The following is a 72,089-nucleotide window of genomic DNA, read 5'->3' as shown; positions in this document are numbered from 1 at the left end:
TGTGAAATCATAATATGGGATAAAATGAAAGAATTCCTAAGAGGAAAGTTCATAGCATTGAAGTGCCTTCAAGGAGTAATTCAAAACATCTCATGCAAGCAACTTAATGACTCACTCAAAAGCCCTAGAAAAAGAAGAAGCAGACACACCAAAGAGGAGTAGATGGCTGGAAATAATCAAACTCAGGACTGAAATCGATAAATTAGAAACAAAGAAAACAATTCAAAGAATCAATGAAATTACGACCTGGTTCTTTGAGAAAATTAACAAGATAGAGAAACCCTTTGCTAAACTAACTAAAAATCAGAGAGATACCATCAAAATCAGCAATGAAAAGGAGACATAACTACAGACACTGAGGAAATCCAAACAATCATCTGGACTTACTTCAAAAGCCTATATGCCACAAAATTTGAATATCTAAAAGAAATAGTAAATTTTCTTGTTCAATTCCACTTACTAAAGCTGTATCAAGAACAGGTTAATCAATTAAAGAGTCCAATACCCCCTAAGGAAATAGAAGTGGTCATCAAAAGTCTCCCATCCAAAAAGAGCCCAGGGCCAAATGATTTCAGCACAGCATTTTGCATATTTTAATGACCACAGCATCTGTGGTTTGAAATTTTCCAAAGGATGCCCTGGCCCATCATCTCAATTAACTGCCAACCAATATCCCTAGTTGAAGACTGTTTTGATCACAATAGATGGCCTATTTGAATTTTTCCCCCATTATTAGAAGACCTCCTAATAAGTGAATATATACCATATTTGTCTTTCTGCATTTTAGTTACTTTACCCAGGATGATTTTTCTTAGTTCCATCCTTTTGCCTGAAAATATGTTGTCATTTTCTTAGCTGAAGAATACTCCGTTAAGGAAACATTGCACATTTTTCCCAAAGATGAGTGTCAGTCCTGTTCTTTATTCCTTGGAAGTTGCTGTGAATTTATTCATTGTATTGAATGACAAATATTCAGGATAACTATGTTCTTTTACTCTAGAAGTACCTCCATCTTTTTCCACTTCCTGGTGATTTGAAATACAATGTAAACTTGAAGCTCATCTATTTAAGAGTGGAGTTCCCACAGAAGAAATGTCTTGTTATGGCCTTGTTAGATAATATAATTCTTTTTGGAGTTATATATTAGGGTGTGCTTTGAGGTTGATATGATAATAAAATTGATCAGACCTAATAAAGTCTCTTGGTCTCTTTCACTCTATAACTTTGATTCTGTTGGTCTTGGTCTATTTCTGAATCTATCTATCTATCTCTTTCTCTCTTTCTCTGTTTCTGTCTCCCTCTCTTTGCCTGCCACTTTCAGTTTCATTATGAAAAGCTTTCAGTTCTGCTGAAGGACTACAGCAAGATGAATGCTTGCTGACTAGACATCCTAGATGGCCTCTGTAAACATATAAGTAAGGTGCCAATTAAATGCTTTTTCTTCAAAAATTTGGTTTGGTCAGGGATGGTTTTCCCTATAAGTAATTCACTGACTGAGGACATATCTATGAATTTAACAAATAATAATGGAATTTGTGATAATGTGAAATCCACAAGTCATGGACACGTGGCTTTTTTAATGACCACTTTAAAGAAATATGAGACATTTTTCCTTAACTAAGTCTTCAACAAAGGAACAGTCATCTCTAGGTTGTCTGCTTTCAGCTAGCCAGACTGAGGCATGTAGGGCTGCTCAGCCTTTCTCTCGAGCACATTGTTTATTTGGCCCACTTAATATCTGGCTCTTGAAACTCTTACTGGTTTTCACCTGTTGCATGACATCATTCTCCCTCTCAGCCAATCAGCACCTGAGACAATCTTGAGGATTCCATGGACTTGAATAAACAAACTTTCCTCATTTTCCAGTATCTCTGGTCTTGTACACATGTGATTCTTTCTTGTGAAACCCAAACAAGCCTTTATCTCATTTCTTTATTGAGATCCCACACATTTACTCCTGTGTATCTTATTGATTTAGATAGCTTCCTAAATGGGAAGCTTCAAAGTGATGTTGGATTAAGGGGAATGTACCAAATGACAAGGTGGAATCTTGGATCTGAAATTTCCTAGGTTGTGACTTTGAACTGAGCAGTTACTTGCAAAATCACTAGATGGAACTTCATATTTTTATTGGTATAATAGGACCTCAGGGTTCAGGGTTCCCTAGTGTATTGAGTCTTTAAGAGCATGGAAAAGAGAAGGAAACCAGACTATTCCTGGCACTGGATTGGCTGAAAGAGAGAAAGATCAATGTATGTAAAAGGAGAACTGAGGGGCAATAGCCTCTTTGACAGATGGTGTTATTCCACACTAGTGTTGGCAACCCTCTATGAGCAGGGTTGCCTTGGCTGACTGGATTGGCAGCTGTGCTGTACACAGTGATCAGTGAGTAATCCTCCTGGTCCTGGGTTTTAGAGTTAAAATTGAGCCTTCAGGACAGTGAAATGTGTCATGTTGTGTTGTATGCCTAGGACACAAGAGTAGCTGTATTTCCTGCTGTGGTTCTCCAGACAAACCCTCTGCATGTAGTGTTAGTGCAAGGACTGATAATTTAGAGGTGCCACCTGAGCTCATGGGGTCTGAGGTCACTGGGTAAACACTAGTTCATGGCTCGGGTACTCTGCTACATAATGAATTCCTGGAAAGCATGCCTTACAAGTCAAACTCTGCCCTCTTTAATGGGAATGTTTTCTCCACGTTAAAAGTCACTGTAAAAGTTGTCAACATACTATTTTTTATCAATTATGTCATAATTTCATGTAATATACATCACAATCCTTTTCCACTGCTTCCAGGTCCAAAATCCTTCCCATGTGTCACAATAAAAAGTTTTTTTTGTTGTTGTTGTTTTGTTTTGTTTTGTTTTTCTTTAAATCACTTCACTTCAAGTATGTATTGTTTGTCTACTCACTGGAACATGATCAGAGTTTCAGTGCCAAGTCCCTTAAAGAAAACTGAGTTCATCCTTGCCACACCGTTTTAACATCCCCAAAAGGAGAAGCCATCAGTCCTGAAGAGCTCTAGACTTCATCTCATGGATCACAGTTGTTATTATGTAAAATTAATTTATTGCAATTTGTTCACTTTGTATATCCTCTGCTGCCTCCTCCCTCATCTCCTTCCATTACCACCCAGGCTCCCTTTCCTACAGCTATGCCTTTTCTCCAGGTCCCTGCTATGCCTTTTCTCCAGGTCCCTGATAATGGAGGTTCTTATCCCTTTTCTAGCTGACCCTGTCTTATCAGGTCTCATCAAAGCTTGTTCAATTGTCTTCCTCTGCAGTCTGATTTTCATGGCATTGTTCTTCTTGTATTCTCAGTTCCCTTTACTACTTCTGACATTCTTCATGCCTCTTCTCCTGCAGGCTTCCCAGTGCTATAAGGGGAAGGGAGATACCATTTAGAGCTGGGTGTGTTAAGGCCTTTCTCTGCATACTATTGTACTTGAGTTTCTGTATGCAATCACATTTAAGGCAGAAGATAGCATCTCTGTGTAAACAAGTATATCACACCAATCTATCAGTTGATGGCAGAGAGCAACATATTTTAATAACAACAGCCCAGTAAGATGCCCTGGCCCAACAAATCAATTAGCTGCCACCCAGTCCCCCTAGTGGAAGACTGGTTTAGTCATAATAGATGGCCTATTGGAACTTTATCCCCTACTATTAGGAGACCTAATTAGTGACTACATACCATGTTTGTCTTTCTGCATTTTAGTTACCCAGGATGATTGTGCCTGGTTCCATTGATTTGCCTGAAAATATCATGATGTCATTTTCTTAGCTGAATAATACTCCTTAATGGAGATATTTCACATTTTCTCCAAAGGGGATTGTCAGTCCAGTTCTTTTGTCCTTGGAAGTTGCTGGGACTTTACTCCTAGTATTGAATGAGAAACTATCAATATAACTATGTTCTTTTAACCTAGAAGTCCCTCCATCTTCTTCCATTCCTGGTGATTTTAATTGCAATGCCACTTTTAAGCTCCTCTATTAACAGGTAGAGTCTCCAGTAAAGAAATGTCTGGGAAGGGTTAAGATTTATGGCCTTGTTTGATAATGTAATTCCTATTGTAGTTATATTATAGAAGGGTTTGCTGTGAGTTTGATAGGCCAATGAAAGTGAGCACACAGAATGGAGTGATAGAGATCTCTCAGTCTCAGCCACTTTATATCTTGGTTTCTGTTGATCTCTGTCTCTCTATTTCTGATTCTGTCTCTCTAGCTCTTTCTCTGTCTCCCTTTCTCTGCCTGCAGCTTGTGGTTCAGTATGAAAAGCTCTCAGTTATGAAGAAGGACAACAACAAGATGACTGCTTACTGACATGACATTGTTAATGGTCTTTTTAAACATATATGCAAGGTTCCAATTAAACGCTTTTTGTACAAAGTGTTGCCTTGATCAGGGAGTATTTTCCCAGTAAGGAATTCACTTACTGAGGACATATCTGTGCATTTAAGAAATAATAATATTATCTGTGAAAATTTGAAACTAACATGTCAAAGACAACTTAGTCTTTGACACTTGTCAAATCTGTCACACTTTTCCTGAACTAAGAGTCCTAGACACAGTAACTATCATCTCTCTGACCTATGCTTTCAGCTTCCCAGATTGAGCCATGTATGACTGCTCATCCTTTCTCATAAACACACTGTCCACTTGGCCTCATTAATAACTGGCTTCTGAAACTCTAACTGGCTTTCACCTATTTCTTGACAACATTCTCCCTCTCGGCCAATCTGTACCTGAGAAAATCTTGAGATTTCCATGGAGATGAGTAAACAAACTTTCCTCAGTGTCCAGTACCTTTGATCCTGTGCACATGTGACATTTTCTTGTGAAACCCAACAAGCCATTATCTTGTCCCTTTATTGAAATTCCACACCTTTACTCCTATTTACCTCTGTGACAATGTCAGGTAAAAAATGAAACTTTAATGTTTATTTAATTGGACAGCTTCCTAAGTGGAAGCTTTAAAGTGATGTGGGATTAAGGGGGATGTACTGAATGACAAGGTGGTTTCTATTGTGTTCTTGGATCTGAAATATTCTTGGTTGTGACTTTGAACTGAACAGTTACTCACTTACTAAATGTACCTTCACATTCTTATTGACATATTAGTCTGGCAGTGTCTAGGGTTCCCTGAGGTATTGAGTCTTTAAGAGCAGGAAAAGTGAAGCAAACCAGAAAATTCCTGGGAATTGTTAGCTGAAATAGAAAAGAAAAAAAAAAAAGATCGGTGTACATAAAAGTAGGACTAAGGGGCAATAAACTCTTTGACTGCTTGTGATGTTCCACACTATTGTTGCCAACTGAATTAGTTGGATTTGCAGCTCTGTCCTATTATGTAGTCAGTAAGCAACCCTCTTGACCCAGGGGTTTGGTCACAAGAGATAGCCTATTGGAATTTTATTCAGTACCATTAGGTGACCTCCTAAACAGTGAATACATAACATATTTTTCTTTTTACATTTATTTATTTAACCCAGCATGATTTTTCCTGGTTCTATCAATTTTCCTGAAAATATCATGATGTCATTTTCTTAGCAAAATAATACTTTCTTATGGAAATATTCCACATCTTCCCCAAAGGAGATTGTCAGTCCTGTTCTTTAGAACTTGGAAGTTGTTGGGACTTTAATCTTTGTATTGAATGACAAACTATTTACTATGTTCATTTAGCATAGATGTCCCTCCATCATCTTCTGCCTCATGGTGATTTTTATTGCAATGTACCTCTGAATCTCAACTATTTATATGTTACTCCCCAGTGAAGAAATGTGTGGCAAAGGTTAGGAATAATGGCTTTGTTAGATAATATAATTCGATTAGAGTTATAATATAGGATGGTGTCCTTTGAAGTTGATATGCCAATGAAAGTGACCAGACAGAATGGAGTCTCTGTCTCTGGGTCTCTGTCGTTTTATATCTTTTGTTCTGTTGGTCTCAATCTCTCTATTTCTGAATCTGTCTATCTCTTTCTCTGTCTCTGTCTTTCTCCCTCTCTCTGCCTGCTGCTTGTGGTTCATTATGAAAAGCTATTAGTTCTGCTGAAGGACAACAACAAGATGACTTCTTGTTGACGTGACATCATGGATGGTCTCTGCAAAGATATAAGCAAGGTTCCAATTAAATTATTTTTGTTCAAAGAGTTGACTTGTTCAGAAAGAATTTTCAAAGTAAGTAATTCACTGACTGAGGACATACGTGTGCATTATCAAATACTAAGGGAAACTGTGATAGGGTGAAATTCACAGGTCAAAGACATGAGTTTTTAATGATCACTTGAAGACATACACGACATTTTTCCAAAACTAAGAGTTTGGACACAGGATCTTTCCTCTGAGTTTTGTGCTTTCTTTTTTTTAAAATATTTTTTAAATTATACTTTATTCTCTTTGTATCACCCCATAAAGCCCCTTCCTCCTCCCATCCCAATTTCACCCTCCCTCCCTAAATTCACGCATGCCCCTCCCCAAGTCCACTGATAGTGGAGGTCCTTCTCTCCTTCCTTCTGATCTTAGCCTATGAGAACACACCAGGAGTGGCTGCATTGTCATCTTCTGTGGCCTGGGTAAGGCTGATCCCTCCTCAGGGGGAGGTGGTCAAAGATCAGGCCAATCAGATTATGTCAGAGGCAGTCCCTGTTCCCATTACTATGGAGGCTACTTGGACACTGAACAGACATGTGTTACATCTGTGCAGGGGTTCTAGGTTATCTCCATGCATAATTCTTGGTTGGAGTATGACTCTTGGTGAAGACTCATGTGTTCAAATTTTCTGGTTCTGTTACTCTCCTTGTAGAGTTTCTGTCCTCTCCAGATCTTACTATTTTCCACTTCTTACTTAAGATTCTATGCACTCTGCCCAAAAGTTTGTCATAAGTCTCAGCATCTGTTTTGATAGTCGGAAGGGCAGAGCCTTTCAGAGGCCCTCTGTGGCAGGTTACTAACTTGTTTCCTGTTTTCTTCTTCTTCTGATGTCCATCCTTTTTGCCTTTCTGAATGAGATTGAACATTTTTGTCAGGGTCCTCTCTCTTGCTTAGTTTCTTTAGATGTACAATTTTAGTAGGTTTATCCTATATTATATTTCTATATGAGTGATTATACACCATGTGCGTCTTTCTCCTTCTGGGTCAGCTCACTCAGGATGATCCTTTCCAGGTCTCACCATTTACCTGAAAATTTCATAATTTCCTTATCTTTCATTGCTGAGTAATATTCCATTGGGTAGATGTACCACAATTTCTGCATCCATTCCTCAGTTGAGGGGCATCTGGGTGGTTTCCAGCTTCTATTAAAAATAAAGCTGCTACAAACATGGTTGATCAAATGTCATTATTGTGTACTTGAGCCTCTTTTGGATATTTGCCTAGGAGTGGAATAATGACTGGATCTTGAGGAAGCACTATTCCTAGTTGTCTGAGAAAGTGCCAGATTGATTTCCAGTATGACAGAGGGCTAATGTCCAGTATATATAAAGAAATAAAGAAGCTGAAAATCAGCAAAGTAATCCAATTAAAAAATGAGGAACAGAGCCAAATGGAGAACTCTCTGTAGAGGAATATTGAATGGCAGCGAAACACTTAAAGAAATGCTGAACATCATTTGCCATTAGGGAAATGCAAATCAAAACAACCCTGCAATTTCACCTTACACCCATAAGAATGGCCAAGATGAAAACAACACATGTTGAAGAGGTTGTGGAGAAAGGGGAACGCTCCTCCAATGCTGGTGGGAATGTAAACTTGTACAACCACTCTGGCTTTTTTCCTTTCAGCTGCCTTGAATAAGGCATGCAGGGCTCCTCAGCCTCTCTCACAAGCATGTTGTCCACTGGGCCTCATTAATAACTGGCTCCTGAAACTCTTACTGGCCTTCACCTGTTTCTTGACATCATTCTTCCTTTCAGCCAATCTGTACCTGAGAAAATCTTGAGGAAAATAAGAAGGAAACCAGAAAATTTCTGAGACTGGTTTGGCTGAAACAGAAAGATTGATGTGTGTAACTGAGAACTAATGGGCAATAAATTATTTGACAGCCGGTGCTGTTCTACACTAGTGTTGAGCAGGGTTGCCTAGGATGACCTGGCTAGATTGGCAGTTGTGTCCTACTCAGTGGTCAATGAGGAACCCTCCTGTTCCTGGGGGTTACAGTTAAAACTGGGCAGTCAGGACAATAAAATATGTCTGTGCTATATGTCTAGGACACAAGAGCAGCTCTGTTTCTTGCTATGGTCCTCCAGACAAACCCTCTAAATGTAATGTTAGTGCCAGGAATGCTTGTTTAGAGGTGCCACCTAAGCTCATGGGGTCTGAGTGAGTTGCCTAACCACTAGTTCATGGCTAGGATTCTGTGATACAAAATGAGTTATTGGAGAGCATGCCTTACAAAGTCAAACTCTGTCCTTCTTTAGCAGAAATTTATTCAACATGTTAAAAGTCATTGTAAAAGTTGTCAACATATTATTTTGTTATATTCCCATATTGCTAATATGGGAATTTCATATTATATACATTACACTCCTTTTCCAATGTTCCCATGTTCAAATTACTATCCATGTGTCATTTTTTAAAAATATATCAATTGAAGTATGTGTTCTTCATATACTCATTGGAACATGATCAGAGTTTCAGTGCCAAGTCCCTTAAAGAAAATTGAGGTCATACTTGCCACATCATGGCATTGCCCCAAAAAAGAAGCCATCAGTCATGAAGAGCTGTATACATCATCCCCTGTCAAAACATAAGCAAGGCCCAAATGAAACATTTTTGTACAAAGTGTTGCCTTGATCAGAGAACATTTTCCAAGTGAGCAATTCACTGACTGAGGACATAGCTCTGCTTTTAACAAGCAATAATGGAATCTATGATAATGTGAAAATCACATGTCAAGGACAGATGACTTTATTAAAGACCACGTGAAAGAAATATATGACAGTTAGTCTTGGACACAGTAACTGTCATCTCTCTGTTGCTGCCTTTATCTGTCCAAACTGTCCATTACTGTCATGTAATGCTGACCACCTTTCTCTCCAGCAGACTGTCTATTTGGTCCTTTTAATAACTGGTTCCTGATACTCTTACTGGCTTTCACCTGTTTCATGACATCATTCTCCCTCTCAGCCAATTTGTACCTGAGAGAATCTTGAGGTTTCCACAGAGATGAATAAACAAAATTTCCTCAGTGTCCTGTATCTGTTATTCTGTGCACATGTGACATTTTCTTGTGCAAACCAAACGCCTTTATCTCTTCCTTTATTCCAGATCCTGAAACTTTGCTAATCTTTAACTCTATGATAATGTTAGTTAGGAAATGAAAACTTAATGTTTAATTGGAGAGTTTCCTAAGTAGGGAAGCTTCAAAGTGATTTTGGAATAAAGGGAAGTACCCAAAGACAAAGTGGTCTCCGACTGTGGTCTTGGATCTAGCATTTGCTAGGTTGTGACTTTAAACTGAGCAGATACTCTTGACTCACTAAATGTACCTTCACATTCTCATTGACATACTAGGCTGGCAGTGACTAGGGTACCCTATGGTATTGAGTTTAAGAGCAGGGAAAAATAGAAGAGAGACCAGACAATTCCTGGGACTGGTTTGGCTGAAACAGAGAAAGATCACTGAGTGTAAAAAGAGAACTGAGGGAAAATAAAATATTTGACAGTTTGACTTCTTCCTTTACGATTTTATCCCTTTGATGTCCTTGATTTGTCTTACTGCTCTAGCAAGGACTTCCAGAACTATGTTGAAGAGATACCAAGAGAGTGGGCAGCATTGCTTTGTCTCTGATTTCAGTGGGATTATAGTAAGTTTCTCTCTGTTTAGTTTGATGTCGGCTATAAGCTTGCTCTATATTGCCTTTACTATGTTTACATATGTGCCTTGTATCTCTGATCTCTCCAATATTTTAAATGAATGGATGTTGGATTTTGACAAATGCTTTTTCAGCATCTAAAGAGATTGTGGGGTTTTTTCTTTCATTTTATTAATATGTTGGGTGACATTGAAGAATATCCATATATTGAACAACCCCTGCATAGCTGGGATGGAGCCTATTGGATATATTGGATGATATCTTCAGTGTGTTCTTCTATTCAGTCAAAGACATAAAGTACCTTGGTATGACCCTAAGCAGGCAAGTCAAAGAGTTGTATAAAAAATTTTCAATTCTTTGACGAAAGAATTAGAAGAAGATATCAGAAGTTGGAAAGATCTCCCATTCTCATGGCTTGGCAGAATTAATATAGTGAAAATGGTCATCTTACCAAAAGCAATCTACAGATTCAATGCAATTCCCATCAAATTACCAACACAATTCTTTAGATACTTGAAAGAATACTTCTCAACTTCATATGGAATAACAACAAAGCCAGAATTGATAAAACAATCCTCTACAATAAAAGATCATCCGACCTATCTCCATCCATGATCTCAGGCTGTAGTATAGAGCAACAGTAATAAAATCTGCACAGAACTGGCATAGAAACAGAATGGTGGTTCAATGGAAACAAATAAAAGACCCAAAAATAAACTCACAAACTTATGGACACCTGATTTTTAACAAAATTCCAAAACCATACAATGGGAAAAGATATCATCTTCAAAAAATGCTGCTGGTATAATTGGATGTCTACAGGTAGAAAAATGCAAATAGATCCATACTTATCACCCTGCACAAAACTAAAGTCTAAGTGTATCAAAGATCTCAACATAAAACCAGGCATGTTAAATTGGTTAGGAAAAAAGTGAGAAAGAGCCTTGAACTCATTTTGACAGGAGACAACTTCATGAATAGAACACCAACAGCAGAGGCTCCAAGAGCAACAATGAGTAAATGGGACATCATGAAACAGAAAAGCTTCTGTAAAGGATAGTACACTGTCATCAAAATAAAAGGAATGCCTACAGATTGGGAAAGAATATTTCCCAAGCCTCTATGTGACAGAGGTCTAATATCCAGTATATATAAAGAACTAAAGAAGTTGAAAAGAAACAAATCAATTAATCCAATTAAAAAATGGGGAACAGAGCTAAACAGGGAATTTTCAATAGAGGAATATTGAATGGCAGAGACACTGAAAGAAATGCTCACCATCATTAGCCATCAGGGAAATGCAAATCAAAACAACCCTGAGATTTCACCTTACACCCATCAGAATGGTCAAGATCAAAAGCTCAAGTGACAACACATGCTGGAGAAACTGTGGACAAAGGGGAACCCTACTACACTGCTGGTGGGAGTGTAAACTTGTACAACCACTCTGAAAATCAATCTGGTGCTTTATCAGACAACTAAGAATAGCAGTTCCTCAAGATTCAGCTATCCACCTCTAGGCATATTTCCAAGAGGCTCAAGTACAAAATAAGGACATTTGCCCAAACATGTTTATTTGTAACAGCCAGAACCTGGAAACCACCCAGATGCCCCATGACTGAAGAATGGATACAGAAATTGTGGTATATCTACACAATGGAATATTACTCAGCAGTTAAAAAAACAAAGAAATCTTGAAATTTGCATGTCAATTGTGGGAACTGGAAAAGATCATCCTGAGTGAGTGATCCCAGAAGCAGAAAGACACACATGGTATATACTCACTCATATGAACATATACTATTGGATAAACTTACTAAAATCTTTACACATACAGAAACTAATCAAGAGGGAAGACTCTGGCTAAAATGATCAATCCACATCCTGGAAGGCAAAGAGAATAGGCATCAGAAAAAGGAGAAAACAGGGAACAAGTTAGGAGCTTGCCACAGAGGGCCTCAGAAAGGCTCTGCCCTTTAGATTATCAAAGCATACACTGACACTTATGGCCAACTGAGTTCATTCTTGCTGCACTCTGGCACACCCCCAAGTACAAACCATCAGTCCTAAAGAGCTTTACACTTCATCATCTTTATCACAGTTGTTTTTTTTTATGTATGTATTTATTATGATTTGTTCACATTTTATTTTCTCTGCTGCCCCCTCATTCTTCTCCTTCCATTACCACCCCCCTTCTTTTTGTACCCCTAGGCCCTTGCTCTAGTTCCCTGACAGGGAGGTACTCCTACCCCTTCTATCTGACCTGAGCTGACCTGCGCTTCTCAGTTCTCATCAAGGCTGGTGGCATCATCTTCCTCTAGAGCCTGATTCCCACCAGGTCATTGTTCTCCTTGTGTCCTCAATTCCCTCTACTTTTGACACTTTCTACCTCCTCTCCTGCATGCTTACCATATCTCTGAGTGGATGGAGAATTTCATTTCAAAATCCCATTTAGAGCTGGCTATTTTAAGGTCTTTCTCTGCATATCAGACTATGGGTGTCTGTATACAATCTGATGTGATGCAGAAGGTAGCATCTCTATGAATCCAAGAACATGACATTAATCTATCAGTTGAGGGCACAGAGCAATATATTTTAATAACTACAGTGTGGGTTACTTGAAAATTTCCATAGAATGCCCTGACCCAAAAACTCAATTAACTGCCACCCAGATCCCTTAGTAGAACCCTGGTTTGGTCACAATCAATGGCCTACTTGAACTTTAACCCCCACTATTAGGAGACCACCTCATAAGCAAATACATTCCATATTTGTCTGTCTGCAATTTAGTTACTTCACCAAGGATGTTTTTTTCCTGGTTCCATCCATTTGCCTGAAAATGCCATGATGTCATTTTCTTAGTTGAATAATACTTCATTATGGAAATATTCCACACTTTTCTCAAAGGAAATTGTCAGTCTTGTTCTTTAATCCTTTAAGTTGTTGGTACTGTATCAATGTATTAAATGACAATTTATCAGGAATATCTATGATCTTTTAGCCTAGAAGTCCATCTTCTTCCACTTCCTCGTGATTTGAAATGCAATGTCCCCTTGAAGCTCATCTATTTACATGTGGAGTAAGCAGTAAGGAAAGGTTTAGGAGGTTTGGCCTTGTCAGTTAATGTAATTTCTATTGGAGTTATATTGTGGGAGGATGTGCTTTGAGGTTGATATGCAAATGATTGTGACCAAACTGAAAGGCGTCTATGTATCTTTATATTATTGATCCTATTGTTCTTGGTCTCTGTATTTTGAATCTGTCCCTCTAGTTTTTTTCTCTCTCAGTCTGTCACTTGTGGTTTAGTATGAAAATCTTACAGTTCTGATGAAGGCTGCAACAAGGTGACTGCTGGCTGACATAATATCGGGGATGGTCTTTTTCAAAATATAAGCAAGTTCTCAATTAAACATGTTTTGTTCAAAGATTTCCCTTGTTAAGGCAGCAATTTCCCAGTAATTAATTCACTGACTGTAAAGATATCTTAGCATTTAATAAATTATAATGGAATCTGTGATAATGTGAAACTGACATATCAAGGACAAGTTACTTTATTAATGACCACTTGAAAGAAATATGTGACACTTTTACTGAACTAAGATTCTTGGACACAGGAACTGACATCTCTGGGTTGAGTGCTTTCTGCTGCCCAGATTGAGGCATTTAGGGTCAATCAGCCTTTCTCTCAAGCAGGCTGTCTACTTGGCCCTTTTAATAAACAGTTATTGAAAATCTTACTGCCTTTCACCTCTCTCGTGACATCATTTTTCCTCTCAGCCAGTCAGCACATGAGAGACTCTTGAGGTTTCCATGAAGGTGAGTAACAAACTTTCCTCAGTGTCCTGTATCTCTGATCCTGTGCATACATGACTTGTTCTTTTGAAACTTCGCAAGAGTTTACCTCATGCCTTTATCCAGATCACATACTTTTTACTCCTGTTTACCTTTCTGACAATATCAAGTAGGAAAAGATATTTTACTTAACTTTATTTAATTGGATAAATGTTTATTTAATTGGATAGCCTCCTAAATGAAAAAGCTTCAACGTGATGTGTGATTAAGCGGAATGTGTGGAATGACAAGGTGGTCTCCTACTATTGTCTTGGATCTGACATTTCCTAGGTTGTGCCTTTGAACTGAGCAGTTACTCATGTAATCACTAAATGTACCTTCACATTCTTATTGATATAATGGGCTGACAGGGACTAGGTTTCCCTGTGATACTGAGTCCTTAGAAACAGCAAAAAGAGAAGGAAACAAGACAATTCCTGGGTCATCATTGGTGGAAACTGCAAAACATATTTTTATATGTAAATTGAGAACTGAGGGTTTGACAGCTGGTCCTGTTTCACAATAGTGTTGCCAACCCTCTATGAGCTTGTTTGCCTTGGCTGATCTGGCTGAATCTGCAGCTGTGTGCTACTCAGTAGTCAGTGAGCATTCCTCCTCATCCTGGGGTTTCGCAGTTAAAACTGGGTCTTCAGGACAGAGGAAAGTTTCGGTGTTGTATTTCTTAGGACAGAAAAGCAGTTGTATTTCTTGCTGTCGTCCTACAGACAAATCCTTTAAACCTAGTGGCAGTGTCAGGACTGTGTATAAAGAGGTGCCACCTGAGCTCCTGGCATCTGAGGTAGCTGAGTAAACACTAGTTCATGGCTAGGATATTCTGCTACATAATGAGTTCCTGGAAAGAATGCCATACAAAGTCAAACTCTGCCTTCCTTTAGTGGAATCTCTTCTCTCTGTTAAAAGTCATTGTAAAAGTTGTCAACCTATCTTTTTATTGCTTATATGGGAATTTCAAATAATACACATTACACTCCTTTTCCATTGCTCCTATGTTCAAATTCCTACCAATGTGTCACACTATTGTTTTAATACAACAATTGAAGTATATGTTGTTCATACACACATTGGAACATGATCAAAGTCTCAGTGCCAAGTCCCTTAAAGAAAATTGAGTTTATCCTTGCCACAATCTGGTACCATCCCCAATAAAAAGGCATCAGTCCTAAAGAGATCTATACTTCATCCTTTTGAGCACAGTTTTTCTTATATATTTATTTACTATGATTTGTTTACATTGTATCCCCTCTGCTGCCCCTCTCTCTTCTCCTTCTGGTCCTACCCACCTTCTTCTGTTCCTATGCCCTTTCTCTAGTTCCCTGATAGGGTAGGTCCTCCTCCATCTCCTAGCTGACCTTAGCTTATCAGGACTCACCAAGGCTGGCTGCAACAACTTAGTCTACAATCTGATTCTCAGGTCATTTTTCTCCTGTGTCCTCAATTCCCTCTACTGATGACACTCTTCCTGCTTCATCTCCTGTAGCCTTTCAGAGCTCTGAGGTGAGGGAGAATTTCATAGGGAAATCTCATTTAGAACTGTGTGTTTTAAGGTCTTTCTGTGCATACTATTGGACTGTTGGTCTCTATATGCAACCTTATTTGATGCAGAAGGAAGCATATCCTTGGATACAAGAACCTAGCACTGATCTATCATTTGAGGGCAGAGAGCAACATGGGGTTCTTGAAATTTTTTGATAGGATTCCTGGGACCCCAACTCAAGTAACTGCCAGCAGTCTCCCTAGTGGAAACCTGGTTTTGTCACAATAAGTGGCCTATTGGAACTTTTTCTGCCACTAATAGGAGACCGCCTAGTAAGTGAAAACATAACATATTTGTCGTTCTGAATTTCAGTTATTACACCCAGGATGATTTTTTCTGGTTCCATCCAATTGCCAAAAATTTCATGATGTCATTTTTCTTAGATTTATGTAAATATTCCACATTTTTCCCAAAGGAAAAAGGCAATCCTGTTCTTTATACCTTAGAAATTACTGAGACTATATTCATTGTATTTAATAACAAACTATCAGCATAACTATGTTCTTTTAGCTTAGAAGTCCCTACATCTTCTTTACTTCCTGGTGATTTGAATTATAATATCCCCTGAAGCTCATCTATTTGCATATTTAGTCCCCAGTGAGCAAATATCTGGAAAGAATTAGGAGGTGTGCCTAGTTTGATCATATAATTCCAATTAGAGTTATATTATAAGATGGTGTGCTTTGAGATTGATCAATATGTCAATGAAAATGACCAGAGAGAACAGTAACTTCTTTATCTCTGTCTCTTTCACTTTATATCTTTGTTTTTGTATGCCTCTGTCTCTCTATTTCTGAATCTGTCTCTCTAGCTCTTTCTTGGTCTCTCTTTCACTGTCTACTTGTGGCTTTTGGTTCAGGTTAAAAACTTTCAGTTCTGCTGAAGGATTATAACAAGATGATGATGTGCCTGAATCATGATACCCCAAAAGATCACAACCAGGTGCTCAGTCCCTCGAAAACAACATGAGTTTCTTTTTATTATACATCATTATAAGCTGCAGCTCATATCTCCCACCACAAAAGCAGTGAGGCCAAGAGCCTGGTGCTCAGGTTAGTTGGGTGATTTAAAGAATCTGGTCCCTCCCAGCATGACCAAGGCAGGGGCAATTCCTGCCTGGCAAGCATCTATTGGTCAAAATGCTGCATTTTGAATTAATTGGCTATAGGAAGGTCCCTTTCTAGGGGGATGTACAGTTTCTTAGCAACTGTATCTTTAAGTGAGTGGGAATGATTGCAGTAAGGCAGGTTCTTCCCTTCAGGGCATTAATGGACTTTACTGAGCTAGTTCAGGTCTTAAAGTGTAATAATAATTGCTGATTTTTAATTTCTTGGTATCTCATTCCCCCCTTCCAATGATCATTTGAAAACCCAATCTTGGGTCTTCCAGATATGACCCCTTGTATCTTATATATTAAACATTCTACATTGGGATCTGAGTACCATTAGTGTATTACTCTCAAATATTTTTTCATGAGAGCCATCAAGCAATTTAAAATACAAAGCCCACAGATAAAATTCAAAATAAGTAATGGTCCCTTCAGGGTGGATATATGAGTAGTAAGCCAAGGAGAATTATCATCCTTTCTTTCTAGGGTTTCTCTAGGCTTTTGGTCTAATTGCTACAATATTAGTTCCCATTTCACCTAAGCAGATGCCCAAGATAATAACTAATGTCAGGGAGCTCCTTTTGACTTAGCATTTAAGCCTGCTAGGTGGTGTTTTGGGCTGAGGGTCTCCTCTTTTGAAATTGCTTAAGTGCTAATGTAGGACCATTGGCATCAGGGGTAGGAAGGCTGAAATGCCAGTCAAAGGCTGGGCAATGGGCATTCCTCAGAAGAATCTGGTTAGTTGATCCACCAGAAGAGGCAAGGAGCAAAAATGTCAGATTTCAGGAAGTCCAGATTTCAGCTTGCAGTCCATAGCTGATCCTGGAACAGAGTCAAACAGGTGAAATCTGCTAGATTTAGACGGGAGACAGAAGTTAAAATCTTCATATTAAATGTGAAAAGTGAGGAATTCCAAGACCAGGGAAAAACTCCTCTGCCAGATCCAGGTCATACAACTTTTTGATTTCCTGAACCTCATATGAATATTTTGGTACACAAAAGGAAATATATATTAAAAAAAAAAACAAAAAAAAAAAAACAATCTCAGAAAAGTAACATGTCAGCAAATCTAATATGACAACATTCTGAGAGTAATGGGTAAAACTGCATCCCACTGAATGAGTATCAGTTAGCTCTTTGTTTTATAACCTTTATAAACAACTTAATGATGTCCAAAGTTTGGAAGTCTAACACTTCTTCTGTGGGCACAGCTGTTGGAAATCAGCCAGTAATGGAGCTAGTCCATTTTTTGTACACTCAGTATCTACTTTTGCCCCCATCTCTATGTTCACATGGGAAGTCAAGCGAAAATACATTCATGGATTTATTGCTAAACCCTGGATGCTTGGACTTTCCTTAACAAAGCAAGAGAAGAAATATGTTTAAGATATTCCTAAATCCTGTCTACCTCAGAAATGGCAGATATTAAGAATACTATAGTAAAGGCTATGGCTTTGGGGTCAGATATACACATTAAACAGATGTTTTTAGCATGATGAGAAACACCTTTAAATCTATGTTTAGAAAACTACCAAAGAAAATTAAAATCTCAAGTTGGTGACTGAAAAGTAAGCAGTTAGTGCTCAATTAACTTATCAGAACTCTATTGATCAATGCCAAAATTTTGAACTTCTGAAATTGTATAAGTACAACAGGAGTAAGGGGGGTGTGGAATATAAAGTATCTCAAAATTTTAATATGCTTTAAATTATTTTTGTATTTATACCTCATATTTATAGACCTTAAAACATTAAACTCCTTATCATTCTATCCAGCTATATATCTTAAGACAAAGGCAACTGACATGAATTCTGTGAGCAAGGCAAACCTGTTTTTCTTATGTTTTCTTTTTTATTTAATTTTTATTAATTACACATTAATCACTTGGTATCACCCCATAAGCCCCTCCCTTCTCCATTCCTGATCTTACTCTCCCTTTCCCTTCTTCATGTATGCTCCTCGCCAAGTCCACTAATTGGGGAGGGCCTCTTCTCCTTCCTTCTGATCTTAGTCTATCAGATCACATCAGAAGTGGCTGCATTGTCATCTTCTGTGGCCTGGTAAGGCTGCTGTTTTTCTTTTTTAATAAGAGATCTTGTACCTAGTAGTGTAGCTAGCTAATGAACTGACCAATGAGCTAACAGTGGATCTAATTGTCTGCTCTTTAGTTGCAAAGCTACCATTAGCTTAGCATAGCTTTCAAAGTGATGAGAGACCTGAGAAGGATAAATTATATATACCAATCTATGTGCCAATCAAAATGACTGAGATGTCTAGTTAGTCCATCCCCTTGGAAGTGTCCCTGGCTCCTGTGGTCTCCTGGCATCATGAGTAGAGGTAGTCCAGTTGTTTGACACAAAAGATGAGAGACTGCTTTGTGGAAAGAGGAACATGAGAGATGGACCTCACCTTGCCTCTTGCATTGTGAAATAATGGCTCTGCAGGTGTCCATGGCTTTGTCCACAGTTTAGGCTGGGCTCTAGCAGTGGGCCAGTTGAGGCAGTATCGCCCAATGGTTAGCATAGCACAATCCAGTGTCGATATCATCTGTCATACTCAAATCTTCTTAGAGGTCTTGGGGAGCTACTGCCAGGATTTTGGGACTCTGTCACAATAAGCTTGCACATGTTAAAATGCCAAATTCATCAGATCTCTGACAAGCTTGAGGGGCAGAATGTCTGAGTTACTCGTTGTCTATCTTTATCAACTGCTCTAAACTGCGTCCTATAAAACAGAGTGCTATACTCTAATTCTGGCATATTCCTAAGATGCATGTTTTAGAACTATATATTTTAAGTAAATCTACATAGGCAAACTTTATGGTTACCCATCTTAGGTTTAACCTTAAAAAACCTAAACAAAGACACTAGGTTAAAGGTCAACATCTTAACCAACTACAGTTGTTAGCATAACTATAAATCTGCTCTTTCTGAACTAAAATCAGAGCAAACCTTTTAATCAGTTTCTAGAGAGGTTAGCAATTCATGCGGATCCTACCACTTGCAATAAAAGTGAACAGTATAAAGCTTAAAGGACAAAAGTTGTACTTAGCACTAAACAGGTAACTGAATACAGCTAGCTGCCCTAAACAAAGATGGCACCAAAACAATAATGGTTCTACTCCCTTTATCTCTAAACCAACATGGTGGCTTAGCCACCTGATGCCACACTCTGGCTGGCAAAATAAAACATACCATTAGGTACTTAAAGCAAAAACTGTGGAGCCTCCATAATCCCTGATAACCAAAGGTTCTAACATGGTAACTAAACAAGCCCCAGACCCAACCACATAACAAAATTTTAAACTGTATTAAGTATTTTGGCCACACCAAACTGATCAGCCAGAATTCTTCCCCCTTAAAAGAGCATAAGAAAACATTTTGCAATGCAGAATCACCAGCCTTTTAAATGAAGTACAACATATTTTTAAATACAGTTCTTTCTCAAATCATATTTACTCTCTGATTATTTATACATATACTAACCTTTTGCAATATTCTATGTAACTTCACGTTCCTAGCTTCATTCTTCTGGCTTAACCAGACATTCTTACTTTAGACAAGCTATTCTTTTCTGTAATACCTCTTGCTCTCTTTCTTGTTTTTAGAAAACATAAAAAACTTTCATGAAAATCCTTTCCATCCTGACATGATCCTGCTGGAACCCAGCATCCACAATTTGTTTTTTATAGGCAAAGCAAAAACAAGTCATATTAATACAAAAGAAGTTCTGAAACTGCCAAATTCTTTTTCTAAAATTACTTCCATGTGGCAGATGTGGTCTAAGGTTACATAAACAAACTCTAAGGAATTTAGAACAAATTTTTAGAAACTTGACTAAACTTCTTTTTTTTTCTCTGACTCAAGGTGAGGACCAGGGTGGAAACATTTTTTTTTTTTCAACAAACAAAGCAGCTTAACAAACAAACAGCTCTCCACAATACACTGTGAAAACTGTAATTTTCTCAATTAGTGCAAACCATATGGCTTGGTTTCATATAGTATAATTAATAAAATAAATACCATTTTTTTCTCCCCAAAATGATTGAGAAACTGTTTCAAATTTTTTGTTAGACTACCCAAGATCATTGTCTAAAATGCCTGATAAACTTTAAACATTTTATAGCCTTAAACATTTAAACATTTTCTAAAACCTGTTTTTGCAATATCAAAATAATGTACCCCTTTTTGTAGGACAGAAGTCTCAAGGCATAATTTTAAAAGTCAAAACCAGATTTTAAAGCCAGAATTTACCAGTGCAAACTATTTAATTTTTAAAACTAATACCAACATAAAATAACTCGTTAATCTAGAATGAAACAAAAATTATTTGACTAAGGTTCTCTTTTTTTTTCACACCCAAACCACATGACCATCAAGATCATATTGCAATACACTTGGCTATCTCAAGATGGTGGTGAGGCACATCATGTACCAGCTGGCAACCTATAAGTTGCTATTTAAACATATTCGTTCATAGACCTCATAAACACTTAGTTACATATATATATTTTAAACAAGTCTGAATTTAAACTTTAAACATACCCAATTATTTTTGATCAATTAAACATGACCTACAGAGCATAAGATTAGTCAAAAACAACATGATGGCCATACATGCATTTAAACAGAAAGACAAAACTTCCTCCAGCACTTCTTTTTAAGTGCTTTATTTTCTCACTGGAGATACAGTTGCTAGGAAACTGGCCCATCCCCTAAGGAGGGACACCAGATCTTTAATTTGGGACCTTCCTATAGCCAATCATTTCAAAATGTAGCATTTTGACCAAAAGATGCTTGCCAGGCAGAGATCTCCCTGTCTTGGGCATGTTTGGAGGGACCAGAATCTTTGAATAACCCAACTAACCTGGGCACAGAGCGCTCTGCTCTCACTGATTCAGTGTTGGGGGTGTGCGGGCCCCAGCTGCAGCTTGTAATTTATAATAAAAAGAACCTCATGTTTTTACATCAGAGTCTGTTTATTCCTGGTCTTTTGGGGTTCATGAAGTGGGCAGAACATTTTGGGGGCACATCTGGGATACCAAGACTCCAGGAACCTGACCTGGAGTTTTTTTATGCCTGCCTTAAGTGTCTAAATGTCTCTGTGCAATGTCTGTATGTTCAGTACTTTCTGTTCTCTATTCTGAAAATTTCTCAGAGCTCTGGGTTTCAGTATCTGGGTAGCAAGACATGATCAATGTGAACAAACTGGTGGTCACAGCTACCGAAGTTCAGGGTGACGCCTCTGGCTCATCAGTATTTTGGTGGGTAATCTGTCTAGTCTGTTTTGTTTTTTTTTTTTTTTTTTTTTTTTTAGTGTGTCTGTTGGGAGTGAAATTTTTAGACCTTTGCCAGACACACTTCCAACGTGGAGGAGCATGGTGAGCTTGCACTCCCGGCTCCAGGGCAGGGCATAGTCACCCCTCCACACTGTAAACTCTGCAAGGCCTGCTCTCACAGGTCCAGACTGCCTGGTCCCAGTGAGCACCACTAGGTGTCTCCCGGGGTAGCAGGGCCCATGCCTCCTGCACCCACTGGGGTGTAGCAGCAGGAGGAATCAGTATGTTGGGCCTGCCTCAGAAGAATAAGTTTTGGTTCCGGGAAATTTGGCCAGCTGGTGTTTTTTTTTTTGTTTGTTTGTTTGTTTCAATGTCTATGCAGTATTTGTTTGTTTTTCTATGTATGGCCATCATGTCTGTCTTTGATTAATCTTATGCTCTGTGGGTCATGGCTATCATGATCAAAAATAATTGGGTATGTTTAAAGGTTAAATTCAAACTTGTTTAAAAATAAATATGTGTGCTTTATACTTATAAGGTTAATAAATGCATATGTTTAAAGGCAACAATATAGCTGCCATGTGGTATGGCTCTGCCATCTTGGTAGCCACATGTTTCCTTCTAGGTTAAAAGGAAGGGTTATTTTAAATTGGCATTGGCTTTAGAGATTGGATTGTTTTCACTGGTGAATTCTGGTATTAAAATCTGGTTTTGATCTTTAAAATTATGGTCATATTTTCTGACATTTCTCTCCTACAAAAGGGGTACTTAATTTTAATATAGCAAAAACAGATTATAGAAAATGTTTAAATGTTTAAGGCTATAAAACGTTTAAAGTTTATCAGGCATTTGGGTATGACAATGATCTTGGGTAGTCTAACAGAATTTTTAAAAGTTTCTTGATCCTTTGGGGGAGAACAAAAAAACATTGGTATTTATTTATTTTACTAAATGAAACTAAGCCATATGGTTTGCACTAATTGAGAAAATTGCAGTATTACAATGTATCTTGTGGAGGGCTGTTTGCTTGTTAAGCTGCTTTGTTTATGGGAAAATATGTTCCCACCTGGTCTTCACCTTGATACAGAGAAATAAGTAAGTTTCACCAAGTTTCTTAAAACTTGTTCTAAATTCCTTAGAGTTTGTTTATGTGAACTTGGACTACCATATCTGCTATAGGAAAGTAATTGTAGAAAAGAATTTGGCAGCTTCAGAACTTCTTTTTATATTAATGTAATTTGGTTTTGCTTTGCCTATAAAAAATAAATTGTGGTCGCTGGGCTCCAGCATGATTATGTCAGAATGGAAAGGATTTTGGTGAGAGGTTTTATGTTTTATGAAAGCAAGGGAAAAAACAAGTGATATTTAAAAAAATAAATAATAAGTTGTCTAAAATAAGAATGTCTGGTTAAACCAGAAGAATGAGGCTAGGAACCTGAAGGTATATATAGAATGTTACAGAAGGTTAGTACTATTCTTTTAAGCTGTTGGTTTTAAAATTTATTTGATCATAATGTTATGACTTTTGGTTATGGGAGGTAATGCCATCAGCAACCCTTAATGGCTATGTTTGGTATTGTCAGTCACAGCCTATGCTAACACATATCTAGCTGCCATGATGGTTCAGGGATAGAGGGTGGAACTGTATTTTTGCTGCCATATTTGTTTTAGGCTCCCAGCTGAATTCAGTTACAGGTGGCCAGCTGCCATGCTGGTACAGAGATAAAGAGGATAGAGCCATGAGTTTGTGATTATCTTTGTTTAGGTCTCTCAGTTATGATCAGTCATCTGAACTAAGTGCACTTAGTGCTAAGTGCAAAGCTTTTTACTGTTCAATTTTAGTGCAAGATTTGCTAGCCTCTTTATAAACTGTACCTGATTAAAAGTCTTGTTTTAATTTTAGTTCAGAAAGAGCAGATTACTATTCTAAGTTAGATAAGTTACGCTAAACACTGCAGTTGAGCCTTATCTAGTCACTTTGTTTAGGTTTTTTTTAAAGTTAAGCCTAGGCTACTTAAAATATAGTTCTAAATATACATTTTAGGAATATGCAAGAATTAGAGATTACAGCATTCTGTTTTATAGGACAAAGTTTAAAGCAGATGATAAAGACAAAGTGTAACTCAGATATGCTGGCCCTCAAGCTTGTCAGAGACCTGATGAATCTGGCATTTTATCATGTGTCAGTGTATTTTGACAGAGTCCCCAAATCCTGGCAGTAGCTCCACCAAGGTCTCTGAGAAGATTTGGGCATAACTGATGATGTTGACTCTGATTTGTAGTATGTTAAACACTGGACAATATTGCCTCAACTGGCCCACTTCTATGGCCCAGCCTAAACTGTGGACAAAACCGTGGACACCTGAAGAGTCATTATTTCATATTGTGAGAGGCAAGGTAAGGTCAATCTCTCATGCTCCTCTTTCCGCAGAGGCAGTCTCTCATATGTGCCTGGCTGGACTGCCTCTGCTCATGATGCCAGACCATAGGAGCCAAGGACACTTCCTAGTGGATGGACTAACTAGACATCTCTGTCATTTTGATTGGCACATGGATTGGTATATTTATTTATCTTATAATTTATCCTTCTCAGGTCTCTGATTACTTTGACAGCTAGGCTAAGCTAAGCTTATGATAGCTTTGCAGCTAGAGAGCAGACAATTAGATCCTCTGTTTGCTCATTGATCAGTTCCTTAGCCAATATATACTACTAGGTACTAGATCTCTTATTTAAAAAGAAAAACAGGTTTGTCTTGCTCACAGAATTTATGTCAGTTCAATGTGTCTTAAGATAAATAAACAGATAAAAAATATGAACCTTATGTAGGCTCTGAGGATATAGAAGTTTAGATCATAAAGATCTAGAGTGTTATTTGGTCTGGAAAAAATGTTTGGGAGCAATACACTAATGGTACTTAGATCCAACTGAAAAAAAGTAAATCTATAGGATTCAAGGGGTTATATATGGAAGACCCAAGATTGGATCTTCAAAATAATAATGGAAGGGGGGAATAAGAGAACAAAAGATTAAAAATCAGCAATTACTATTAAAGTTTAAGGACTAAACTAGCTGGGTGAGGTCCATTAATACCCTGAGGGGAAGAACCTGCCATACTGCATTCTTTCTACGCTCACTAGAGATACAGTTGATAGGAAACTGGCCCATCCCTCTAAGGAGGGACACCAGATCATTAATGGTTGGGGACCTTCCTATAGCCAATCATTTGAAAATGTAGCATTTTGACCAAAAGATGCTTACCAGGCAGGAATCATCCCTGCCTTGGGGATGTTGGGAGGGACTAGAATCTTTGAATTACCCAACTAACCTGGGCACAGTGGGCTCAGCTCCCACCACTTTGGCAGTGGGTTGTGTGGGCCGAAGCTGCAACTTGTAATTTACAATAAAAAGAAACTCATGTATTTACAGTGAAGTCTGTTTATTCCTGTCTTTTGGGGTTTGTGAACTGGGCAAAACAACTCCACAGTGTCTAGACAGCCAGAAACACAGAGAAAAAACAAGAGATTCCACCAGTACTTCCTGTCTCCATGGGAGCAACCCACTTTCTAGGACTATCAAACAGATTTGGGAACCCGTGTCCATCACAGTGCTATTGGGGAGCACTTTCCTGCCAGGATCTGAGAGGTCTCCAAAGATCCGTGTGGCCTCAATCTGCTGGCTTTTCAGCCAGTGTACTGTGACACTACCAGTCACTGCCCACTCACTATATACTACCTTGAGATTTCAAAAAAACACAAATTAAAAGGAGTAGAGACATAGAACTTGGCCAAGAAAAATGAGCTTATCTAAGCTTCTGACCCTCCAGCTCAGGAGTCCTGGGAGGTCTTGGGGATCCCAGATAGCCCCCAAATTATGTTGTTCCTGAATCGTGATACCCCCAAATACCACCACCAGGAGCTGAGTTCGTTTCAAACCACATGAGGATCTATTTATTATAAATCATCATAAGCTGCATCTTGGGCTCACATCCAAAACCACAAAAGCAAGAACCCCATGCTCAGGTTAGTTGTGTGATTTGAAGATTCTGGTCCCTCCCAGAATTACCAAGGCAGGGACAAATACTGCCTGGCAAACATCTATTGATCAAAATGCTGCATCTTGAATTAATTGGCTATAGGAAGGTCCCCAAACCATTAATGATCTGGTGTCCCTCCTTAGGGGGATGGGCCAGTTTCCTAGCAACTATATCTCTAGTGAGTGGGGAAAGAATGCAATATGACAGGTACTGCCCCTCAGGGCATTAATGGACCTCACCCAGCTAGTTCAGGCCTTATACTTTAATAAGAACTGCTGATTTTTAATCTTTTGATTTCACAATAACTGCTTGCTGTAGTGATATCATGGATTTTCCCTGTAAAACTATAAGTAAGGTCCAAATTAAAAGCTTTTTGTTAAAAGATTTGTTTGTTCAAGGAGCATTTTCCAATAATTCACTGATTGAAGATTTATCTGTGCATTTAACAAATAATAGTGGAATATGTGATAATGTGAAAGTCACATGTCAAAGACACTTTATGACTTTATCAATAAGCACTTGAAAGAAATATGTGACATTTTTCCTGAACTAAGAGTCTTGGAAACAGGAACTGTTGTCAATGTGTTGTGTGCTTTCAGCTGCCCAGAATGAGGCATGTAGGGCTGCACAGCATTTCTCCTGCAGGCTGTACATTTGGCCCTTTTAATAAATGGCTCCTAAAAATCTTACTGGCTCTCACCTGTTTCATGACATTCTCCCTCTCAGCCAATCAGCACCTGAGAGAATCTTGAGTTTTCCATGGAGATTAGTAGAAAAAAACTTTCCTCAGTGTCCAGTATCTTTGATCCTGTGAAGAATTTACTTTTTCTTGTGAAACTCAACAAGCCTTTATCTCATCCCTTTATCCAGATCCCACACCTTTACCCCTGTTACCTTTGTGACAATCTAAGGTAGGAAATGAAACTTTAATATTTATTTAACTGGACAGCTTTCTATGTAGGGAGCTTCAAAATGATGTGGGATTAAAGGGAATGTACTGAATGACAAGGTGATCTTCTTCTGTGGTAGTGGATCTGAAATTTCCTAGGTTGTGACTTTGAAATGAGCAGTTACTCCTGTACTCACTAAATGTACCTTCACATTTTTTATTGTTATAATAGGTAGGCATGGTCTAGAGTTCCCTAGGATATTGAGTGTTTAGAGCAGGGAAAAGAGAAGAAAATGTAACAATTCCTAGGACTATTCTGGCTGAACTAGCAAAATATCAGTTGGTGTAAGAGGGGAACTGAGGGGCATAAAGTATTTGACACCTGGTGCAGCACAATGATAGTGTTTGCAAACCTCAATGAGCACAGTTGCTTTGGCTGACATGGCTGGATTGGTAGATGTGTCCTACTCAGTGGTCAGCGAGGAAACCTCCTCATGCTGGGGTTTACAGTCTTCCACTTCCTGGTGATTTGATTTGTAATGTTCACTGGAAGCCCATCTAATTACATATGGAGTTCCCAGTGAGGAATTGTCTGGTTAGTGATAGGAGTTATGGCCTTGTATTGAATATTTTTCCCCTAATTTCTTTTTCAGCATTTTTATCTTATGTATACCAGACGGCTACTGATTTTTTTTAAAGTTAATTTTCTATCCAGCTACTTTGCTGAATATGTTTCTCAGGTATAGGAGTTCCCTGGTCAAATTTTTGGGATCACACTCAGGAATACTATCATATCATCTGCAAGCAGTGCTACTTTGATTTCTCCCTTTCCAATTTATATTCTCTTGATCTCCTTCAATTGTCTTACTGCTCTTGCAAGGGCTTCTACAACTATGTTAAAGATATATGGAGAGAGTGGGCAGCCTTGCCTTATCCCTGATTGCAGTGGGATTTCTTTAAGATACTCTTCATTTAGTTTAATGTTGCCTATAGGATTGCTGTATATTTTATTTACTATATTTAGATATGTGCCTTCTATCTCCTATCTCTCCAATACTTTAAACATGAATGGATGTTGGATTTTGTCAAATTCTTTTTCAGTATCTGAGTAGAGTATCATGTGTTTTTTTTTTTTTCTTTCATTTATTTTAATATGGTGGATCACCCCTGCATAACTGGGATGAAGCAACTTGGACATAGTGGATGATGTCTTTGATGTGTTCTTATATTTGGTCAAAGATATAAAGTAAATTGGTATGACCCTATGCAAGCAAGTGAAAGACTTGTATGAAAAAATTTCAATTCTCTGAAGAGAGAATTAGAAAAAGATATCAGAAGTTGGAAAGATCTTGCCAGAATATAATAATAAATATGACCATCTTACTAAAAACAATCTACAGATTCAATGCAATTCCCATGAAATTACCAACACAATTCTTTACAGACCTTAAAAGAAAAAAAAGAATCTCAACTTCATATAGAAAAACAAGAAACACAGAAATGTTAAAACAATCCTCTACTATAAAAGATCTTCTGGTGTACTATAGAGCAACAGTAATAAAAACTGCATGGTTAGCATCTTCAACATATGGTATTGGTCTAACTGGATGTCTTCATGTAGAAAAATGAAAATAAATCCGTACTTATCAGCCTGCACAAAACTGAAGTCCAAGCAGAAGAAAAAAACCCAAAATAAAACCAGAAAGTTTAAATCAGAAGAAAAGCTGGGGAAGAACCTTGAACTCATTGGCACAGGAGACAACTTCCTGAATAGAACACCAACATCACAGGCTCTAAGAGCAACAATCAATAAATGGGATCTCATGAAACTGAAAAGCTTCTGTAAAGCAAAGGACACTGTCATCAAAAGAAAAGACACAAATGCCTACAGATTGGGAAGGACTTTTCACCAAGTCTTTATGTGACAGAGGACTAATATCCAGTATATACAAACAACTAGACAAGTTTATAAGCATCAAAACAAGTAATCCAATAAAAAAATGGGGAACAGAGGTAAACAGAGAATTCTCAATAGAGGAATATTGAATGGCAGAAAATCACTTAAAGAAATGCTCAATGACATTAGCCATCAGGGAAATGCAACCCAAAAACGACCCTGTGATTTCACTTTTACACCTATAAAAATGGCCAAGATCGAAAATTCAAGTGACAACATATGCTGGAGAGGTTTTGGAGAAAGGGGAACACTCCTCCATTGCTGGTGGGAATGTAAACTTATACAACTACTCTGGAAATTAATATTGGCGCTTTCTCAGGCAAATGGGAATAGGGATTCCTCAAGATCCAACTATTGTACTCCTAGGAATATATCCAAAAGAGGCTTAAGGACACAATAAAGACATTTGCTCAACCATGTTTGTAGCAGCTTTATTTGTAATAGCCTGAATCGGGAAACAACCAGATGCCACCCAACTGAAGAATGGGTAGAGAAATTATGGTACATCTTCACAAAAGAATACCACTCAGTGATAAAAAAAAATATGGAAATCATGAGATTTGCAGATAAATGGTGGGAACTGAAAAGATCGTCCTGTGTGAGCTGTCCCAGAAGCATAAAAACACACACTGTATTATACACTCACTCATACAGACATATGATATACGATACACCTACTAAAAACTGTACACCTAAAGAAACTAATCAAGAGGGAGGACTCTGGCTATAATGTTCAATCCCCACCCTGAAAGGTAAAGAGGATGGAAACAAGAAGAAGCAGAAAACAGGGACCAAGTTAGGAGCCTGCCACAGAGGGCCTCTGAAAGGCTCTGCCCTACACACTATCAAAGCAGATGCTGAGACATTTAGCCAACTGTTGGACAAAGTGCAAGGAATTTAATGAAAGAAGTGGGAAATAGTAATATTTGGAGAAGACAGGAGCTCCAAAAGGAGAGAAACAGAACCAAAAAAATCTGAGCACAGGGGTTTTTCCTGAGACTAATACTCCAACCCTGTATTATGCATGGAGGTAACATAGAAATCCTGCACAGATGTAGCCCATGGCACTCCTTTGTCCAAGTGGGCATAATAATGGGAACAGGGACTGCCTCTGACATGAACAGATTGGCCTGTTCATTGATCATCTCACCCTAATGTGGGAGCATCCTTACCAGGCCACAGAAGAAGACAATGCAGCCACCCCTGATGTGATCTGATAGACTAGCATCAGAAGGAAGGAGAAGAAGATCTCTCCTATCAGTTTTCTTTGGGAGCAGAATGGTGAAGAGTTGGGGAAAGGTGGATTTGAAAGGGGTGAAGGTGTTATTGTGGGATACAAAGTGAACAAAGTGTAATTAATAAAAAAAATAAATATAAAAAATTATAATTCCTTTGTAGTTATATTATAGGAAGTTGTTCTTTGAGGTTGATAACCCAAGGAAATGGAACAGACAGAATGGAGTCTCTGTCTCTCATTTTTGTCAATTTATATCTTTGTTTTTGTTGGTCTCAGTATAACTCTTTCTGAATCTATCTCTCTTTCTTTCTCTGTCCCTCTCAGTCTGTTTCTCTGCCTGCCACATGTAGTTCAGTATGAAAAGCTCTCAGTTCTGCTGAAGGAGTACAACAAGATGACTCCTTGTTGACATGACATCCTAGATGGTGTCTAAAAATATAAGCAAGGTACCAAGTAAATGCTTTTTGTTCAAAGAGTTGCCTTGGTCAGAGAGCGTTTTCCCAGTACTGACTGAGGACATATCTGTGCATTTAACAAATAATAATGGAATCAGTGATAATGTGACTGTAACATGTGAAGGACCCATGACTTTATTAAAAGTTACTTAAAAGAAATATGTGACACTTTTACTGAACTAAGAGTCTTGAAACAGGAAATGTCATTTCTGGGATCTGTGCTTTCAGGTGCCCAAATTGAGGCATGTAGGGCTGTTCAACCTTTCTAAAAAGCAGGCTATCCACTTGGCCCTTTTATTATCCACCTGGCTCCTAACAGGATGGCAGGGTCTAGTGTTCCCTGGAGTACTGACTCTTGAAGAGAATGAAAAAGAGAAGAAAACCAGACAATTCCTTGGACTGGAATAAACAGCGAGGGATAGGTGAGTGTTGAACTGAGGGGCAAGATATTATTTCACAGGAATAGCATCACTAGTGTGGTGTTATTCCACACTAGTTTTGCCAAACTTTATGATCATGGTTGCCTTGGCTTACCTTGTTGGATACTCAGTTGTGTCCTACTCAGTGGTCAGTGAGGAACCCTTCTGCTCCTGGGGTTTACAGTAAAAACTGGGACTTCCTGACAGAGAAATGGGCCTGTGTTATATCGCTAGGACATAAGAGCCTCTGTGTTTCCTGCTGTGGTCCTCCAGACAAACTGTATAAATGTACTGTTAGTGCCAGGACTGGTTGTTCAGAAGTGCCACTTTATCTCATGTTTGAGGTAGCTGGCTAATCACTAGTTCATGGCTAGGATTTTCTGCTGCATAACGAGTTCCCAGAAATCATGACTCAAACTCAAAATATCCCTCCTTAGCTTAATCCCTTCTCCATTTCAAAAGTCATTGTATAAGTTGTCAACATCTTATTTTTATTGCATATATGAGAATTTAATATGATATACATTACACTCCTTTTCCATTGCTCCCAGGTTCAAATTCCTATCCCTGTTTCACACTATTTTTTTTTTTTTTTTACTTTAAAATACATCAGTTCAAGTATGTGTCCTTGATACACTCACTGGAACATGATCAGAGTCTCAGGGCCAAGTCCATTATTGAAGACTGAGTTCATCCTTGCTGAACCCTCAAACTACTCCAAAGAAGAAGCCATCAGTCCTGAAGAGCTCTATACTTCATAAACTTGATCACAGTTTTCCTTATGTATTTATTTATTATGATTTATTTACATTGTATCCCCTCTGCTACCCCATCACTCAATTCCAACCAGACCCACCAAGCCTCATTCTTCTTCACCTTTATAATTTCTTTTTTTAATTTATTCATTTAAAAATTATTAATTACACTTTATTCACGTTGTATGCATTCATAAGCCCTTGCCTCCTTCCCTCCCGATTCCACCATTTATCCCCCTTTTTTATGCATACCCCTCCCAGAGTCCACTGATAGGGGAGGTCCTTTTTACCTTCCTTCCTATCTTAGTCTATCAGATCTCAGCAGGAGTAGCTGTATTTTCATCTTCTGTGGTCTGATAAGGCTGCTCCCCCTCACAGGGTGAGGTAATCAAAGATTAGGATAAACAGATTATGTCAGAGGTAGTCCCTCTTCCCATTACTATGAAATCCCCTTGGACACTGAATTGCCATGGGCTTTATCTGTGCAGGGGTTATAGGGTATCTCCATGAATAGTCCTAGGTTGGAGTATGAGTCTCTGGGAAGTTCCCTGTGTTCAAATTTTCTGGTTCTGTTACTCTCCTTGTAGAGTTCCTGTCCTTTCCAGATCTAACTATTTCCCACTTCTTACAAAAGTTTTCATGCACACTGCCCAACAGTTGGCCATAAGTCACAGCATCTGCTTTGATAGTCTGCAGGGCATAGCCTTTCATAGGCCCTTTGTGGCAGGCTCCTAACATAATCTCTGTTTTCTCCTCTTTCTGATGCCCATCTTCTTTGCCTATTGGGATGATGATTGAGCATTTTATTCAGCATCCTCTGTCTAGAAAAGTTTCTTTAGATGTACAGATTTTAGTAAATGTATCCTATATGACATGTCTATGTGAGTGAGTACATACCGTTTGTGTCTTTTTGCTTCTGGGACAGCTCACTGAGGATGATCCTTTCCAGATTCCACCATTTACCTGCAAATTTCATGATTTTCTTATTTTTCATTTTTCATTGCTAAGTAATATTCAATTGCATAGATGTACCACAATTTCTCCATCCATTCTTCAGTTGAAGGGCATCTGGGTTGTTTCCAGCTTATGGCTATTACAAATAAACCTGCTACAAACATGGTTGAGCAAAAGTCCTTATTGTGTACTTGAGCTTCTTTTGGATATGTGCCTAGGAGTGGTATGGTTGGATCTTGAGGAAGCATTATTCCTGGTTGTCTGAGAAAGCATCAGATTGATTACCAGAGTGGTTGTACAAGCTTATATTCTTACCAGCAGTGGAGGAGGGTTCCCCTTTCTCCCCAGCTTCTCCAGCATGTGTTGTCACTTGAGTTTTTCATCTAAGCCATTCTGATGGATGTAAGGTGAAATCTCAGGATTGTTTTCATTTGCATTTCCCTAATGGCTAATGATGTTGAGCATTTCTTTAAGTGTTTCTCTGCCATTCAATATTCCTTTATTGAGAATTCTTTGTTTAGCTCTGTTCCCTATTTTTTTTAATTGGATTACTTGGTTTGTTGCTTTTCACCTTCTTTAATTCTTTATATATACTGGTTATTAGCTCTCTGTCAGATAAAGGGTTGGTGAAGATTCTTTCACAATCTGTAGGCACTCATTTTGTTTTAATGACAGTTGTTCTTTGCTTTACAGAATCTTTTCAGTTTCATGAGGCCCATTTATTGAGTGTTGCTTTTAGAGCCTGTGCTGTTGGTGTTCTGTTCAGGAAGTTGTCTCTTCTACCAATGAGTTTTAGGGTCTTACCCAATTTTTCTTCTAATGGACTTAATGTGTTGTGGTTAATATTGAGGTCTTTATCCATTTGGACCTTAGTTTTGTGCACAGTGACAATCATGGATCTATGTTCATTTCTATACATGTAGACATGCCGGTAGACCAGCTCCATTTGTTGAAGATACTGTCTTTTTTTCCATTGTTTGGTTTTGGCATCTTTGTCAAAGATCAGGTATCCATAAATTTGTGGGTTTATTTCTGGGTCTTCTGTTTGTTTACATTGATCTACCATTCTGTTTCTATGCCAGTACCATGCAATTTTATTATTGTTGCTCTAAATTACAGCTTAAGATCAGTGATGGAGATACCTCCAGAAGATCTTTTATTATAGAGGATTGCTTTAACTATTCTGAGTTTTTTTGTTATTCCATATGAAATTGAGAATTTTTCTTTCCAGGTCTGTAAAGAATTGTGTTGGTATTTTGATGGGAATTTCATTGAATTTGTACATTGCTTTTGGTTAGATGGCCATTTTTACACTGCTAAGCCTGTCAAGCCATGAGCATGGAAGATCTTTCCATCTTCTGGTATCTTCTAATTTTTCTTCAGATACTTGAATTTTTTTTATGTACAAGTCTTTGACTTGCTTAGTTAGGGTTACATCATGTTACTTTATGTCATTTTTGGCTATTGTGAAGGGTGTTGTTTCCATAATTTTTTTCTCAGCCCTTTTTTCATTTGTATAAAGAAGGGCTACGGATTTTTTTGCATTAATTTTGTACATGGCCACTTTGTGGAAGGTGTTTATCACCTGTAGGAGTTCCTTGGTAGAATTTTTGGGGTCACTCATATATACTATCATATCATCTGCAAATAGTGAAAATTTGACTTAATTCTTTCTAATTTGTATCCCCCTGATCTCCTTCAACTGTCTTATTGCTATAGAAAGGACTCCCAGAACTATGTTGAAGAGATATGGAGAGAGTGGTTATCTGTGCCTTCTGTCTGGTTTCAATGGGATTTGTTTAAGTTTCTCTCTGTTTAGTTTGATGTTGGCTATAGGCTCACTGTATATTGCCTTTACTATACTTAGATATGTGCTTTTTATCCCTGATCTCTCCACAACTTTAAACACGAATGGATGTTTGATTTTGTCAAATGCTTTTTTGGCATCTAAGGAGATTATCATGTGATTTTTTTTATATGGTGGATAACATTCATGGATTTTCATATATTGAATCACCCCTTCATACCTGCGATGAAGCCTACTTGGTCATAGTGGATGATATCTTTGATGTGTTCTTGTATTTGGTTTGCAAGTATTTTGTTGAGTATTTTTGCATCAACGTTCATTAGGGAGATTGGCCTGAAATTATCTTTTTTTGTTGCATCTTTGTGTGGTTTAGGTACCAAGGTGAATGCAGCTTCATAGAATGAATTTGCTAGTGTTCCTTCTGTTCCTATTTGGTGGAATAGTTTGAAGAGAATTGGAGTTAGTTTTTCTTTAAAGGTCTGGTAGAATTCTGCGCTGAAACCATCTGGTCCTGTTTTTCTTTTTTTTTTCTTTTTTTCATGGAAGACTGTTGATGACTACTTCTATTTACTCTGGGGATATAGTACTATTTCATTAATTTATCTGGTCTTGATTCAGTTTTATTATTTGGAATCGATCAAGAAAATTGTCCATTTCATTTAGATTTTCAAATTTTGCGGCCTATAGACTTTTGACGTAAGTCCTAATGATTGTTTGGATTTCCTCAGCGTCTGTAGTTATGTCCCCCTTTTCATTTCTGAGATTGTTGATGTGAATGGTGTTTCTCTGCCTTTTATTTAGATTCACTAACAGTTTGTCTATCTTGTTGATTTTCTCAAAGAAACAGCTCTTATTCTCATTGATTCTTTGAATTTTTTATTTGTTTCTATTTGGTTAATTTCAGCCATGAGTTTGATTATTTCTAGCCATCTACTCTTTTTTTTTGTATGTCTGCTTTTTCTTTTTCTAGTATTTTTAGGTGAGCCATTAAGTTGCTTGAATGAGCTGTCTCAAATTTCTTCTTCAAAGTACTTAGTTCTATGTACTTTCCTCTTAACACTGCTTTCATTTTGTCCCAAGTTTGCGTGTGTTGTGCCTTCATTTTCCTTGAAATCTAGGAAGACTTTAAATTCTTTCTTTATTTCTTTCCTGACCCAGCTGTTATTTTGTAGCAAGTTGTTCAGTTTCCATGTGTGTGTAGGCTTTTTGCTTTTTCTGTTGTGGTTGAGGTCCAGCTTTATTCCATGGTGATCAGACAAGATACAAGGGATTATTTCAATCTTCTTGTACCTGTTGAGGCTTGCTTTGTGACCAACTATGTAGTCTATTTTGGAGAAGGTTCCATGAGGTGCTGAGAAGAAGGTAAATTCTTTTGTGTTTGGGTGTAAGGTTCTGTAAATGTATGTTAGGTCCATTTGATTCATGACCTCTGTTAGAGATATTGTTTCTTTTTTAATTTCTGTTTTGTTCACCTGTCCTTTGTTGAGAGTGGGGTGTTGATGTCTCCCACTATTAGTGTGTGGGGATCAGTTAGAATACAAGGAATATTTCAAACTTCTTATGCCTGTTGAGGATCACATTGTGAACAACTATATGGTCTATTTTAGAGAAGGTTCCTTGAGTTGCAGAGAAGAAGGTAAATTCTTTTGTGTTTGGGTGTAAGGTTCTCTAATTGTCTGTCAGATCCATTTGATTCATGACCTCTGTCAGAGACATTGTTTCTTTGTTTAATTTCTGTTTTGTTGACCTGTCCTTTGCTAAGAGTGGGATGTTGAAGTCTCCTACTATTTTTTTATTCATAAATTTTTTTCATCAATTACACTTTATTCATTCTGCATCCCCCCGTAAGCCCCTTCCTCCTCCCCTCCCAATCCCACCCTCCCTCCTCCCTCTGCATGCATGCCCCATGCCCCTCCCCAAGTCCACTGATAGGGGAGTTTCTCCTCTCCTTTCTGATCTTAGTCTATCAGTTCACATCAAAAGTGGTTGCATTGTCCTCCACTATGGCCTGGTAAGGCTGTTCCCCCCCAGGGGGAGGTGATCAAAGAGCAGGCCAATCAGATTATGTCAGAGGCAGTCCCTCTATTAATGTGTGGAGATCTATGTGTGGTTTAAGTTTTATCCATGTTTCTTTTACAAATGTGGGTGTCCTTGTATTTGGTGCATAGATGTTTAGGATTGTGATGTCGTCTTCGTGGAATGTTCCCTTGATGAGTATGAAGTGTCCTTCCCCATTTCTTTTGATTAATTTTGGTTGAAAGTTTATTTTATCAGATATTAGAATGGCTACTCCTGCTTTCTTCTTGGGTTCATTTGCTAGGAAAGCCGTCTTCCAACTCTTTTTTTTTTTTTTCAATGCAGTTTATTCAGGAACCTTGAACAATCCTCGGACCCTGGGGAAAGCCAGCCCACAGCTTAAATAGCCTCTGGGTAGCCAACCCAAGCGTGCCACGTGGGCAATGCAGATAGGTCCACATACATGGAAGCAAGCCAGATCCTCAGACTTAGCCAAATGTGGAATTGTTCGTGACAGAGAGCACTCACCATTGGGAAGGTGGAAGGCAGAAACCAGCTCCATCTTTAAGGCATAGCATTCCGCAGCTCTCTACAGTTCCCCCTTTTTGTTTTAGACGCATCAGGCAAGAGTATAGGTCTGATCTCTGATATTAGAAATAAATTGGGACTTTGTACCGATGTTCATTTAGGTGTCATCCATCCAAAGAGCATCAGACCCGTCTGACACTTTTTCTCAGAGGCGGGACCTGGGGCATCAACCCGCAGGCCAACTCTTTATCCTCAGATAATGTCTATCTCTGTGACTTAGTTGTGCATCTTGTATGCAAGAGATTGCAGTTAATCTGTGTATTTTTATTGGAAAATTGATTCCATTGATGTTGAGAGAGATTAAATGACCAGTGGCCATTAGATCCTTTGTGTTTGATGTTGGCTGTGACAGTAAGTTTGTGTGCTTGGTTGCTTTTTGTTTTACGCTAGTTAGGTTAATTATTTCATGTATTTTCCTGAAAGTAGCTAGTTTTCTTGGGTTGTAGTTTCCGTTCTAGTGTCTTCTGTAACACTTTACTTGTGTATAGGTGATGTTGAAATTTGTTTTTGTCATTGAATATCTTGTTTTCTCCATCTATGAGGACTGAGATTTTTGCTTGGTATAGTAGCCCGGGCTGATATCTGAGTTATCTTAGGGTCTGCATGATATCCATCCAGACTCTTCTTACTTTCATAGTCTCTGTTGAAAAGTCAGGTGTGCTTCTAATGGGTTTGCCATTATATGTTACTTGGCCTTTTTTCTCTTGCAGCTTTTTGTATTTTTTCTTTGTTCTGGTTACTTACTGTTTTGATTTTATGTTGTAGGAGGTTTTCTTTTCTGGTCTAATTTATTGGGTGTTCTGTAGGCCTCTTGTATTCTTATTGGCCTCTCCTTTAAGTTGGGGAAATTTTCTTCAGTGATTTTGTTGAAAATATTTTCTGGTCCTTGGAGCAGGGAATCTTCTTTTTCCTCTACACATATTATTCTTAAGTTTTGTCTTTTTATATTGTCTTGAATTTCTTGTATGTGTCAGGATTTTTTTTTAGATGTAACAATTTCTTTGATAGATACATTTATTTCTTCCATTGTATCTTCCACACCTTAGATTCTTTCTTCCATTTCTTGTAGTCTATTGGTTATGCTTTCCTCTGTATTTCCTGTTTTCCTCCACAATATCCCCATTTGTGTTTTCTTTAATTTTCCAATTCTATTTTCAGGTCTTGTGCCATTTTGTTGATTTTCTTCACCTGTCTGACTGTATTTACCTGTTTTTCCTTCTATTCCTTCAGTTGTTTGTTTGAATAATCCTTTGTTTCTTTTATTTCTTTTAGTGATTTAAGTATTTCCTCTCTAAAGGCCACAAACTGTTTGGCTGCAACTTCCTGTATTTCTTCATAGATGGCCATAATCTGTTTTTGTTTGTTTGTTTGTTTGTTTGTTTTGTTTTGCTTTTCTTTCTCTGTTTCTTTACAAATGACCATAATCTGTTTGAGTTTATCTTCCTCCAGATCTTTAAACATTTTATTTGTTTCCTCTTTTATCTCTTCATGAGCATAGATATTAGGTCATCTTCTTGAATTTCAATTATGCTGGGTTGTGGAGGGCTACTTGCCCTTGGATAACTGGGTTCTAGAGATGCTATCTTGCTTTGTCTTTTTGGTTGAGCTTTTACCCTGGCCTCTACCCATTGGAATATCTTAGGTGTTTTGAGTTAGTTTCTGGTGGTTCCTCCAATCCTGTGTTGGAGAGAATCCCCTTGGCGGGAATAAGTTTTTTCCTGAAAGAAGCCTCCTTAGCTTTTTGGGTATAGTCACTGTATGTCCGGTGTTTTTCAGGAATTGCCACAGCTCACTTCAGTCATAGAGACCTGAGTGGTAACTGTGGTTCTTGTCAGTCAAGAGTGCTCTCCTCTCACCCAGAGAAGTTTTGGAGACAGCTGCACTGCTTCTGAGTTTTTTGCTGTAAATTTAGTAAGCTGCTGCTGAAAGTTGTGTATCCTGTGGTTTGGTCAGTTTGGATAGGGATAAATGGTTGCTCCTTGGAGCAGTATGTGGGGGTTGATCTCAGGGATCCTAGGTTTTGTAGGTCTGAGTTTGGGGCTCTGTGCCCCAGTACCCAAGCAGTAATATGTGGTGGGTCAGTAATGCCCTCTTGGTAACAGCAGGCTATCTGGGTGCACAGCAGGTCCCTGAGTTGGGTCAGTTTGTGGGACTTTTTTCAGGGATATACAGCGTGGACAAATCCATCCCCTTTGCTTCGTTCCCTGTGAGGATTTCTCCCAACAGTGACTCCAAGTCTCTGGTGTCCTGGGGCACTAAGTTATGTTTGTGAGGAATAGTTGGTACAGAGCAGGTCTTTTGCCTGCCCTCTGGTCTGAGGGGTTTTTTTTCCAGGGATATAATGAATGACCTAATTCGGGTCCTCGTTTCCTTTTTTTTTCCTGTGGGGTTTATTCCCGACAGGGACTTCTAGTATCTGTTGCACTGGGACACACACCTCTGTTTGTGCCTGAGAGCTGGGTGCACAACAAATCTCTATGCTGGTGGATTTAGTACAGTTCAGTGATGGCGGCTCATAGCTGCCAATCTGTGAGACCTTTTCCAGGTAAAGACTGGGTGACTATTGGCCAGTCACGCTGCCTTCCTTCCCTATGGGTTTTTATAACAACTGGGACTCCCAGTCTCTGGTGTCTTTGTACCCACTGTTCAGCCCAGGAAGGTGAGAGGACACACAGGCATGTGGTTTTGGTCTGGTGATCTAGTGCCTGGGTGACCCAGGATCTCTTCCCTGTTTTGGCTGGGTGACCTGAGAGTGGACCCGAATGATTCCCATGCTGTGTTTCCTCTCACCAGGGAAACATGATAGTTGTTGATTTAGGGCCCAGAGTTCAGTCTCTTGGTCACTGTACTGAAAATGTCCTACTCCTCAGATGCTGTGTTCTCCTGGCTCCAACATCTTGTCCCTTCCACCTTTATAATTTCTAAAACTTCCCTGACAGTGGAGGTACTATTTCCAGGTCTATCTGACCCTAGCTTATCAGTTCTCGTCAAGACTGGCTTTATCATCTTTTTCTGTGGCATGATTCTTAGGTCATTGTTCTCCTTGTGTCCTCAATTCCCACTACTTATGACACTCTTCTTGCCTCCACTCCTGCATGTTTCGCAGAGCTCTGAGGGGAGGGAGAATTTCATAAGAAAATACCATTTAAAACTGTGTTTTAAGGTCTCTCTCTGTATAATATTGGATTCCAGGTCTCTATAAGCAATAACTTTTCATACTTTAAGAAGCATCTCTATGCATTCAAAAACATGGCACTGATGTTTCAGTTGAAGGCAGAGAACAACATATTTTAATAACAACAGCCTGGGTTGCTTGAAAATTTCTGTGGGATGCCCTTGCTTAATTCACTACCACCCAGTCCTTTTAGTAGAAGAGTGGTATGGTCACAATTAGATTGCCTATTGAAACTTAATCCCTTAATCCCCTACTATTAGAAAACAACTTAATAAGTGAACACATGCCATATTTGTCTTTCTGCATTTTACTTCACCCTGGATGCTTTTTTCTGGTTTCAACCATTTACCTGAAAATATCATGATGTCATTTTCTAAGTTGAATAATACTCCCTTCCTTATGGAAATATTTCACGTTTTCCCCAAAGGAGATTTTCAGTCCTGTTCTTTAGTCCTTGGAAGTTGCTGGAACTTTGATCATTTTATTGAATGATAAATTATCAAGATGACTATGTTCTTTTGGTCTAAAAGTCCCTCCATCTTCTTCCACTTCCTGGTGATTTGAATTGCAATGTCCCCTAGAAGCCCATTTATTTACATATTTAGTTGCCACTGAGGAAATTCCTGAGAAGGGTGAGGAGGTATGGCCTTGTTAGATAATATAATTCATATTGGAGTGATAGTATAGGGGGGTATGCTTTGAGGTTGATATGCCAATGAAAGGGACCAGAAACAATGGAGTCTGTGTCTCTCATTCTCTTATTTTCTAACTTGTCTTTTGTCAGTCTCAATATCTGTATTTCTGAATCAGTCACTCTATCACTTACTCTCTCTGTCTCACTATCTCTCAGCCTGCTGCTTCTGTTATATTACAATAGAATATTACTCAGCAATAAAAACCAGGACATCATAAAATTTGTAGGTAAATGGTTAACATGGGAAGTGAGCTATCCCAGAAGCAGAAAAACAGACACAATATATACTCACTCATAGTGACATATAATATAGAATACAACTACTAAAATCTATACATGTAAATAAAATAATCAACAGGGAGGACTGGCTAAAATGCTCAATCCCCATCCCTAAAGGCAAAGAGGACGATATCAGAAATAAGAGAAACTATGGTACAAATTTTGAGACTGCCAGAGAGTGCCTCTGAAAGGCTCTGCCCTGCACACTATCAAAGCAGATGCTGAGACTTATGGCCAACTGTTGAGCAGAGTGCATGGAATCTAATGAATGAAACAAAAAATACAAAGCACAGGGGTCTTTCTTGGGAATCATACTCCAACCAATTACTATGCATGGAACAGCCTTACCAGGCCACAGAGGAAGAAACTGCAGCCACTCCTGATGAGATCTGATAGAGTTGTAAGAAGAAGACCTCCCCTATCAGTGGAATTAGGTAGGGGCAAGAGTGGACAAGTGGAAGAGATGTTGGGATTGGGAGGGAAGGAGTTTATGGGGTATACAAAGTGAATGAAGTGTAATTAATAAAAATTAACATGAAAAATATTAAAAAAATACAATTCATTTTGGTGCTATATTATAGGAGGGTGTGCTTGGAGTTTGATATTCCAATAAAAGTGTCTAAAGAAAATGGAGTCTCTGTCTCTCCATCTCTGTCATTTTATATCTTTGTTTCTGTCAGTCTCTGTATTAATATTTCTGAATCTGTTTCTCTGTTTTTTTTCTCTCTCTTGCTCTCTGTCACCCTCTGTCTTCCTGCTGCTTGAGGTTAAGTTCGAAAGGCTCTCACTTCTGCTGAATGACTACAACTGCTTGCTGATATGATATCCTAGATAGTATCTGTAAAACTATAAGCAAGATCCCAATTAAACACTTTTTGTTCAAAGATTTGCCTTGGTAAGGGAGCATTTTACCAGTAAGTAATTCAATGACTGAGGACATAACGATGCATTTAAAAAAATAATAATGATATTTGTGATAATGTGAAACTCACATGTCAAGGACTGTTGACTTTCTTAAAGACAACATGAAGAAATATGTGACACATTTCCTGAACTGATAGTCTTGGATACAGGAACTGTCATCTCTGGGTTGTGTGCTTTTAGGATGCCAAATTGAAGCATGAAGTGCGGCTCAGACTTTCTCTCAAGCACACTCTTCACTTGGCCCTTTTAGTAACTGGCTCCTGAAACAGTCTCTTTCACCTGTTTCATGACATCATCCTCCATCTTAGCCAATCAGCACCTGAAGAAATCTTGAAGTTTCCATGGAGATGAGTAAACAAACCTTCCTCAGTGTCCAGTATCTCTGATCCTGTGACATATTCTTGTGAATCCCAACAAACCTTTATCTCATCCCTTTATACAGACTCCACACCTTTACTACTGTTTACATGTGTGACAATGTCAGCTAGGAAATGAAACTTTAATGTTTATTTTACTGGACAGTGTCCTAAGTAGGCAAGCTTCAAAATGATGTGGGGTTAAGAGGAATGTACCAAATGAAAAGTTGGTCTCCTACTGTGGTGTTGGATCTGAATTTTCCTAGGTTGTGACTTTGAACTGAGCAGTTACTCATGTACTCACTAATTTTACCTTCACATTCTTATTGATATAATAGGCTGGCAGGGTCTAGGGTTACCTGGGGTATTGAGATTTTTAAGAGCAGGGAAAAAAGAAGGAAACCATACAGTTCCTGGGGATGGTTTGCCTGAAAGAGAGAAATATCAGTGTATATAAAAAAGAACTGAGATGCAATAAACTCTTTGACAACTGCTGGTGATTCACACTAGTGTTGCCAAACCTATATTCACAGGGTTGCCTTTGCTAACCTGGCCTGATTGGCAGATATGTATTACTCCATGGTCATTGTGGAACTCTACTGGTCCTGGGGTTTATAGTTAAAACTGGGCCTTCAGGACAGAGAAATGTGTCTGAGTTATATGCGTAGAATAAAAGAGCAGCTGGTATCTTGCAGTTGTCCTCCAAACAAACACTCAAAAGATAGTTAGGACCATGACTGCTGGTTCAATGGTGCCACCTTTGCTCATGGGTCTGAGGTAACCACTAGTTCATGGCTAGGAATCTCTGCTACATATTGAGTTACTGGAAAGCATGCCTTACAAAGTCAAACTCTACCCTCCTTCAGTGAATTTTTTTCTCCATTTTAAGTCTTTGTAAAAGTTGTCAACATATTATTTTTATTGATTATGTGGGAATATTATATAATATACATTGTACTCCTTTTCCATTGCTCCCAGGTTCAAATTTCTACCCATATGTCACACTAAAATTTTTTGTCTTTAAAATACATCAATTGAAGTATGTGTTGTTCATATACTTATTAAAACATGGTCAGAAACTCAGTGCCAAGTCCATTAAAGAAATTTCAATTCTTTATTGCTGCATGTTGGTATCACTCAGAAGAAGAAGCCACCAGTCCTGAGGAGCTCTATAATTCATCACCTTGATCACAGTTTTTCTTATGTATTTATTTATTACAATTTGTTCACTCTGTATCCACTCTGCTGTCCCCTCACTCTTCTCCCTTCAGTCCAACCTACCCTGCTTTTTCTACCCCTATGCCCTTTCTCTAGTTCTCTGATAGGGGAGGCGCTCCTTGTCTTTCAATCTGAACCTAGCTAATCAGGTCTCATCAAGATTGGGTGCATCATCTACCTTTGTGGCATTATTTTCAAGACATTTTTCTCCTTGTGTAATCAATTTCCTGTACTTATGACAGTTTTCCTTCCACTTTTCCTGCAGGCTTTCCAGAGCTCTGATGGGAGGGAGAATTTCATAGGGAAATCCCATTTATAACTGTGTGTTTTAAGGTCTCTCCGTGAATAATATCAGACTATGGGTTTCTGTATGCAATTCCATTTGATTCCTAAAGAAGCACCTCTGTGGATCCAAGAATATGGTAATGATCAATCATCTGAGGGCAGAGAGCAACATATTTTTATAACAACAGCCTGGGTTGCTTTAAAATTTCTGTAGGATGCCATGGCCAGACAACTCAATTAACTGCCAGCCAATACCCCATATGGAAGACTGGTCTGGACACAGTGCATGGCCAATTGGAACTTTATCCACAAGTATAAATAGACCTCCTTGTAAGTGACTACATACTGATATTTTCTTTCTGCATTTTAGTTGCTTCACCAGGATTATTTTTCCTAAGTCCATATACTTGCCTAAAAATATCATGATGTTATTTTCTTGGGTGAAGAACCCTCTGTAATGGAAATATTCCACACTTTCCCCAAAGAAAATTGTCAGTTGTCTTCTTTTCCGTGGATGTTGCTGGGATTTTAATCATTGTATTGAATAACAAAATATCAGGTAAATATTTTAATTTAGCCTAGAAGTCCCTTCATCTTCTTCTACTTCCTCGTGATTTGAATTGTAATGTCCCCTCACAGCCCGTCTATTTAGATGTGAAGTACCCAGTGATGAAATGTCTGGTTACGGTTAGGAGATATGGCCTTCTTAGATAAAATATTTCCTATTGGAGTTATAGTATAGGAGGGTGTGCATTGAAGTTGATATGGGAATGAAAGTGACCAGACAAAATTGAGTCTCTGTCTCTTTGTGTATGTCACTTTATATATTTTTTCTGTCGTTCTCCATCTCTTTATTTGTGAATCTGTCTCTTTAGCCATTATCTCTCTCTGTCTCTCTCGGTCTCCCTCTTTTGGCCTGCCATTTGTGGTTTGGTATGAAAAGCTCTCAGTTCTGCTAGGAGACTACAACATGGTGACTGCTTGCTGACATGACATCGTGGATGGTCTCTGTAATAATAAAACAAGGTACCAATTAAACGCTTTTTGTTCAAAGAGTTGCCTTGGTCAGGGAGCATTTTCCCAGTAAGTTATTTACTGACTGAGGACATATCTCTGTATTTAACAAATAATAATGGAACTGTGATAATGTGAAACTCACATGTCAAAGACTGCTGACTTTCTTAAAGACCACTTAAAGAAATATGTGACACTTTTCCTGAAGTAAGAGTCTCGGAAACAGGAACTGTCATCTCTGGGTTGTGTGCTTTCAGTTGCCCAGATTGAGGCTTATAGGGCTGCTTAGCATTTCTCTCAAGCAGGATGTCTACTTGGCCCTTTTAATTATTGGATCCTGACACTCTTACTGGCTTTTATCTGTTTCATGACATCATTCTCCTTCACAGCCAATCATCACCTGAGAGAATCTTGAGGTTTCCATTGTGATGAGTAAACAAATTTTCCTCAGTGTCCAAGATCTCTGATCCTGTGTATGTGACTTTTTTTTTGAAACTCAACAAGCCTTTCTCTCATCCCTTTATCCAGATCTCACACCTTTACTCCTGTTTACCTCTGTGACAATATTAGGTAGGAAATGAAACTTTAATGTTTATTTAATTGGACAGTTTCCTAGGTAGGAAAGCTTAATAGTGGTGTGGGATTTAGGGTAATGCACTGAATTAAAAGATGATCTCCTATTGTGGTCTTCAATCTCAATTTTCCTAGGTTGTGACTTTGAGCAGTTACTGGCATACTGAATAAATGTACCTTCACATTCTTATCAATATAATAGGATGACATGGTCTAGGTTTCTCTGGGGTGTTGAATCTTTAAGAGTAGGGAAAAGGAAAGGTAACCTGACAGTCCTACAGTCTAGTCTAACATGGTGCACTAAAAAGAAGGTCTGTAAATGCGGGGAGAGACATGTGAAGAATGGATATAAGACAGTTTCCTGTTCAAGTCTCAGTTTAATGAACATGCAAACAACATTTATAAAGCAAAGGGTACAAGTAATTTTTTTTTCAAATAAGCAACATAACTGTTCCACCTAGCAAAGCATCCAGAAATTCACTCAAGTTACAAAAAGTTTGCTGTCTGGTTCCAAAGATTGCATGGAGCTTGCTTTCTACTTCTCAGGCTCAGAACACCTTGCTTGCAGAGACCGGCAAGGACAGTATCTGAGACATGGAACTTTAAAAAGACCTGAATTTGCAATGTCTATGAGACAGAATTTCAATTACCAGACTCCTTCAGTTCCCCTTTCTTTGTTTTATGGAGAGCCTGTCTTAGGTTGGCTAAGTGTGCACTTTTCCTTATTTGTCATCTAGGTCTCAAATGTGATTTTAATGAGACTCTGTCTTAGGTTGAAAAAAACAAAACAAAACACAATTTTACTCTTATGCATCATTTACTTACCTCCATATCAAATGGGGTTGTTAGAGATCTTTAATTTCAATTAAATGCATGCATTGAAGTTGTTAAAGAAGGAAATGTAACACACAAGAAAGGCAGGCTCAGGCCAAAAAACCCATACCTGCCAGACCTGCAAGTTTCAGTCCACAATTAAGCTCAGAGTCAAAGGATGGAAATCACCTCCTAAGGCTAGTATAAATATATCCCAGGCTGTATTGACTAATTCTAACATAGGTTTCTTGGCTTATTCTATATCATGGATCTTATTTCTCATCATTAACATGTCCAATGAGAATTTTTTGCTAGACCAAAAACCAGCAAGATGATTCTGAACCTGAATCCAGTTAAATTTTGTTTCATCATACCAAGAGTCAGAAACCCTCACAGGAATCAAAACAAAAGCTGGGTGCTTAACAACTAATACTGAAGGAGCATTATTATCAGCACTAACACAGTTAGGAAGATTGTAATACACACATTCAATTGACTACGTATCTTTGTTCTTATAATGTCTTACTACAATGTTTCCAATTAGCAGTAAATAAAGAGGATTAACACTTGCCAAAACAGAGGTATACTTGATTAATGTAGGAGAGCTTCTTGCATTCCCAGAGAAAAAGCCTATGTATATCCCAAGGCAGCCACCAAATTCCGTACATAGGTTAACCAGTTTTTATTTGAAGTCCTTCAAAGTCCACCATGAACAGCTTTTTCTAAAACAGGAATTTTGACTGCCTATAACAGAAGCCAAGTTTTTAATACCTTTAGCAATAGTCCAGTCTAGTCCACGACTATAAATGCAGCTTAATTTTCTCAGGAGTATATGGTGGGCATTTCTCCAAAGCATCTTGTCCAAGTAACCATCAGTTAAGGACAAGTGTGTTGATCCCTTTTCCCACAGGGTGCTTAACTCATTGGAGATATAAGACTGTCAAAATTAACTCCTGTAGGAAGGGACAATAATATCCCTCTAATGTTCTACATTGTCTGTTTGCAAAGGGAGGCTTGAGCTGCTACTCCAATTTTAGAGCAATAGGCATTCTGACCTATGAAATGGATAAGGGAGACTGTTAAGCAGTCCTGATGAATACTCTCTCTGTCAAAGCAAAGAGGATGACCTCTGTCTATTCCTGAAGTGTTGAGTGCCTGTTTTACTTGTGTTCGTTCAAAAGCAGGAAAACTCAACAATCAAATGTTGTTGCCATAAACAAGGATTTCTGGATCATCCCAGGAAACTGGATATAGTAGAGGTGAATTAGGAACATATGCCCAATAAACAGTCATATTGACTGAAGGGGTCTTCATTGACATCATATCATTGTCAGGAGAAAACTCCTCATTCACTTGTCACACCAGGTGTTCCAGTAGCCATCAAGCTGCATCATTTTCCTGCAGAAAAACACAGACAGAACCTCATTAGCATATGAATACAGGGTCCGGTCTATGTGATTGACATGTTAAATGATCCCTTATTTTTACTTTAGCAAAAGTTTTCTTGGTTTCTGTATTCCAAAATCTACCTGTTGCAGATTTACCATGCTCATCTAAATTAAAAAAAAAATCTGAATAAAAATTACATGATTAAGATGATTCTTAGGTGTCCAGGGAAGTATCTCCCCCAACTTTTTTTTTTTTTAATAAATCTTATCTTAATTGTATAATGGGCATGCTCTACCTTGCTGTTTTCTAGAGGATTGTAAGGTACTTTACTTATATGTGAAACTTGAAACTGTTGACAAAATCTTTTAAAAGATTTCTTAGTATATCCATTGTTAGTTTTTAATTGCATAGGAACTCCTAGAACACTAAAAGCCTGTAGAGAAGAAGCAATAGCATACTTTGCAGCATTTCCTAGTTGAGGAAACGCATAAATAAATCCAGAATATGTATTTATGCAAACATATTCATATTTTAATTGTTTAAATTCAGGAATATGAGGAATATCCATTTGCCAAATTTGATTTTGAGCCAATTCTCCAGGATTGACTCCCAAATGAGGAACAGGCAGAAATTGAGGACATACCACAAGCCTTGACTATACTACAGGTCTGTTCCTTAGTAAATCCATATTAAATCTCATGGTTTGACTATTAAAATGATGCATTTTATGGGCATCCTGGAATCTTTTTAAATGTAAACAATAAACTTAAGGGACTTTATCTGCCAATTTATTTTCTTTAGACAGCAGTCCTGGCAAATTAGAATGAGCCCTAAAATGTCCTATAAAAAAAAAAAAAGGAAAGTTTTTTTTTGTATCAAATTTTGAATTTGTTTTTTTCTTTATTATTATTTTTTTATCAGTTACATTTTATTAACTCTGTAATAAATCCCTCATTCCCTCCCAGTCCCTCCCTCCCTCATCTCCACCATGCCCCTTTCCAAGTCCACTGATAGGGGGGATCTCCTCCCCATTCATCTGATCCTGTTTTATCAGGTATCTTCAGGACTGGCTGCAAAGCCCTCCTCTGTGGCCTAACAGGACTCCTCCTCCCTTCAGAGGCGGGGAGACCAAAGAGCCAGTCATTGAGTTCCTGTTAGAAATAGTCCTTGTTCCCCTCACTTTGGGAAACCAATTGGTTACTGAGCTACCACAGGCTACATCTGAGTGGAGGTTCTAGGATATATCCATACATGGTCCTTGGTTCAATGTCAGTCTCAGAAAAGACCCTGTGCCCAGATATATTTGGTCCTTGTGGAGCTCCTATCCTTTCCCCATCAGACTAACTCCCCTTCTTTCTTATGATTCCCTGTACTCTGCCAAAGGTTTGGTCATGAGTCTTTGCTTTGAAAACACTGCTAGTTAGAGTCTTTCAGATGCGCTCAGTAGACTCCTGTCATCCCATCTGTCTTTCTAAACGAGGATTGATCACCTTACCCCATGTCCGCTCAATTGATTATCTTTTTTTAGGTGTATAGATTTCATTATGTTTATCATATCTTATAGGTCTATGTAAGTGAGTATACCCATGTTTGTCTTTCTCCTTCTGGGATATTTCACTCAGAATGATCTTTTCTAGAATAAAATTCCAACAGAAGATGTCTGAATTTGACCTGCAGTCTCTAACCTAGGCAAAGACTGAGCACTATCTGTATGCACTCTCCGTAAAAATGTTCAAAGACTGCTTTTTAAAACTTTGAAACACAGCCAATACTGCAGATAACTCTGCTCTTTGTGCAGATATGTTAGACACTTGAAAAGATAATGTTTTTCTTTTATAAGCATAGGCAGCAACACCAGATAATGAACCTTCAGTAAATACCATTAAATTATCAACAATTGGGCTGCCTTCTCTTTTAAATGGAAAAACTGTAAGTTGTACCTATAAAAACTGAATTAATTTGTATTTTTTTCAACAGGTTGGACTAAGTCATAATAAGCCTACATATGTTAAAATGCCATATTTATCAGATCTCTGACAAGTCTGTGGTCCAGCATTTTTGTTACTCTTTGTCTACTTTTATCATCTGCTCTGAACTTCATCCTATAAAACACTATGTTATAATCTCAATTTTGGCATATGTTTCAAATGTATATTTTACAACAAAATTTTAGGTAGATCTGTATAGGCAAACTTTATGGTTACCAAATTTAGATTTAACCTTAAAACAAAACAACCTAAACAAAGAGACTAGGTAAAACTCAATCTTGTACTAAACTATAATAATTAGCATAACTTTAAACCTGCTCTTTTGAAACTGAAATCAAAGCAAAAACTTTCAATTAAACCTAATTTTTAATGGGACTAGCAAATATTATTAATCCTATCATACTGTATTAAAACTTCATAGCAAAAAATTAAAGGACAAAAGTTATATTTAACGTTAAACAGAGAACTAAACTTAACCTGTAGCCCTCACCAAAAATAGACTATTCTGGCTGAACCAAATCTATAGACCAGTGAGGAATCTTCCTAGTTCTGGTGATTACATTTAAAACTGGGTCTTTAGGACAGTGAAATGCATCTGTTTTATATTCATAGGACACAAGAGCAGCTGTCATGCTCCATACTAACACTTAAATGTAGTGTTAGTGCTAGGACTGCTTGTTCAGATGTGCCACATAAACTCTTGCTGTCCGAGGTAGGTGGGGTAACCACTAGTTCATGGCTAGCATTCTCTGATACTTAATGAAATTCCTCAAAAGCATGCCTTACACAGTCAAACTCTGACCTACTTTAATGTAGTCTTTTCTTCGTGTTAAAGTCATTGTAAAAGATATCAACATATTATTTTTTATTATGTGGTAATTGCATATAATTTACCTTACACTCCTTTTCCATTGTTCCCAGGTTCAAATTCCTACCCATGTGTCACACTAAACTTTTTTTTTTAAATACATCGGTTCAAATATGTGTTGTTCATATATTCATGGGAACATGATTACAGACTCATTGCCAAGTCCCTTAAAGAAAACTGAGTTCATCATTACCACACCCTGACACCACCCCCAAGAAGAAGCTATCAGTCCTAAAGAGGTCTATACTTCATCCCCTTGATCACAGTTTTTCTTATGTATTTATTTATTAGGATATTTTTACATTGAATCCCCTCTGCTGCTCCCTGCCTTTTCTCCTTGCAATACTTCCCATCCTCCTTCTTCTATCACTATGGCCTTTCTCTAGTTCCCTGAGAGGGGAGGGCCTATTACAACTTCTATCTGATGCTAGATTACCAGGTCTCACCAAGGACATCTGCATTATCATCTTCTGTGTCCTGATTCCCAGGGTATTGTACTTCTTGTGTCCTCAATTCTTTCTACTTATGACAGCCTTCATGCCTCCTCTTCTGCAGGTTTTCCAGAGTCTGAGGGGATGAAGAATTTAGTGCTGGGTGTTTTAACGTCTCTGCACAATATCCGACTGTGGATCTCTGTATGCATTTCCATTTGATGCAGAACGAAGCATCTCTGTGGATGCAAGAACTTGGCACTGATTTATCAGTTGAGGGCAGAGAGCAATATATTTTAATAACAACAGCATGCATTGCTTTAAAATGTCTGTAGGATGCCCTGGCACAAACTCATTTAACTGCCACCCAAGTACCCTAGTGGAAGACAGGTTTCATGAAAATAGATGGACTATTGAAACTTTATCTGCCACTGTTTGGATATCTCATAATAAGAGAATACATACCATATTTGTCTTTCTGCATTTTAATTACTTCACCTAGGTGATTTTTCCTGGTTCCATGCATTTGCCTGAAAATATCATGATGTCATTTTCTTAGCTGAATAATACTCTGTTATGGAAATGTTCCATATTTTCTCCACAGAGTCTGTCAGTCCTGTTATTTAGTCCATGGAATTTGCTGGGACTTTAATCACTGTGTTGAATTACAAACTATCGGGATAATTGTGTCTTTTAGCCTATAAGTCCCTCCATCTTCTTCTACTTCCTGGTAATTTGAATTGCAATGTCCATGTGAAGCTCTTCTGTTTACATGTTGAGGAAATGTCTGGAAAGTGTTAGGACATATGGCCTTGTTAGATAATATAATTCATTTTCTTTCCCTAATTTCTTTTTGAGTCCTTTTATCTTTTGTATACAGGAGGGCTCCTGATTTCTTTTTTTTTAAATTTTGTATCTAGCCACTTTGCTGAAGGTGTTTATCAGCTGAAGGAATTCCTGGTAGAATTTTTGGGGTCACTCAGGTCTAGTATCATATCATCAGCAAATAGTGATACTTTGACATGTTTATATCTGATTCATATCCCCTTGATCTCCTTCAAATTTCTTATTGTTCTGGCAAGGACATCCAGAACTATGCTGAAGAGATATGGAGAGAGTGGGCAGCCTTGCCTTGTCCCTGATTTCAGTGGGATTGCTTTTGGTTTCTCTCCGTTTAGTTTGATGTTTGTATCCTGATCTCTATAATACTTTAAACATGATTGGATATTGGATTTCATCAAATTCTTTTTCAGCAACGAAGGAGATTTTTCATGTGGTTTTATTTTTCTTTCTTTTTTTCATATTATGGCAAATCACATTGAAGTTTTTTTCTATATAGTGTACCACCCCTGCATACCTGGGATGAAGCCTACTTAGTCATACTGGATGATAACTTTAATGTGTTCTTGTATTCAGTCAAAAACCTGAAGTATATTGGGATGACCCTAGACAAGGAAGTCAAAGACTTGTGTGAAAAAAAAAATCAAGTCTCTGAAGAAAGAATTAAAGAAGATATCAGAAGATGGAAAGATCTCCTATGCTCATGGCTTTGCAGGGTTATCATTAAAAAATGGTGATCTTACCAAAAGCAATCTACAGACGCAATACAATTCCCATCAAATTACCAACTCAATTCTTTAAGGAACTTGAAAGAAAAATTCTCAACTTCATATGGAAAAACAAGAAACCAAGAATGCTTAAAACAATCCTCTACAATAAAGACTTTATGGAGATATCTCCATCCCTGAACTCAAGTTGTATTATAGAGTAACACTAATGAAAACTGCATTGTACTAGCAAAGAAACAGAAAGGTGGATCAATGGACCAGAATAGAAGAAACTGAAATAAACCCACATACTTATGTACACCTGAGTTTTGACAAAGATGCCAAAACCATTCAATGGAAAAAGATAGAATCTTCAAAAAATGGTGCTGATCTAGCTGGATATCTACATGTAGAAAAAGGCAAATAGATGCATGCTTATCACCCTGCAGAAAACTAAAGTCCAAGTGGATCAAAGATGTCAACATAAAACTAGACATATTAAATCAGTTAGAAGAAAAGTGGGGAAGAGCCTTGAACTTAGTGGCACAGGACACAAGTTCCTGAACAGAACACCAACAGCACAGGCTTAAGAGCAATAATTTGATAAATGGGACTGCATGAAACTGAAAAGCTCCTCTAAATCATAGGACACTGTGAACAAAACAACACAATTTCCTAGATTGTGAAAAATCTTCACCAAGCCTCTATGTGACAGAGGACTAATATCAAGTACAAATAAAGAACTAAAGAAGGTGAAAAAAAAAACATTCAAATTATCAAATTAAAAAAAAAAATGGGGAACAGAATAAAACAGAGAATTCTGGATAGAGGAATGGCAGAGAAACACTTAAAGAAATGTTCAATGTCATTAACCATCAGGGAAATGCAAATCAAAATGACCCTGAGATTTCACCTTACACCCATCAAAATGGCCAAGATTAAAATCTCAAGTGACAGGCTGGAAAGGTTGTGGAGAAAGGGGAACCCTCTTGCACTGCTGGTGGGAATGTAAACATTTACCAGTGCTGGTGGGAATGTAATCTTATACAGCCACTCTGGAAATCAATTTGATGCTTTCTCAGACAACTAGGAATAGTGCCTCTTCAAGATTCAGCTATACCCCTCCTAATCATATATCCAAAAGAGGCTCAAGTATACAATAAAGACATTTGCTCAACCATATTTGTAGCAGCTTTATTTGTAATAGCCACAGCCTGGAAATAACCCAGATGACCCCCAACTGAAGAATAGATACAGAAATTGTGGTGCATCTACACAATGGAGTATTACTCAGCAATTAAAAAAAAAAAAACACAAGGAAATCATAAAATTTGCAGGTAAATGGTGGAAACTGTAAGTGATTTATCCCAGAAGCAGAAAGACACTGTATACTCTCACTCATATATAATATAGGAAAAAAAACTACTAAAATCTGTATACCTAAAGAAACTAATCAATAGGGAAGACTTTGGGTAAAAGGCTCAATCTCCATCCAGAAAGACAAAAAGGAATGACATCAGAAGAAGGAGAAAAAATGGAACAAATTAGGAGCCTGCCACAGAATGCCTCTGAAAGGCTCTGGCCTGCAGACTTTCAAAGCACATGCTGAGACTTTTGGCCAACTGTTGGACAGAGTGCAAGGAATCTAATGAAAGAAGTGGGAAATAGTAAGATTTGGAAAGGACAGGAACTCCACAAGGAGAGGAACAGATCCAAAAAATCTGAGAACAGGACTCTTTCCTGATACTCATACTCTAAGCAAGTACCATGCATGGAGATAACCTAAACCCCTGCACAGAGATAGCCCATGGCAGTTCAGTGTACAAGGGGTTCCATAGAAATGGGTACAGGGACCACATCTGATATGAAGTGATTGGCCTTCTCTTTGATCATCTCACCCTGATGAGGGAGTAGCCTCACCAGTCCACAGAGGAAGACAGTGCAGCCACTTCTGATGAGATCTGATAGACTAGGATCACAAAGAAGAGGAAGATTTCCCCTATCAGTGTATTTGGGTAGGGACATGTGTGAAGAAGGGTGAGGGAAAGTGGGATCGGAAGGGATATACGGGAGAATTAAAAGTGAATAAAATGTAATTAATAAAAATTAAAATGAAAATATTGAAAAAATATAATTTCTTTTGGAGTTATCATAGGAGGGTGTGCTTTCATTTGATATGCCAATGAAAGTGACTAGACAAAATGGAGTCTGTCTCTCAGGATCTGTCACTTTTTATATTTGATTTTGTTGTTCTCTGTCTATATATTTTTGAATCTGTCTCTCTAGCCCTTTCTCTATCTGTATCTGTCAGTCTCCCTTTCTGTTCCTGCCACTTGTGGTTAAGTTTGAAAAGTCATCGGTTCTGCTGAAGGACTACAACAAGCGGATTGCTTGCTGACTTGATAACCTGGATGGTTTCTGTAAAAAGATGAACAAGGTCCAAATTAAATGCTTTTTGTTCAAAAAGTTGCCTTGGTCAGAGAGCATTTTCACAGTAAGTAAAATTCAATGACTGTGGACATATCTGTTCATTTAACAAATAATAATGAAATCTGTGATAATGTGAAACTCACATGTCAAGGAAATGTGTATTTATCAATGACCACTTGAAAGAAATATGTGATACTTTTATTGAAATAAGACTCTTGTACACAGGAACTGCCATGTCTGTGTTGTGTGCTTTCAGCTGCCCAGATTAAGGCATGTATTGCTCAGCAATTCTCTCAAGCATGTTGTTCACTTGGCCCAGTTAGTAACTGGCTCTAAAACTCATACTGGCTCCCACCTGTATCATGACTTCATTCTCCAGCTCAGCCAATAAGCACTTGAGAGAATCCTGAGGTTTCCATGGAGATGAGTAAACAAACTTTCCTCACTGTCCAGTACTTCTGATACTGTGCACTTGGGACTTTTTCTTAGAAACCGAACAAGCCTTTATCTCATCTCTTTATCCAGACAGCACATCTTTATTCCTTTTTACCTCTGTGACAAAGTGGGGTAGAAAATGAAACTTTAATGCTTATTTATTAGGACAGCTTCCTAAGTAGGGAAGCTTCAAAGGGATGTGAGATTAAGGGGAATATACACTATGACAAGTTGATCTCCTACTGTTGTCTTGGATCGGAAATATCCTAGGTTGTGACTTTGAACTGAGCAGTTCCTGATGTACTCACTATATGAACATTCACATTCTTTTTTTTTCTGTTGTTTTTTTTTTAAATTTTTTATCAATAACACTTTATTCAATTTGTTTCCTCTCTGTGCTTCCATCCCACCTCCCTTCCTAATCTCTTCCTTCCTCCATCCTCTGCATGCATGCAGTCACCATGTCCACTGATAAAGGAGTTCTTCTTTTCCTTCCTTCTGATCCTAGTCAATTAGGTCTCATCAGGAGTGGCTGCATTCTCTTCTTCTGTGGCCTGGTAATGCTGCTTCCCCCTCAGGGGGAGATAATTAAAGAGCAGGCCAATCAGTTCATGTCACAGACAGTCCCTGTTCCTATTACAATGGAACCCACTTGGATACTGAACTGCCATGGGCTACCTCTGTGCAGGGGTCTTAGTTTATCTCCATGCATGTTCCTTCCTTGTTTGGGGTATCAGTCTCAGGAAAGACCCCTGTGCTCAGATATTTTGAGTTTGTTGCTTTCCTTGTGGAGTTCCTGTCCTCTCCAGATCTTACTGTTTCCCACTTCTTTCCTATGATTCCCTGTACTCTGCCCAAAGTTGGCCATAAGTCTCAGCATCTGCATTGACAGTATGCAATGCAGAGCCTTTCAGAGGTCCTCTGTGTCAGGTTCCTGACTTGTTCCTGACTTGTCCATCTTCTTTGCCTTTCTAGATAGGAACTGACCATTTTTACAAGAGTCCCCCCTCTTGATTAGTTTCTTTAGGTGTACAGATTTTAGTAGGTTTATCCTATATTATATGTCTATATGAGTGAGTATATACCATGTGTGTCTTTCTGCTTCTTGGATAGCTCACTCAGGATGATCTTTTCCACATCCCACCATTTACCTGGAAATTTCATCATTTCCTTGTTTTTATTGCTGAGTAATATTCCATTATGTAGATGTACCAAATTTTTTCCATTCCTCCACTGAGTAGCATCTGGGCTATTTTGAGCTTCTGGCCATTACAAATAAGGCTTCTACAGACATGATTGAGCAAATGTCCTTGTTGTGCACTTGAGACTTTTTCAGGTATATGCCTAGGAGTGGTGTAGCTGGATCTTGAGGAAGTGCTATTCCTAGTTTTCTGATAAAACACCAGATTGATTTCCAGAGTGGTTGTACAAGTTTACATTTCCACCAGCAGTGTTTCTCCACAACTTTCCATCATGTGTTGTCACTTGAGTATTTGAGCTTAGCCATTCTGATGGGTGTAAGGTGAAATCATAGGATTGATTTGATTTGCATTTCCCTTGTGACTAAGGACGTTGGGCATTTCTTTAAGTGTTTCTCTGCCATTTGATATCCCTCTATTGAGAATTCTCTGTTTAGTTTTATGATCCATTTTTCATTTGGATAACTTGTTTTGTTGCTGTTTAACTTCTTGAGTTCTTTATATACTGGCTTGCCTTGGCTGACCTGGCTGGATCAGCAGTTTTGTCCTTCTGAGTAGTCATTCAGGAACCCTCCTGTTACTGAAGTTTACAGTTAAAATTTTGCCTTCAGGACAGAGAAATTATTTCCTGTTATATGTCTAGGACAAAAAACCATATTTGTCCTCCAGACAAACCCTGTAAAAGTATTGTGAGTTCTAGGAATCCTTGTTTAGAGGTGTCACCTAAACTCATGGGGTCTGAGGTAGCTGGGTAACCACTTGTTCATGGCCAGGATTCTCTGTTCCATAATAAGTTTCTGAAAAGCATGCCTTACAATGTCAGAAATCTGTTCTCCTTTTGCAGAATCACTTCTCCCTGTTGAATTCATTGTAAAAGTTGTCAACATAGTATTTTTGTTGATTATGTAATTTCATATAATATACTTTACACTGCTTTTCTTTAGCTCTCACATTCAAATTTCCACCCATATGACACACTAAATTTTTTGTATCTTTAAAATAAATACATCAATTGAAGAATGTGTTGTTCATATTTTTATTGAAACATGATCAGAAACTCAGTGCCAAGTCACTTAAAGGCAACTGCAAGGAGTTCATCCTTGCAGCAACCTGTCACCAACCACAAGAAAAAGCCATCAGTCCTGAAGAGCTGTATACTTCATCACCTTGATCACAGGTTTTCTTATTTATTATGATTTGTTCACTGTTTTTCTCCACTGCTGTTCCCTCCCTCTTCTCCTTCCAGTCCCACCCACACTCCTTCTTCTACCTCTATGCCTTTTCTCTACATCCTGCATAGAATAGGACCTCCTTCCCTTTCTATCTGACCCCAGCTCATCAGGTTTCACCAAGTCTGGCTGCATCATCTTCCTAAGTGACCTGATTCTCAGAGCAATGTTTCCTTGTGTCCTCAATTTCCTCTACTAATGACACTCTTCCTGCCTCCTCTCCTGCAGACTTCCCAGAGGACTGAGGTGAGAGAGAATTTCATTGGGAAATCCCATTTAGAGCTGGGTGTTTTAACGTTTCTCTTTGTGTAATATCAGACTGTGGGTCTGTATGTTAGACCATTTGATGCAGAAGGAAGCATCTCTTTGGATCCAAGAAGATGGTACTATCAGTTGAGGGCAGGGAGAAACATTTTAATAAGAATAGCATTTGTTGCTTTAAAATTTCTGAAGGATGTCCTGACCCAAACTCAAATAACTGCCATCCAATCCCACTAGTTTGAAAACTGGTTTGGTTACAATAGATGTCCTATTGGAACTTTATCCCCCTCTGTCAGAAAACCTCCTAATAAGTGAGTACACACCATATTTGTGTTTGTGAATTTCAGTTACTTCACCCAGTATGATTTTTTTTTTCTGGTTCCATTCATTTACCTGAAAATAATATGATGTCATTTTTATTTTAGCAGAGTAACACTTCCTTACGGATTAATCCATATTTTCCCCAAAGGAGATTATCAGTCCTGTTCTTTAGATATTAGAAGTTGCTGGGACTTTAATCATTGTAATGAATGACAGGCTATCAGCATAACTGTGTTCTTTTAGCCTAGAAGTTCCTCCATCTTCTTTCACTTTCTGGTGATTTGATTTTCAATGTCCCCTTGAACTTCATCTATTTACATGTTTATTCCTCAGCGAGGAAATGTCAGGGAAGGCCTAGGAGGTATGGTCTTATTAGATAATATAGTTGGAATTATATTACAGGAGAGTGGGCTGTGAAGTTGATATTCTAATGAAAGTGACAGACTGAATGGAGTCATTGTCTCTCAGTCTATGTCACATTTAATCATTGTTCTCTTGGCCTTGGTCTCTCTATTTCTGAATCTGTCTCTCTAGCGGTTTCTCTTTCTGTCTCTGTCTATATGCTCTCTGCCTGCTTCTTGTTGTTCAGTATGAAAAGCTTTCACTTCTGCTGAAGGAGTACAGCAAGCTGAATGCTTGCTGACCTGATATCATGTATGGTCTCTGTAAAAATAGAAGGTATGTCCCAATTAAACACTTTTTTGTTCAAATAATTGTCTTGGTCAGGGAGCATTTTCCCACTAAATAATTCATTGACTGTGGACATATCTGTGCATTTAACAAATAATAATGGAATCTGTGATAATGTGAAAGTCACATGTCAAGGACAAGTGACTTTATTCAAGACCACATGAAAGAAATATGTGACACTTTTCCTGAACTAAGATTCTTGGACCCAGGAACTGTCATCTCTGGGTTTTTTGCTTTCAGCTGCCCATATTGCGGCATGTAGGGCTCTCCACCCTTTCTCTCAAGCAAACTGTCCACTTGGCCCTTTTAATAACTGCCTCCCGAAAATATTACTGGCTTTCACCTCTTGCATGACATCTTTCTCCAACTCAGCCAATCAGCATCTGAGAAAATCTTGAGGTTACCAAGAATATTAGAAATCAAACTTTCCTCAGTGTCCAAGATCTCTGATCTGGTGCACATGTGACTTTTTCTTGTAAAATGCAACAAACCTTTATCTCATCCATTTATCCAGACTCCACCCCTGTATTCGTTTTTTCCCTCTGTGATAGTGTCATGTAGGAAAAAAACAAAAAACAAAAAACAAAAAACTTTAATGTTCATTTAATTGGACACCTTCCTAAGTAGGATAGCTTCAAAGTAGTGTGTGATTAAGTGGAATGTATAGAATGACAAGGTGCTCTCCTACTGTGGTCTTGAATTTGAAATTTCATAGGTTGTGACTTTGAAATGAGCAGTTACTCAGGTACTCATTAAATGTACCTTCACATTCTTATTGATATAATTGCCTGGAAGGGTCTAGGGTTCCCTGGGGTACTGAGTCTTTAAGAGTAGGGAAAAGAGAAAGAAAGCTGACAATTTCTGGAACTGGTTAGGCTGAAACAGACAAAAGTCAGTAAGTTTAAAAGGAGAACTGAGAGGTATTAAACTTTTTGACATATGGAGATGTTCCACACTAGTGTTGCCAATCCTCTATGAGCAAGTTTGCCTTGGATGACATGCCTGGATTGGCAGCTATATCCTACTCAGTGGTCAGTGAACAAGCCTCCTAGTCCTGGGGTTTAAAGTCAAAACTGGATCTATTGGAACTTTAACCTCTCCCCCCGCCATTAGGAGACCTCCTAATAAGTGAATACATACTATTTGTGCCTTTCTTCATCTTTGCTACTTCACCCAGGATGATTTTTCCTGGTTCCATCAATTTGCCTGAAGAAAGCATGATATCATTTTCTCAGCTGAATAATACTCTCTTATGGAAATATTCCACATTTTCCTCAAAGGAGATTCAGTCTTGTTCATAGTCCTTAAAAGTTACTGGGATTTTAATCATTGTATTGAATGACAAACTATCCGGATAACAATGTTATTTTAGCCTAGAAGTCCCTTCATCTTCTTCCATTTCCTGGTGATTTGAATTGAAATATACCTTTGAAACTCCTCTATTTACAGGTGGAGTCTCTAGTAAGGAAATGTTTGGAAAAAGGTTAGGATGTATGGCCTTGTTAGATAATATAATTCATATTGGAGTTATATTATAGGAGGATGTTCTTTGAGGTCAATATAGCCAATGTAAACGGCTAGAGAGAATGGATTCTCTATCACTAGGTCTCTGTCACTTTCTGTGTTTGCATTGGTCTTGGTCTTGTTATACCCAGTTTGCGAGCCCCCAAAAGATCTCCAGGAATCGACTCCATTGCAAAATACATGAGGGTCTTTTTATTGTTGATTACAAGCTGCAGCTTGGGTCTACAGAGCCCCCCCACCCCCCACCGAAGCGGTGGGAGCTGAGCGCCCAATGTTGGGCAACAAGCTCCTTTAATTCAGAAGGGTTAGGTAACTGGTCTTTGATGGCTGTGGTCACAGCTTTTTGGACTTCAGGGAATGTCATCTCTGGCTCCTAGTCAGTTTTCCTCTCAACATTTCCTCTTCAGCTACATCTAGCTCAGTCAACACGCAAAAGCAAAGCTTCTGAGTAACTTGGGGGACGTCTCTTCCAACTTCAGTGACTGTGATTGTCTGACACGTCTGTCCAAATCACATTAGTCACTCATAGAGATGCCTCGAGGCAGAACAGAATTCAGAAAATAGGTGCCAACGGAACACTGCACACCGCACAAAGCAACTGCCACACCTACGCCAGTGTTGCCATAGTAGCAAAAAGCTACAGGGCGGGGGATATGATTACCCCGAAAATAAGCCCCCTGGAAGGTCCCTGGCAAACTCATCCCACTTGGAAAAGAGACGTGTTTTGAGATTTTTATGCTTCTTTAGTTGTGGCTCTGGGGCTGGAATAGTGAATTTTTTGATCTTTCTCTGTGACACCTAAAACAGCACAACTAACTTTATAAAGAAATTTATTATTAGTAGATTGTTAAAGGCTTTAATAAAAATAATAAGTTTAAGAAAGGTAATGAATTAGATTTAGCATTAATAGGCATTAAGAATAGTAAAATAATAATAGGCTCCTTCTTAAAAAAATAACATGAGAAGTACAGCTGGCATGATTTTAACCCTCCCTTCAGCGCCTTGTTCCTAGGGAAGATCATAAATCTCTAACAGAACATAAGGGAGGATGGTTGACAAAGGTGTGTTTAGACTTTGGCAAGAATTCGACTTGGCTTGGAGGACTATTACAACTCCTGACTTTTCCTCTTCACTAGTCAGTGATAATAAAACCATAGTTTGAGGCTTTTGTTTCTTGTTTGCGTTGATCAAAAAGTTTCTAGGCAAAGATTTCTTGTGAGCACTGCCCTATGTTAAAACATAAACTTTGTATCCTTGGTAAAAGTCTGAATGTTCTGGAAAGCATGCCAATTTTAAGGTGCTTCCTTGTGAGATTACTATAAAAATACTAGCTTGACTTCAGTAAAGTTGCAGCAGAGTCAAAACCATCAAGGTGTCTCTGTCTGTCAATTCTTCCCCGAAACCATGTCTTCCTGTCTAAAGCCTTGTTCTCCCGAGGACGACGGGAGCCGGACTGGGCCTGTCCGTGGCAGCGACAATGACGGATACTGAGACACAGACACCACACTTAGACACCACAGCTGGTATGAAACCCTCTGGATCAGACCTGAGGTCTTGGGGAGCCCTGCAATCTCAGTGGAACCTCCAAATGTTATACCCAGTTCATGAGCCCCCAAAAGATCTCCAGGAATCAACTCCCTTGCAAAACACATGAGGGTCTTTTTATTGTTAATTACAAGCTGCAGCTTGGGCCTACACAGTCCTCCCCCTCCCCCGCCAAAGCAGTGGGAGCTGAGCGTACCTCACCCAGGTTAGTGGGATGATATATAGATTCTGGTTCATCCCAGCATGCCCAAGGCAGGGGCAATTCATGCGTGGCAAGCATCTATTGGTCAAGGTGCTACATTTTGAATCCATTGGCTATAGGAAGGTTCCCAGACCATAATGAACAGGTGTCCCTCCCTAGGGGGAGGGTCCAGTTTCCTAGCAACTGTATCTATAGTGGGTGCGGACTGTTGTTGGCTGATTATCTGAAAGGAATGTGGTCTTGTGATTCTGTCTTAGCCTCTGGGCTAGCCCTCTGCTCTGAAAGGAATGTGGTCTTGTGATTCTGCCTCAGCCCCAGGAATTAACTCTAATCTTTCAATAATGGTATTATGTCATCTCAATTAAGTTATGACATCTCAGTGCTATTATGACTTCACAATGCTATTAGGACATCACACTGCTATTATGACATCATATGGTATGATATCACAATAGATTTATAATATCACAATAATAATAATATAACATAACAATGCAATTAGGACATCTCAATGCTATCCTGACATCAATCATCATATTACAATGGAACTATGACCTCAGAGTTCTGTTTTGACAACATCACAATGGAAATATAACTTCACAGTGGTGTTATGACATCAAAATGCTATAAGGACTTCACAAATTTATGTCACCTCAATGCTAGTATGACATCAAAATGTTATGATATAGCAATGGTTTTATGACTTCATAATTATATGTCATTGCAATGATATTGTGACATCACAATGGTATTATGACCATTCTATTATGATGTCACAAAGGTATGGCTTCACAATGGAATTAGGACATCACAGTAATATGGTGAAATTAAAATGCTATTATGACATCACAATTATATTATAACATCAGAATGCTATTATGACATCACAAGCTATCATGACCTCACAATGCTATGATAACAACACAATGGTATGGTATCTGAAGTCTATTATTACCTAACAGTGGTATTATGACATCCCAATGCTATGATGACATCACAATACTATTATTTTATCATAATGTTTGATGAAAACATACCAGTGATATTATGATTTCACAATGGATTCATGACATCTTAGTGCTATTCTGACTTCAAAATTCTACTATGTCATCATAATGCTTTATGACATTACAATGCTATTATGACATCACAATTGTATTATGACTTCACATTGATATTATGACATCACAATTGTATGACATCCCTGTTGTACTTTTTGATTAATATTTACTTTTGACATATCTTCTGGTAAAGCTGCTGTTAATCCTATAGAGCTGTATAACCAAATCACGACCCAGATTCAGGTTGTATTTATTTAACTTAGAACACAATGCTGGGCAATAGTTATTCCCTCCTAAACCTCTAAGCCCTTCCGGTTTCCTAACATTTAGATTTTACCCATTTTACTTGCTTTTTTGTAAAATCTTAGGTCTGATTCATTCTCCACCTAGTTTCTAGTTCCCCTCCCATCTTGGCTCTCCTAGCTCTGCCCTCCCCTTTTTTTCCTCCGCTCATTTCCTGCACCCTGGCTCCTCCCCTCCCCTTGCTCAAAATTGTGGCTAGTTGCTTTATTTTGGCCTTGAGACTGGATGCATAAAATAAGTATTACAATGCAATATCTAGATTAAAACAAAAGAGTCAGGGGTAGAAATCAGCATTTGAAAGAACAAACCAAAGCTGCATATATTTCAAAAGTACATTTTACCAAACTTTCCCCCTTTAAGTACAATAAAAGGCTCCTTTAATTTCAATACAATAATAATTATGAAATTATGAAAACTATTAGGTAAAATTTACATGTTCAATATCCAGTCCGTGTGTATTTATTAGCTTGGAAGAAAGTATCCAGTTGTCCTATCTATCTTGACAAGTTTAGAGTTCTATGCCTAAATTGACTTTTATACTCATTGGTGTATCCTATATGAAAGCATTTCTTAAATTCTAAACAACTTAAGCTTTCTTGTGGCACTATAACTATTTTGTTTTCAACCCCATCAGAGACTTGAGAAGGAATTAAATTAGTTCTAGAGTAAATAGGAAGTGCATGTTAGCAGCTTCCAAAAAATAAAAAAAAAAATGACAGAAATAATTTGTTACCGGAACAGTCACCCATAACTCTCTATAATATTGGAGCATTATCTTCAACTCCTGGCTTAGAATATTTGACAGACATATATGTGAAGAAGAAGTATTTAGGACTTGCTTACCAAGTCTTGGTGGAGTCCAGTAAAAGTATGATGTTTCAAAGCTATGATGACTTCCCAATGTTATGACATCACAATGCTATTATGACATCACAATGACATTTTGATAAAAACATGATATTATGACATGACTAAGTAATAACATCATAACTTATAATATCACAATGGAATTATGACATCACAATGGCATAATGACATCACAATGTTATTTTATCATCAAAATGCTTTTTGACCTCACAATGATATGACTTCACAATGGAATTCTGACATCACAATTTTCTGATGAAATCACAATGGAATCCATACATCACAAAAGTAGCATGATATTTCTATGCTATTATGACATCACAATTCTAAAATGATATCATGTGGTATAATAACATAATGGACTTATGACATCACAATCCTATGATGACATCTCAATGCTATTATGATATCCCAATGGTATTATGACACAATTGTATGATATTCCAATGGTATTATGACATCACAACAGTATTCTGACTTCACAGTGCTATTATGGCATCACAATTCAATGATGATATCACAATGCTATCATGACATCACAATACTATTATTTTATCACAAAGTTTGATGAAAACACAGTGTTATTATGACATCAAAATGGTATTATGATACCACAATTCTATGATGATATCACAATGCTCTCATGACATCACAGTGAACATATGACACAATAGTATGAGATTACAATGTTATCCTGACATCACAATGCTATGATGACATCACAATGCTATTATGATTTCACAACCAGATAAATTCACAATGGTATTAAGACATTAAAATGACATGATGACATCAAAATGCTATGATGACGTAACAATACTATTATTTCATCACAATAATTTGATTACATCACAGTGCTATTATGACATCAAAATAGTATTTTGACACCACAAATGTAGGATGATATCACAAGGCTCTCATGACATCACAGTGCTAGTATGAATCACATTTGTCTTATTACACATAAATATTATAACATTACAATGCACTAATGACATCACAATGGTATTATGACCTCATATTAGTATTATGACATCCCAAAGGAATTATGATTTCACCAAGGTATTATAACATCACAATGTTTACTTATATAATAAGTAAATAAATTGTTGGTACAATGTTCTTTTGGAATGTATACAATATAATGTTGTTCATTCAAATGCTGATTTCTTTTCCCCACTCTCTGGTTTCAATCAGGAAATTGCACTGTGATGCATATTCTATGCATAACTCATCTCAAATTTGTATAAACATGCCACCATTTGTTCTTTGTATTTTCAATAAAACAACCAGCTACAATGCTGACAATGGAAAAGATAGGGTGAGGCATCCTGGTGATAGTGAGAAGATGAAAGAAGCAGGAGAAGAGAGGTGGGGAATCAGGAGGAGAGGTCTAGGAACCACTTTGAGAGATGAATCATACCTAAGATATGACTAATAGCACATATAATGAGGGAAATCTGAATGGTAGGAATCTATGAGATCTTGGAGGTTTAGGATGGAAAAACTATTGCCCAGCAGTGTGCTCCAGGTTAATTAAATAAATCCCAATCTCTGTGTCATGATTGGGGTATAGAGCTAGTTTAGGAATAACTGCTGTTTAATTAAAAGATATTTCAATAGTAAATATCAATAACTATCAACAAATGGTGCCCAGCTAATCTAACTGTACAATAAATGCCCACCAACTAATCTAAGTATCCACACCCTTTAAATCATACTTTAACTTCATTTTGTGGGAGGAATAAGCTCACAGTAATATAAGCCCAATAACCCAAACTTAAAACATAAAAACTCCCAGGTCAATTACTGTCTTTTTAAGAGAGTATTAAACAGGCCCAGGAACAAAAGACAGCCTATTATGAACAGAACTCAGACTCAACATAACAAAACTGGCTGTTGCTACAGTCTAAAAGGAGGATACAGATGGCTTCCTTATACTGTGGCTGGCTCAGCTCAGCTCAACTCTGCAGCCATGTTTGGAAAGACAGGAACTGGAACTGGAGGCACAAAAACCTTTAGATAGAACTTGGCCTAAAACAGCCTCTAAAAAAAAAGCCATGGCAGAGGGTGTTTCCTAATCCTAACCCAATGCTATGCTGGCATCACAATAGTATAATAGCTTCAAAATGCTATTGTGACATCACAATGGAATTTTGACATCACAATGGAATCATACCCTCAAAATGCTATTATGGTATCACTATGGCATTTTGACAATACATTGATAGTATGACATCACAATGGAATTATGATATCACAATGCTATGATGATATCACAATAGTGTCATGACATCCCAATGCTATTATGACATCACAATGTCACTATGACACCAAAATGCTATTATGACATGATTGTTCTTTGACATCACAATGGAATTTTGACATCACAATGTTATTATGACAGCATAGTGGTATGAAAACCAATGTATTATCATTTCACAACATTTTTATGACATCACAATGCTATTACAACATCACAATGCTATTATGACTTTACAATAGTATTAAAAAATCACAATGCTATCATAACATCACAAAATTGTCATGACATCTCAATGCTTTCATGAAATAACAATGCTATTATGACTTCATAATGATACTTAGACACAATTGTCGTATGACATCACAATGGAATTTTGACATTACAATGGCATCATGACCTTAAAATACTATTACATCATCACAATGCTCTTATCACAATACTTTTATGACATCACAATGTTATTATATCTTCACAATGATATGGCATCACAGTGTATTATGATATCCCAATGGCATAATTACTTAACAATGATATTATGACAGCACAGTGCTATGATGACAACACAACACTATTATTACATCCCAATGGCAATATGACTTAAAAGGCTTTTATGACTTCACAATGATATTTTGACTGCATGAATATATTATGACATCACAAATCTATTAGGACATCCCAATGTAATATGACATCACAAATTTGTTATGACATCCCAATGGTTTTATGTCATCATACTCGTTTCAAGACATCTCTGGGTTCTCATGACATCACAATGGTATTATGACATCACAATGGTGTCATGATATCCCAATGGTATTATGACACACCGATAGTATTAGAACATCATAATGCTATTATGATATTACAATGGTATTTCAACAAGATTCTGGTATGTAATCACAATAGAATTTTGAATTCACAATGGCATTATGACTTCAAAAGAGTATTATGACATCATAATCTTATTATGATATCATGATGGCATTATGGCTTCAAAATGCTATTATGACATCACAATGGTATTATGGCATCAAAACGATATTATGACATAAAATAGTTTGACATTTCAATGCAATTATGACATCACAATTGTATTTTGACATCACAATGCGATTATGATATCACAATGGCTTTATGACATCAAAATATTATTATTATAAATTACATATAAGGCTCCTACAAACATGGTTGAGCAAATGTTCTTATTGTGAACTTGAGGCTGTTTTAGGTATATGCCTAGGAGTGGTATAGCTGGATCTTGAAGAAGCACCATTCCTATTTGTCTGAGGAAGTGCCAGATTGATTTCCAGAGTGGTTTTACAAGTTTACATTCCCACAAGCAATAGAGGGGGGTTCCCCCTTCTCCACAAGCTCTCCAGCATATGCTGTCATTTGAGTTTTTGATCTTAGCCATTCTGATTGGTGTAAGGTGAAATATTAGGGTCATTTTGATTTGCATTTCCCTTATGACTAAGGATGTTGAATATTTATTTAAGTGTTTCTCTGCCATTTGATATTCCTCTATTGAGAATTCTGTTTTTAGCTTTGTACTCCATTTTCATTGGATTACTTGATTTTTTGCTGTTTAACTTCTTTAGTTCTTTATATATACTTGATATTAGTCATCCATCAGATATAGGGTTGGTGAAGATCCTTTCCCAATCTGTAGGAAGTCATTTTGTTCTGACAACAGTGTCATTTGCTTTACAGAATTTTCCGTTTCTTGAAGTCCCATTTATTGATTGTTGATCTTAGAGCCTCTGCTATTGGTGTTCTATTCAGGAAGTTGTCTCCTGTGTGAATGAGTTAAGAGCCCAGATGCCTCTCAGTGGAGGAATGGATGCAGAAATTGTGGTATATCTACACAATGGAATATTACTCAGCAATAAAAAACAAGGAAATCATGAGATTTCCAGGTAAATGGTGGGATCTTAAAAAGATCATCCTGAGTGAGCTATCCCAGAAACAGGAGATGCCCATGGAATATACTCACTCATATAGACATATAATATAGGATAAACCTACTACAATCTGTACACCTAAAGAAACTAATCAAGAGGGAGGACTATTGCTAAAATGTTCAATCTCTATCCAGAAAGGCAAAGAATATGGATATCGAAGAAAGCAAAAAGAGGGAACAAATCAGGAGCCTGACACAAGGACCTCTGAAAGGCTCTTATCTGAAGAATATCAATGCAGATGCTGAGACTTATGGGCAAAGTTTGGGCAGACTGCAGGGAATCTTATGAAAGAAGTGGGAACAGTAAGATCTGGAGAGGACAGGAACTCTACAAGAAGCACAGTGGTCTTTCCTTAGACTGATACTCCAACCAAGGACCATGCATTGATATAACCTAAGATTCCTGCATAGATTTAGCCCATGGCAGCACAGTGTCCAAGTGGGTTCTTTGACATGAACTGATTGTCCTGCTCTTTAATTATCTCCCCCTGAGGTGCAAGCATCATTACCAGGCCACAGAAGAAGACAATGAAGCCAACCCTGATGAGACTTAATTGACTAGGATCAGATGGAAGGAAAAGAAGACCTCACCTATCAGTGGACATGGGGAGGGTCATGCATGCAGAGGGTGGAGAAAGGGAGATATTGGGAGGGAATGAGGGAGAGAACCACAGGGGTGATACAAAGTTAATAAAGTATAATTAATAAAGGATAAAAAAACAAAACAGTAAAAGAAAAAAAATGCTAATATTACATAAAATTCTATTATGATATCCCAATCAAATTATGACATTACAATGGTGTTATAACATAAAAATGCTTTTATGACATCACAATGCTATTATGATGCCTTATTGATACAATCACATTAGAACTTTATTATGACATCTCAATGGTATCATGTCATCACAAGGGTGTTATCACGTATATCTGATTTTATGATATCACAATGGTATTATGAAATAAAAACGGTGTCATGACTTCCCAATGGTATTATGACATCACAATGCTATTATGACATCACAATAGTAAGACATTCCAATGTTATTATTATATCTAAATGTTATTATGATATCACAGGACTATTATGACATCTAATGGAATTATTACATAACAATGGTAAGACATTCTAATGCGGACTTCACAATGGTATTGAAACATCACAATGGTGTTATGACTTCACAATGGTATTACAACATCAAAATTGTATTATGTTCTCAAAATGCTATTATGACATTACAAAGGAAAGATAACTTCACAAAGGTCTTACGACATATCAATGCAATCATGAAATCACCATGATAAAACTCCTAAATGCTATTATGACATCACAATGTTATGATGAAATCACAATAGTATTATGATATCACATTGCTATTATGATTTCAAATGGTTTTATGACTTCACAATTATATGATGATTAAAAAATTATGACATCACAGTGGTATTAGGACATCATAATGGTATTATGACCTTACAATGAGGATGACATCACAAGGGTATGGCATCACAAGACCATTATGACATCACAATGCTATGTCTACATCACAATAGTATTATGAATTCAAAATGGTATTATGAAATCACCAAGCTATTAATACAGTGGTATTACAAGATTGTGCTATGACATCACAATGGAATTTTTATATCAAAATGATATTATGATTTTAGAACTATATGACTTCAAAATGCTCTGATGACATCACAGTACAATTATGCTATGAAAATGGCATTAAGACACCAAAATTCATCATGACATCACAATGGAATTGTGACATAAACGTACTATTACACCATGATTGTTTTATAACATCACAAAGGAAATTTGACAGTCATAATAACAGTATGACATCACAACACTACTATAACCTCAAAATGTTATTATGACATCACAATGGAATTATGACATCACAATGCTATTATTGATTCACGATGCTATTCTGATATCTCAATGTTATTACAACATTACAATGATATGAAATCACAATGCTATTACATCGTGAAGGTATTATGGCTTCATAATACTATTATGACATAACAATGTTATGACATTCCATAATGGTATTACGATTTCACAATGTTATTATGACAACACAATGATATTATGACATCACAATATTATGATTTTGCAATGCTTGATGACATCACAATGCTCTTACAATATGATTGTGTTATGATATCACAATGGAATAAAATTTCACTGCTATTCTGACTTCACAACAGTATGAATTTTCAATGATATTAAAACATCTCAATTCTATGATAAATTTACAATGGTATTGTGATATCTCATGCTATTAAGACATGACAATGCTATCATGATATCACAATGATATGAAATCACAATGCTATTATGACATCACAAAGGTATTTTGACATCATAATTCTATTATGACATTACAATATTATAACATCCCAACAGTATCATGATTTCACAATAATATTATGACATCACAATGCTATTATGAGTTTGAAAATGTATTTCAACATGATTGACATGATTGACATCATGTTATTATGACAACAGAATGGAATTATGCAATCAAAAATCTATTATGACTTCACAACTCTAAGACTTCACAATGCTATTACACCATCCAATGAATGCTATGATGCCATTACAATACAATTATGGCATCACAATGGCATCATGACATGAAAATTCATCATGATATCTCAGTGCTATTATGATATCAGAATGGTTAGATGCTGATTGGATGAGAGGGAGAATAATATCATGAAAAAAATGAAAGCCACTAGGAGTTTCAGGATCCAGTTATTAAAAGCACCAAGTGGACAGCCTCCTTGAAAGAAAGGCTGAGCTGCTTACATGCTTCAATCTCGGCAGCTGAACACACACAACACAGAAATGACAGTCCCTGTGTCCAATACTCTTAGTTCCATTAATCTGTCACATATTTCTTTCAAGAGGTCATTAATAAAGTCCCATGTCCCTAACATGTGACTTTCATATTATCACAGATGCCAATATTACTTATTAACTGCAGAGATATGTTCTCAGTCAGTGAGAACACTGACTGGGAAAACACTCCCTTACCAAGGAAGCTTTTTGAAAAAAAAGCGTTTAATTGGGATCATGCGTATATTTTAAGAGACTACCCATGATGTCAAACCAGCAAGTAGACAACTTGTGGTAATCCTTCAGCAGAAATGAGAGCTTTTCATAATGAATGACAAGCAGCAGGCAGAGAGAGGGAGACTCAGAGAGAAAGAGAGAGAAAGAACTAGAGAGACACATTTAGAAATAGAGAGACCAATGCCTACAGAAACAAAGATATAAAGTGACAGAGACAGGGAGACAGAGACCCATTCTGTCTGGTCACTTTCATTGGCATATCACCTTCAAAGCACACCCTTCTACAATATAACTCCAATAGGAATTATATTATCTAACAAGGCCATACTTCCTAACCCTTGCCATACATTTCCTTCTGGGACTCATCATGTAAACAGATGAGCTTCAAGAGGACATTGTAATTCAAATCACCAGGAAATGGAAGAAGATGGAAGGAATTCTAGGCTA

The sequence above is a fragment of the Meriones unguiculatus genome (assembly GCF_030254825.1).
Source record: "Meriones unguiculatus strain TT.TT164.6M chromosome Y unlocalized genomic scaffold, Bangor_MerUng_6.1 ChrY_unordered_Scaffold_23, whole genome shotgun sequence".
In the NCBI taxonomy this organism is placed as follows: Eukaryota; Metazoa; Chordata; class Mammalia; order Rodentia; family Muridae; genus Meriones; species Meriones unguiculatus.
Note: the sequence above shows the minus strand (reverse complement) of the source record.